General features: G+C 43.4%; 1 protein-coding gene across 1 annotated transcript; it reads left to right on the top strand.

Annotated features, from left to right (window-relative positions):
- The first annotated feature begins 17,179 nt into the window (after positions 1-17,179).
- On the top strand, positions 17,180-41,802 carry UFM1 (ubiquitin fold modifier 1). Its single transcript, XM_066582554.1, has 6 exons — positions 17,180-17,264; positions 21,004-21,060; positions 25,447-25,504; positions 36,055-36,094; positions 37,323-37,355; positions 41,040-41,802. Coding segments are annotated over exons 1-6 (258 nt in total). The 5' UTR covers positions 17,180-17,262; the 3' UTR covers positions 41,108-41,802.
- The last annotated feature ends 30,287 nt before the right edge of the window (positions 41,803-72,089 follow it).

Here is a 72,089-nt window from a genome sequence, read left to right as displayed (position 1 = left end):
CAGACTGCCTACCCGGGGGATGGCTTCCAGTGTTCACCTGGTGAACTGTCAACTGGGCCACCCCTGGTTTCCTAGTGAAAGCAGACATGAAGGGGAGTAGGCCTTCCTGCAGCTGGGACCGCTGGCCCCCAGAATGCTGCAGGCTGTGATCTGTGTCCCTGATGGATCCGTCCACCAGCGGGGTGGCTAGCAGATCCACATGGATATTACCTTCATCGGGCACAGAGAGAGGTTCCCTCGTGAGGTCCCTCAACACCCCCAAGCTGGCATCAGAATGCCCAGCGGCCTGGAACTCCTGGCTGGGAGCAGCCAGGGTCGATGTCAAGTACAGGACCCCACTGGGGTCAGACAGTATGTCAGCTGGATTCTGGGGGAATGCCACCTCTTTCAATCCAACTGGGCATACTTCTGGGTCAGCGTTGTTTACTGGTCGGCTTTCACCTGCCGCATCACACCATGCGATGGTACGTGCAGGCTCTGACCGAGCACAATTCACATTGCTGTTATTTCTTGGACTACCGTCCGTACTTATTACCGGAGATATGGGGAAATCCTCTGTGACATCACACACAGGTGTGACATCACTGAGTTCCACCGTGTCACAGGACACCTCAACATTATTAGGCTGCGTCAGTTCAGTGAGCTCAAGAGTGGTGCACATCGCGTCATCGCTGCCACTGCTACACCATTCAAGAGCATCACCAACCTCCGCAGGAACACACATGACATCAACATTTTTATTCATAGCAACAATGACTTCATACTTGTGCATTTCATCAGAGCTTAGCAAAACATTGGCAGGCAGGTCATCAGATACCTCCACCTCCCGCAAATCCCTCCCTGCACCCATATCGGGATCCACCCGGATCATCGGCAGGGTAGGGTGGGTGTCCCCAATTTCCATCACAGTCACAGTCCTTTCAGGAATCATGTCCGTGGGGGACACCAGTTCAGTGAGCATGATGGTCCTCTCTGCATCAGTATCATGCAGCTCCATAGTCACAGTCTTTCCTACAGCGATGGTTTGCCAGTTGCCGGTGTCCTTTCTACTACCCCCACCTGCCCGGATAATACCTGCGGCAGGCTCAGGAGGCTTGGAGACGGGGCCTGTCTTCACGTCAGGGCAAGTGGCGCTGACGGGGCCCACTTTATTGCAGGAAAAACATTGGCATGTCTCCCTATGAGACTTGGAGGGTGGAGAGGGAGCAGACCCCCCTGACGATCTAGGCAAAAGGGGTAAGGGTTGGTCAGAGTCACTGTTCTGCTTACCCTCTCTCCAGCTGGTTTCAGATACCTGCAGATCCGGTCTCTGGTCAGCGACGTAGCTATCCGCAGCTTTGGGGTCACAGTCCAGAACACACTGGCGGATGTCCTCCGTACCAGTCTCCAGGAACTGCTCCTTCAGCATCATATCTCCCAGGTCCGCAGACTGGGTGATGGGTTGTTCTTTGATCCACTGTCGGACCAGGGCTGCTTTGATGGCCTCGTAGTCACCATCCTGTTCTTGGGGCACTTCCGTAAGCACCTCCAGGGCCTTGCCCATAAGCCCTGGGGTCAAATACCTTGCCCATTGCTCGGTGGGCAGCTGGTACTGGTGGCAGACCCATTCAAAGTCCCTCAGGAAAATGTCCAGGTCTCCGTCTTCCTCTAGAACAGGGAAGAAATCTCGTTGGGGTTGCACGTTCCTCGTGCCGTTGGACCCACGTGTCCGTGCTCTTAAAATCTGCGCATCGAGTTCTGCCATTCGCAGCCGATGCTTACGCTCAGCTTGGCGTTCTGCGGCTTCTCGCTGTGCCTGGCGTTCTGCGGCTTCTCGCTCTGCCTGGCGTTCTCGCTTGGCGTTTTCTTGCAGCTGGAAAACATATTGCAGGTAACGCTCAGGGTCTCTTGCACTCAGCTGTTGTAGAGCCTCTTGGGTAGGCAAATCAAAGTCCTGCTGAGAGCTGCTATTGCTGGGGTCTCCTCGATTCCGACCCATAGCCTCTTCTCCGATGGGGTCACCCATCTCTGTATCAGGGTTTGCTGTGGCTTGGTGCGAGACATCGTCTTCTCCCAGCACCTCGGTCACCGGCCCCTTTAGCTTAGCGGCCTGGCTTCTAGTTGCCATTTCCGCAGTTGCTTTGCCAAATAAAAGATAGAATAGAAAACAAGAAGAAAGGGAAGGGGACTGTCTGGGGATATCGTAAGTCTCTTACACAAAAAGCACTGAGTGAAACCTCGTAAGAAGGGCACCAATCTTCGCAAAGACTGGGTGCTTCTTTTCGTACAAGGACTAACTGCTTAATCCTGGCACGAACGTGTTAACGTTATCCCACCGCTGCCACCAATTTGTCACGTACGCCGGGCGAGGGCGAGGAAGGAAAGGCTCTTAGGTTGTGGAGTGACTGGTACCCAACTTTCCAGACTCCTGAAAAGCGACCATGAGCCACAGCCACAACTCTACAGCAACCCACCTGGCCCTGCACTTATTAACAATTTGTCCCTCACTGGACAAGAGGAGAGAGGGGAAGGGACGATACCTATCGATCCCACCTCTGGTCCTCAAACACTCTGCAGTATTGCAAGCTGGCAGTCGTTAGAATACAGGCTGGTTTGTATCTAGCGTCCCCACACTTCGGCACGCATGCGAAGCGGAAGCTCAAATCACCCACCTGATCCGTTCTAACGCACTCCAGAGCTCTACAATATGCATACAAAACGCTGCCACCACCAATTTGGTTACGGTAAATTGGAACCCGATTTATGACTACAATCTTCGGAGAATATGGTTTCGTGTTAACACAGACGAGGCTCACTAATTAATTTAACGTTTAATTCTCAAAGACTAGAGCAGTGCTTATTTACAGAAAAAATACGAAAATGATGTTACAAGATAAATGGCAAGAGACTTACATATGATATCACAAACAGTAAAATAACAGGGATTAAAAGAAGAGAGTTACCATTCTGTGGCGTGGAGTCGCGCCAGAACTGCGGACCAGACCTCACGTATAGTGACCTCCAAGGGGCTGACCCTGAGCACACATTTGTGTGCGATTTTTAAACTCTCACTGGGGTAACTCCCACATAGTTCCTTCCAGCCCCCATGGGGGTTGGCTCATCTTGGAACACTAATTCCCTGAAATACATATTTCCTTCATAACTCCGTGTGGGTGTGACCCACCATGAAAATATGTCAACGATGTTTCCTGTTGTGATTTTACGTGTGTTTTGAGCCCACGCATGATTAGTTTTGGACGCATCTGATCCGAGATATGCAATCCTCGGTTTCTGAGTGTCGTGCAAATGCGGGAATCCCTGCATCTTATTGGCGGAGATGCAACGTTCCACAAAATATCCTCGTCCACGGGCTGCGACGTACAGATCTTTCATAACTCCTAAATTACATTTTCCTTTGTCTTACGGGCACGTTCTTTTGTTAACTTTGCCTCCAAAAGTTATCAGGTCAGTTACGACCATTTGGACCAGTAAGGGAGGGAAAGAGCTACTAAGGTGTGAAGCCTATTTCCTCTCCTTATTTCCTAACAAACATTTGCTGGCTCTGGCTCCAGAGGGGCTGTAGGACATCAAAGACCCCCTGAGGGAGATGTGTCAGGCTCTTTGAAGCCTGCTGCTCACAGCTTCCTACAGCACTCCGCTTTCCTATATGCGGAAAGGCATCTAAACCTTCTTTCTACAAACTGTACAAAATGACTGACAGACTACAAGCTCCACATAACAATGCATATCTATTAATCACATATCTTTATCTGTCACTCTGGTATCTATCTACCCTTCTAATCTCTATCTAGTAAGGGGGAAGGATGTCAGCTCAGCTTTTCTAGTGTCCTGAACGTCAGCTGATTGATACTGGACAGCTGGGGGGACACTTTATTCATCTCTTTTTACTACAATGTCATTGACAAAGAGAGAAAGAATCCAAGTTGGAACTGTACTAGAAGTACTACCATCACTGGACTTGGACCGGATCAGGGACGTTTTTCTCTCCGCGGTCTTAGACAAGTTTTCATGAATGAAAATGATCCCCTATACACAGGATAGAGGATAACTTTGTGATTGGTGGAGGTATGACTGCTGGGACCTCAACCTATTCCAAGAACAGGCCTACTGAAGGACCCTACATAAATGGAGCGACAGTCGCGTGTGCGTGCTATCACTATATAAGCAGGTCAGGGCTCCCTATTCTTCACATATATATTAGTCTATCAGACATTTATAGTAATAAACGCCAAATACGCTTTTAACACTGTTTAGACACCATAAAGGTGCATGTATTCAAATACATATGCACATCTATGCAAATGTATCTGAATCAATGAATCTATCCATTTAGTTGTGTCCGACTCTCGGTGACTTTATGGGCAAACATTCTCCATGCTTCCGTGTCACGCACGGCTTCTTTTAACTGCTTGATGCACATATTGGTATCCACTTTGATGGTGTTGAGTCAACATGTTCTTTTCCGGCCCTTTCTTCTGGTTCCACTGGTCATTCCCAACATTATTGACTTCCCTAGTGAGTTTGCACTCATGACATGTCCAAAGTAATTCATTCACAGTCTAGTGACTTTAGCTTCTAGGGATGTCCCTGGTTTTATATGATCCAACACTTTTTTTTGTTACCCTGACTGTCCATGGTATTCTTAATACTTTTAACCAGCACTAAATTTCGAATGCATCGATCTTCTGTTGTCTTCCTTAGTGTCCAACTCTCAGACCCATACATCATAACAGGAAATGCTTCAAACTAGTCTGCTTTTGGTAGTTAGAGTGATATATTTGCGCTTCCAGATCTTATTCATGCCAACCATTGCAGAGCAGCCCAATGCGATCCTACTTTTGAATTCTGGGGTGGATTCGCCATCATGGTCGATTTTTGATCCAATGAATTCCTGAACTGATTCAATTTCTTTGTTGATAAATTTAACCTTCAATTTTCCATTAGCTGCTGTTGTCATGATGTATGATCTTTGTTTTCTTGATGCTAAGTTGCAGACCCATTTTTTCACTTTCTTCCTTAAGTTTTAAAATAATCTTTATTAGGCCCTCCTCTATTTCTGCCAGTAGAGTCATATCTCAAATTGTTGATCGTCCTCCCCCTGATCTTCACTCCAATGTTGGACGAGTCCAGGTCTAATTTCCTCATGATCACCGAAGCATAAAGGTTAAAGAGAAATGGGGGCAATATGCTGCCTGCCAAACACCCATGCCAACCCTGAACCAGTCTGTATCACCATAGAGTGTTTGCACCATTGCTTCCATATTGATATATAGTGATCTGATAAGCTTGACAAAGTGAACCAGAGCTTATCATATTCAATGCAGTCGAAAGCCTTGCTGTAGGCAATGAAACATGTCTAGATTGTTCTGATATTCTATGCAAATGTATCTGAATATATGCACCTTTATGACCCTTTTACACACAATGAGAACTTCACGATTCTTGTTTGCCTGAGCAAATGAGCTGGTGACATCATCACTAACTCGTTTGCACAGCCTCTTTAAACAGGCAGATTCATCGTTGAGAATCATGAACTTATTGTTTATCATTTTCATTCCTATGTAAAACGCTGAACGATCAGTGTTTAAGTGCAACGAGAAGTGAAGGAGCCAACAATAATTTGTAATCCGGCTGAAACTGAATGAAGAACGAGAAGCGAACGATTCTGGTTTGTCGTTGACTGGCATTTAACCGGAACAATTGGCGTTCACTTCTTTTCGTTAGAAGGATGTTTGGAACGAGATCATTCCATATAAACGCACCTGTAGCCTGCAATGCAAAGCATTTTACGTTTCACGCTTGACTTATCCGTAATGCAATAATCTTCATATGGAATATCACGGTGCAAGTGACATCCACTATCTGACACTTCTCAGAATTTACTCAGCCCATCCAGAGCAATATCTCTTCCTCGTGTTTACTCTATCACCTCAGTAGCTTCTTAAGTATAATTTATATGCCACCAGAACCATCTTAAAATAAAACATTGGTTTTAATTAATCCTGTACAGCATGTTTGCTTTTCATGAAATATGGAGACATATGGTATATTAATTCTCTTATCAGCAGTAGCGGATGTTTGCAGCTCCAGGTTTTGCATATTTAATTTCTGCTATGAACCCAAGCTGGAAACAATTTCTAAACTTCTTCAATTTCAAAGGTAAAATGGCAGCGGTAATCACACCCGAATGATTTCAATTTTCTAAGCTACGCTCCATAATGCATTATTGACACTTTATCATGAATGATTCCGTGTATTTTATTGGGGAAATCCAGACTGAACTCAATAGTTTACAGTAATCTATTTAATAGAATTTATATTGGCATGTAACGCTCAGTCGGAATGTGCTGTAGATATTACCATACCTCCTGTTGCTTCTGTGTCAGTTTTAATGTGATGTAAGTAGATGGTGTCTTAAAGGAGTTATGGCAAGATTACAACCCCTGTTCCCTATTAGGGAATATACACTGCCTTACCAAAAAAATTAAGATACATCATAAAGATTTTGTCAAAGCATTACGCCATTTTCAACGTATGTTCAAACAAGTTGTGCAAATTGTTGCAGTTTCGGGGGAATCACAGGATCTGGGAAAGAGAAAAAACAGTTTATGAAGCTAACTTTGGTGAAGTTGTCATGCCCACTGAAACTACTTCGTGTCTGGAAAAGGATAAAGCGATGAAGATGCCTCTAAAACGCCATCGGGAGCCATTTAATCAAACAGAATGTATACTAAAGGTTTCGTCATAGCGCTATGTATAGCCAGTTAGTCTTTGCATCATAGCGTGGCACAAACTCAACAGGACGCTACAACCGTGGGTCGAATGTAGAGACCATGGTCAGCAGAATGAAATGTACATTGTCGTAGTGAGACTGGAGCACTGACATGACTGTAACAATGCACAGATCAATGCATCGAGCGCCATTCAGTAAAGTCTACATAGTTCACAACTGATACACGTTCTGGAGATTTGGATGCCGCAATCTCGACAATGATGATTGGTTGCTTGCAGTCAAGCCGTACACTGCGAAGACTGCCCCTCACACCGCACCATTCTCATGGAATGCTTGCAGTGATGTCTCTCCAGAACTGCCAGTGAAATGAAAAATGGCACTGTATGGTGTCCAGCAATAAATCGAGATTCTGTCTCAGCAATGATGATTGCCAGATGATGGTCTGGAGGCGATGTAGGAATCAGACTCATCCTTTTGCCATTTTAGAGTTCCACACAGCTAGTCAACGTAGAGTCGTGGTTTGGGGTACCATGAGCATTAACAGTCGATCACCTCTAGCACACATCAGGGACACATTGACGTTATGACATTATGTTGATGAGGTGCTACAGCCCATCGTGCTACCATATCTCAAGGGTGTACTCAACTCCATTTTCCAGCAGAAAAATGTGTAGCCCTACACAGCCAACATGACTTTGTAAGGTGTCCAAGAGATTCCTGGCCAGCACGATCCTCAGATCTCTTTCTAATCAAGAATCTGTGGGACATTACAGGACGTTGAGTGAATGCTCTCCCACAGCCTTGTAATGAAGATGAACTGTGGACTATGGTCAATACCTCATGGTCAACACTACCCCAGGACAGTATTCGGCCATTCAAGGAATCAATGCCTTGACACATTAATGTCTGTATCGCCCAACATGTTGGCCCAACTACTTACTGATCATCTTGTTTATTGGGCCATAGGAGACGTGTTGTCGTTTGAAAGCAAAAATCAATTATTCGGAACTTAATTATCTACCTGTGTGTTTGTCTTATTTTGAGCATATCTGTGTGGCATTTTCTCTGTGAAGCAATGTATAACAAATTGCTACTTTATTAGAGATATCTGCTCTTTCACGATTATCCCCGTGACACCGGAGTGCAGCATAAAATCAAATGAGGAAGTTCCCTGTGGATCAGTTTCACATTATATGGGAAAATCCTGTGATCTAAGTGACTTCCAATGAGGCCGGATCATCGGTGCTAGACTAGCCGGGGCCAGTGTTGTAAAAATTGCCAACCTTGTGGGGTTTTCTCAAACAACGGTGTTAAGAGTATACAAAGAATGGTGTGACAGAGAAAAAATATCCTGCAAAAGGAGATCTTAAATAGTCAACGACATTCTCTTTAAGAATTGTTCTGATGAACAGGCAGTGCACAGTCAAGCACATTGAAGCCAAATACAACTCTGGTGCCCCAACTATCATGCCTGAACAGATAACTCATTCCTTAGCACAAATGGGTTATAACAGCAGGAAACAAGTTCAAGTGTCATTGCTGTCTAAGAGAAACAGGCAAGACTCCAGTGAGCAAAGGAGCACAAAGATTGGATCATTGAGTAGTGGAAAGACATAACCTGGTCAGATGAATCCACATTTCTGTATCAGATGGGAGGGTACAATTTCGCCACAAACAACATGAAGGCTGCTGGATGTGGAATAATGGGGTGGGGAATATTTTCTTGACACACTTTGGGTCCTCTGTGCTTGGACACCACGACAAATTGCTGCGGTTCTTAAGGCCAAAGGAGGTCCAATGTGGTACTCTATGGGTGTCTCTAATAAAATGGTCTTGCAGTGTGAATGTCAAAGAGCAGGTTCCTCACTCGGGACCTTCCTATATGCGCCTAGACAGAAAGCTGCTTTAAAAGGATTGTCCAGCTGTAAACTACCGATGGTCTATCCTTAGGATCGGTCATCAATAATAGATAGGCAGAGATCCCACAGCGGCCCCCAGTATAATAGTGACATTCCACAGCGGCCCCTAGTGTAACAGTGACACCCCACAGCGGCCCCAGTGTAATATTTACACCCCACAGCAGACCCCAGTATAATAGTGACACTCTGCAGCGGCCTCCAGTATAATAGTAACATCCCACAGCGGTCCCCAGTATAATAGTGACACCCCACAGCGGCCCCTAGTGTAACAGTGACACCCCACAGCGGCCCCAGTGTAATATTGACACCCCACAGCAGACCCCAGCATAATAGTGACACCCCACAGCAGCCCCCAGTGTAATAGTGACACCCCACAGCGGCCCCCAGTGTAATAGTGACATCCCACAGCGGCCCCCAGTGTAATATTGACATCTCACAGCAGCCCCAGTATAATAGTGACATCCCACAGCGACCCCTCTGAGTATAATAGTGACATTCCACAGGGGCCCCCAGTGTAATAGTGACGCCCCACAGCGTACCCCAAGTGTAATAGTGACACCCTACAGCAGCCCCAGTGTAATAGTGACACCTCACAGCGGTCCGCAACCGCTCCTCCTCTGCTCGGCGATGATCCCGGTGCACATTGTGATGTCAGCATGCTACCAGACGCCTTCTCCCCTGCTCTCGCGGAAGAAAGTAGGAGACGTCAGGGGAGGCGGATTTCGGTTGCACACTGATGTCACAGGGCGGCCGGGATTAGCATGGCTAGCAATGCTGCTGCCCCTGCCGGTATTCACTAATGTGAGCGGCCGATGCCGGCGTGAGCCAGCAGGGAGGGCTCTGCGTGCCGCCTTTGGCTCGCGTGCCATAGGTTCACCACCACTGGCCTAGACCATCACCAATCTACTATTGATAACCTAACCTAAGAATAGGCCATCAATAATTTACAACCGGACAACTGCTTTAACCCCTTAATGACATGGCCTATTTTGGCGTTGAGGACCAAGCGACTTTTGGTATTTTTCCATCTCCATTTTTCAAAAGCCATAACTTTTTTATTTTTCCGTCGACGCGGCCGTATAAGGGCTTGCTTTTTGCGTGGCGAGCTGTAGTTTTTATCGGTGCCACTTTTGGGTACATAGACTATATTGTAAAACTTTTATTATTTTTTTAAGATAACAGGGAGAGAAAACGCATCAATTCTGACATAGATTTTTTTTTACAGCGTTAATCATGCAGCATACACGACACACTAAATTTTTTCTGCGGGTCGGTACGGTTACAACAATACCAAAATTGTTATATTTTTTTTTAGGTTTTTACACTTTTTTGCAATAAAAAGCCTTTTTTTTTTTTTAATCTTTTTTTTTCTCTATAGCTGCATTCAAAGACCTGTAACTTTTTTTTTTTCTATGTACGGAGCTCTATAAGGGCTTATTTTTTGCGATATGAGCTGTAGTTTGTATTGGTACCATTTTGGGGAATGTACGGCTTTTTTGATCACTTTTATTGCATTTTTTGTGAGGCAAAATGCTAAAAATTAGCATTTTGCCTGTTTTTTAGCCTTTTTTTTACGCTTTTTGTTGTACAAAATAAAAAACGTGTTCAACTTTTTGTACACGTCGTTACGGACGCGTCAATACCAAATATGTGGGGTTTTAATTTTTTTTTAACTTTTTTATGCTAATATTAGAAAAAGCATAAAAAGGGGTTTTTTACATTTTTCTTTTTTTTACACTTTTCTTTTCTTTTTCTTACACTATTTGAGTCCCTCTGAGGGACTTGCAGCACTATGCCTATGATCGCTGTCATAAGGCATCGCAGAGCTACTGCTCTGCCATGCCTTATCGCTTATACAGCGAGCATAGGCATAGGCAATACAGGACGCCAGTGTCTGGCGTCCTGTTGCCATGGTGACAGGCCGGGCTCTCGCGATGACATCGCTAGACCCGGCCGGAGACACAGAGGGAGCGCGATCCCTCTGTGAACTCTTTCCCTGCCGCGATCTACTTAGATCGCAGCGGGGAAAGGGTTAACAGCGGGACGCCGGCTGTGACTGACAGCCGGCTCCCGCTGCGGCATAGCGCGAGGTCAGTCATGATCTCGCGCTATCCCGATGACGTACCGGTACGTCATTTTGCGCGAAGTACCAGGCTCCCATGACGTACCGGTACGTCATGGAGCGGGAAGGGGTTAAAAGAGCGGCTCCTGTTCCAGCAGCCCTGTATTACAGAATGACCATCCTGTATCACTACATTTTTCCTGCAGTAAAATGCCTGGCTGAATTTCCAGGCAGAATCAGCTATTTTCCATGGGTACCGAAAGTGGGACCCGGGGGGGATCAGCTGTTCACTCCAGGCATCACGTTGTGGATGGGTTGTATCTGATGGCACAAGTCCTTGAGGGTATGTTCACTTTGCAGAATCGGCAGCGGAAAATCCACACTATTTTACAGTACAAAAAATGTAGTTGGGATTTCAAGAAATCTCATCACCACGCTGTGGAAAAAATCTTAAGTGTAAATTGATCCGCATTACAAATGTAACATCTGCAACATGACAATTTATGCTGCGGATAAATGTACGATTTCTAGGGATCTGAATGCTGGGACCCCCAGTGATCATGAAAACTAAGAACCGTGAGTCCCCCCTAGTGAATGAAGAGGTGGTGCACAGCCCTGACCACAGCTTCATTCACCTTTACGGTAGTAAGGCCGCATCCACACGGGCGATTTTGTTGCAATGCGACAGTTCTACAAATCACATGTATATGAAGCCCATGCTTTCCTATGGCGTCTTCCACATGAGCGATGTTTTGTAGCCTGTAACATTGCGAGACTACAATATCGCGACATGCTCTATACCGCCGCAATTTGCAGTTTTTTTCTAGCCCATGTTTCCCTATGGAGCCTTCCTTTCTGTTACATCACATCGCACAAAAACGCAGGTTTTTGTGCGGTGTGATGCAACTTTTACAGTAGGAAATCCTAGCTGCAGTAAAAAAAACAAAAAACATAACCTTAAGGCCTCATGTCCATGGGCAAAAGAAGAATTAAAATCCGCAGCGGATTTTAACTCTTCTCCTGCCCGCGGATCCGCACCCCATAGGGATGCATTGACCACCCGCGGGTAGATAAATACCCGCGGATGGTCAATAAAAGTGATTTTAAAAAAAATGGAGCATGAAAAAATCTGGACCATGCTCCATTTTCGTGCAGGTCTCCGTGGGGACGGCTCCCGCAGGCTTCTATTGAAGCCTATGGAAGCCGTCCGGATCCGCGGGAGACCTAAAATAGGAATTTAAAAGAATTTACCCATCCGGAGCGGACCGGGAAGGTCTTCTCTTCCTCACGGCCGGATCTTTCTTGCTTCGGCTCGGCGGATGTGCCCAGCGCATGCGCGCGGCCCGTCGGCGACATGCCGCCGGCGTGACGAGTTCATCCGCCAGCCGAAAAAGAACATCCGGCCGTGAGGAAGAGAAGACCTTCCCCGCCTGCTACGGATGGGTAAATTCTTTTAAATTCCTATTTTCAGCGCTCATGTCCGCGGGGCAGGAGGGACCCGCTGCAGATTCTCCATGTCGAATCCGTAGCGGGCCTGATTTTCCCCGTGGACATGAGGCCTAAAAGAGCTGTCAGCTCCGGCACGGGTCTCTTCTTCACGTTTGGGACTCGTCTTCAGTAGGGCTGGGACATCAAAAACTGCTATATCAAAATATCGATATATCGCTAATGCTTTGGCGATACTTTTCATCGATATTGTTATGTCCGATATATCGGTAACATCGATAGTTTAAGGCGATGTAATATCGATATTTGTAAAGAAGTAACGTGTCTTGTGGTCCGGTGACCAGATTTCCTTTCTTTACATTCCGCCCTTTCCTTTGTGTTGTACAGGATGTAGTTTTGCTCTAATGAACTTACAAACAAGTTCTAGAAACTTCTGGAAAGTGTGAGGTGACTCTTTGTCACCAATAAGGTTTGCTCCAAGCAAAACGACTCTCAGAATAAGTGGGGTCTTCGGGCCCTCCTCCACATGCGTTCAACGCTTGCGTCTAACGCGATGGCTGTGGGCAATGCTTTCTAAATGCATTTCCACATGCAGATGGAGGGCTGCGCTGAACGCATGGAGGTCGCGTCCAGAAAAGGAGACGCAACATGTCGTGCGTTCAGCGTCTAACGCGAATGCAGTGCCCATAGAAAAGATAGGAGACCCATATAACACAATTACAATTGCGGTCCGGTCACTGAGTTCGTGTTACCAGGCCCTGCATTGTTTACAAGTTGCCATGGAGACGGTTGGTCCCTCAGCAGCAACTTGAAAAAATGCAGGCACGCAGCCCCCCCCCCCCCCCCCACACACACACACACAGAGATCACGCTCACATCCCATCAGGTCCAGCATCCATCTTCTGGCTTCCTTGTAGCTGGCAGGACCTTGTTTCAGTGTGTTTCTTGGCTCATTAGATAACGATTATTAGGGCCAATGATAAAAAAAAACTTCTTTCCCATATACCTAATGTTAATTCTATGTTTCATCTGTTATTTTTTATTTTCATTCGTAACTTTAATATATTTTCATGTTATTAATAGTTAGACGTTAATAATAAATTCAACAGTTTAAAGTTTTAAAAGAAAACTATAATTTTTTTTGCTGATTGTTGCTTTATTAACCCCAGACCTGCTTTATTTTTATACAGCATTAAAAAAAGTCGATATATCGAAATATCAATAGTTTTCCACCGATATTTTACAATAATCCAGTTTGTTCAGCGATAGTCGATACTATCGACTATCGATATTTTTGTGTCGATGTCCCAACCCTAGTCTTCAGTCTTCTGCCAGCCCATCCTGGATTGGAGGACCAAAATCTCCGCCTCCAGGAAGCGGCGGCAGTGATTGGCTGAGCCACCGGGCTCGTGAACCAATCAGAGCCAGTGCTCGATGAATCAAGCACAACAATCCCTTCCTGGAGGCGGGGATTTTGATCCTCCAATCCAGGATGGGCTGGCAGAAGACTGCAGACAAGTACTGGACGTGAAGAAGAGATCGGAGTTGACAATGCTACTTAGGTGATGTTTTGGTTTTTTACCTCAGCTAGGGCTTATTTTTGGAATAGGGCTTATACTTCAAGTTTCTCCCCCCGAAAGTCCTCGCAGGTGGTGCTATAAAGTTATACGACTTGTAATCGCATTATCACTGGAAGAAAGCGCAGCAATATCACACGGTCCACCGATACAATATCGCTGCAATGTTCTCGTGTTGCTTTCATGTCGCCCCTGTGGATGTGGTCTAACTTAGATTGCCCAGAGCAGAGGACAAGTAATAATTACCCACAAAGGCTTAAGTTTTAATATACTTCGTGATTCAATTCTTCACAGTTTTTAACCTTTCTTGCAGTCATTGACTGGTGAACATATTATAATGTATCAGTGAAGGTAAGAGCCATCAGCCTGGAGTCCAGGTCAGGAGAACGATTGTGATGTGTTTATTTCTAAAAGCATTTCCCAGACGGATACATTATACGCTTCATGAGACAAGGGCACGCTAGATACCAACATCTATAAGATGCCTAGGGGGAATTAGAGCATGCAGTAGGTGGGTACTGAAGACCATTGAAGTGAATGTGCTGGGGGGGCGCTTATGGAAGACGAGCTGTCAGCTACTATTGTGTTTCCCCGATAATAAGCCCTAGCTACATTACATGTAAAAAAAACAACAAAAAAAAAACAATACTCACCTAGCAGCCGGCGTTCGGGTCCCTCGCACTGGTCTCCGTCGCTGCCGCAGGCTTCCGTGTCTCCAGCACACCAACAGAACAAATCTTCCTGGTGGCAGGGCTTGAATCTCCCACCTCCAACAAGCTAATGCTTCGACTGGATAATCGAGTGCTGCGTCAGCCAATGAAAGACGGCACTCAATTAACCAATCAGAAAACTAGCTTGCTGGAGGCAGGGTATTAAAGCGCCGCTACCAGGAAGAATTGCTCTGTCGGCGTGCTGGAGGACACGGAAACCTGGCAGAGACGAGCGCGAGGGGCGTGAACGACGGATGCTAGATGAGTATTATAAGACACCCCTAAAATAAGAAAAATTAATATAAGACAGTGTTTTATTTTTGGGGAAATACAGTACATATAGTGCTAAGGGCAAAATCACTGACAGGTCACAGCTCTGGGACAGCATTAATATGATCACCTGGTCCACATTGGCACGGTCATGTATGTTTTATGGATGCAAAAAGCGTAAATGAAAAAATGTGTGAAAAAGCACGGATTTTAAGGATACGTTTAAGTTTTTAAATTGCATGCATGATACACATTTTAATATGCTGCGATTTATTTTTGACAGTTGAAAAATGTATGTTTTTGCTTTTAATGTATGCAAGGAGGGCCCGATGCCTCCGACTCGACAGCTCAGTTCTGAGTTAGACTTCTATGTATGTTTTTTTTTTAACGCAGCAGTGTGTGAGTATAAAAGATACACAGACTGAACAGGTATATCTTATCCAGGGTTCACTTTGCCTATCGTCTGCGCAGCATGAACCTGGTGACAGGTTTCCTTTAAGGGGTTCTCCGGGACTTTTACTATTGATGATCTATCCGCAGGTCATCGATAGTTGATCGGCAGAGTTACACTGTTTTGGAATCCCGCCAATCAGCTGATTTCTGGACCAGTGTGGATGGCACTGGAAGCAGATAGCACTGTCCATATTGCTGTGGCTCATGTTGGTACTACGTGCACAACTTGCATCAAGTTCCATGAAAGCTGTGCCTACAATACCATCCCGAGCCGTGGCAATGTTGCCAGTGATATTTGCTTGCAGTGTTGTCTGCAGTGATGAAGGTCCAGCGAGCAGTTGAGTGGCAGGAACCTCCAGCAGCGGAAGTTCGGTGATCAACTATGGATGACCTGAGGATAGATCATCAATAGAAAAAGTCCCAGACAATCCCTTTAAAGGAGGCATGAGGGGACCCCACTCAATATCAGTCAAGTGTCCTAAATCTAATGTCTGCTACTGGTTATATAGCTGTATTTGTCATTATCTCTAGCCATTAACAGATAGTATGTGTCCAAATTGAAATCCAGATATAAGCACTAGCAGTTAACCCCTTAATGTTCCATGACATACAGTTACGTCATGGGGACTTACATGGAAAGTGATCAGGGGTCGATCTCGCTCCTTACACATGCAGGCGCCGACTGTTTCTTACAGCTGACACCTACTTGCAACAGCTGCAATCAGCGCTGCTGCTGATCGTGGCTGTTAACCTTTTAAATGTCGCAGTTAAATGCCCCGACCAGGGTTTAGGGGTCCCAAATAGCCTCCCGCTATGAGATTGCAAGGTGCTATTTTGTTGCCATGACAGCCGGTGGTTTTCTGATGCATTACAACATACTGCAGGTGAGATGACACCAACGCAAGTTCATGTCTCCTAAGGAAAAAAAAATGTAAATCAGTTAAAAAAATATTTTATTAGTTATTTAAAAAAATTAAAATGTAATAAAATTAAAAAAGAACAAAAAAAAAACGTTTCCAATATTTATAATAAAAAAAAAATCCCCAAACATATTTGATATTGCTGCATCCATAAAAGTCCAAGCTATCAAAGTAACACATTATTTACCCCGAACGATGAATGTCATCAGGAAAAAATAATAACACCGTTAGAATAGCGATTTTTATTTTTTTGGTCAGCCCATCTCCAAGAAAAAAATTTTCATAAAAAAGCAATCAAAAAGCAATAGAAACTACAGTATGCCCTGCAAAACATGAGCCCTCGCACAACTATGTGGACAGAAAAATAAAAAAAGTTACGGCTGCCAGAAGATAGCGGCAGAAAAATATTTTTGGAAGTTGTACAGCAGCAAAAAAAACTATATAAATTTGGTATTGTAGTAATCGTACCGACCCATAAAATAATGTTATTATGTCAATTTTAATGCAGTGTGTACACAGTAAAAACAAGATCCGTCCAAAGATGGACGCATTTCATTTTCTATCCACTACACTAAGAATTTTTAAAGCTTTTCAGTACATTAAATAGTATCAGTGAAAAAAAAATACAACTTGTCCCACAAAAAACAAGCCCTCCGACATCTACATCAATGGATAAACAAAAAGTTATGATTTTTCAAAAGTGGAGGGGAAAAACCAAACATGAAAAAAACAGTTTGTGCCCTAAGACCTTTCCTTCCACCTTCTTCCATCAGTTGTCATTCTGCTGCATAACTTCACTGTAGTGGCTCTGCCCTTACTTAACATGGCTGCCGGCTGACTCATACCCAGAGACGTCACCGCACGGCCTGACTCAGAATCCAATGAACACGTACTAACAACCTCAGGACCCTGAGAGGGAGCGTCCGTGGGTGCCTGTGCAAGTCAAATATCAAACAGACGCTTTTTTATATTTAATATCAGATGGCTGTTGTCAGAGAAGCGCCTATACGCAACAAAGAACATATATATTGTGATAGTTTATCTTTATGGGTGTAGACGTGCAGCACGTCCATACAGGCACCATATCGGACAGCCCTGCATGTAGGTGACGTAGCCCCGGTGTGTCTGCTGTGCTGGTCTCAGTGAGTGGAGCGGCTCCCGGTCATTACGTCATGTGAGTAGTGTGGGGGGGCTTCAGCTTGTAGTGTGACGTATGCAGAGCGGTGGTCCTATATGTATATATGTCCTATAATGGGGTGCAGACATGGCTGGATCTGGGGACACTGCTGGGGGTTGGGGCAAGTTTACAACTTGTGTCCAGGACTAAGTATCCATCAGTGGGCTCTGGGGGTCCCTGGATGAATGGGGTGGTCACACATGTGCTGCGCTAACACTTGGCTTTCTCAGGTCCATAGACATTTATGGTGGATGTGCGCCCGTGGCCCGCTTCATTCATCCGGGTGCTCGTCACTGTCTGGATTGGGGTCGGTGGGGGTCCCAGCAGTCGGACCCCGCTGATCCTCCATCCCAGCTTGTAGTGGCGGAGGGGTCCGGCTCCTTCATATGTCACTGCCATCTCCGGTGTCACACGGGTGTATTCGTGCGCGCCATATGTACAGCATGAAGCCGACTGATGTCAGTGGCGCACGCACATTTTTTTGCGCAAATAAAAAAAAAAAAGGACTTGCTGTATTTTTGTGCACATTTGCGCAGCAGCGGTCGGTCTAGAAGTCTATGGGGTGTGCGCAATGTGTAGTAGGCTGCGCAATTCTGTGAGATAAAGGATGCACCTGGAACTCAGTAAGGTAAACAGCCACTTACAGTGGGGAGTGTTCGCCTGCCGCAGGCAAATGACCGTGTCCTGCAAAAAGTGCAGTAAAATATGCCGATACGTCCGGGAAAAAAAGACCTCATGCATTGTGCAAAGACACTGCGCTGAGGCGTGCGCAAAAAGAGGAGTAGGCCTGGGGCTGTTGTCACACGGGCGAGCAAAAGTTTACCGCGTGAAAATCACAGAAAAATTGCATCTTTGTTCCTGCGATTTTTGAGAAGCCAGCGATGCTTTTTCTTTAAAAAAAAATCTGGCATCGCGGCTGCACGATTTTGTTTTTCTATCACATAAGTCATTGTTAAAGAAAACTTTGCACAAAAATCACAAGTTTGTGTGATGCGATAAAAAGGAGCGTGCCGCCATCTATTTCTCGTGCGTCTCGATACGCTGTTTCTGTATATGGAACAATGAGAGACCATAGACTGTCATTGACTCCATTCACCACGTATCACGTGGCTGCGCAAGGCGTGCGTAACACATGGTGAACACACATGAGCGCTTATTCTCAGGACCCGCGGGGGTCCCAGCGATCAGACACTGATGCTGCGGAGAGAGGTTAACCCTTCCCAATCCACTGTCTGACCTCTAAAGACATTATGATTTAAGGCTGTACAGCTCCGATGTTGGAAGACGTCCGTCGGGGTTCTCTTACTGTATATTTCCAGCCTCTCTGCTGTCACCTCATGCAGTACTGGCTTTAGCCAGCAGATAGCGCCGTTGTATAACAGCAGAAAAAGAGTAAGCCCCCTAGGAAAACCAGAATACAAATTGGATTGGAAAGGGTTAATGTCTTTTCATTGAACATCCTGTTGAAAGCCACCCTCTGACCCTGGACCAACAAGGATGGCTGCCACTGCCTGATGCACACTGTGCACTACCGTTCATCATTAGTCTAAGACCTCACACCCGCGCTGCCCACCTAAGCAGTGTCTGAGGGCGGCTCAACACGGGCGTGTTTGTGCAATCAATACGCAGACAATAGAACCCTATGGATTTGTATGCATTTCCTTCTTTTGCGCACACACTTCATGCGCGTGAAAAAAAGCAGCATGCTCTACTTGTGTTCCCCATAGAAGTCTATGAGGGGTGCGCAAATGTGCACGTACAGTACATAAGAGATGCGTAATATGCTGGGCAATTCAGTGAGAAAAAAACCATACATCTGGAACGTAGGTTAGATGGCGATTTACATGGGGGTGCGGTTGTGTCCCGCACGGGGGAGCAGTGCTGTGAAATATAGCAATACGTAAAAACAAGACTTGTTCACAGTGTAAATACGCTGCGCTGAGTTGCCTGCAAAAGTGCGTACGCCCCTGTGAAGCTGTCCTAAGGGCGCCTTCACCCTGGCAAGAATATTGCACGTTTTTTGAGCGACGCAAGAATGAGTGAAAACGCAGAATTATAAAAGCAATGATTTTTCAATGATTTCCTTCACATTTCTGATGTTTTCACTCATGCAATGTGGAGGGGGGGAAAAATCGCGGCATGTCCTATCTGTCTGCGGTTTGCTTTTTTTTTATCCCCCTCGGAGCCTCCTTTTTATCGCATCCCAAAGCACAAACTTGCATTTTTCATGCAATGCATTTTAGACTTTAGAAAGTCCTATTGATTCTGCGCTATAAAAAATTGCGCAGAAGAAAATCATAAGTGGCGGAGATGTTTTTCCAAGAAAAAGCAGCGCTGAGGCTAAAAATTTGTGGGAGAACAGACGCAATTTTGCTGCTATTTTCTCGCGGCAATATCTGGATTGCCAGTGTGAAGGAGCCCTGAGACTACTGATATGTACTATACACAGCGTGCTTCGGGTAGTCCGTGAATCAGTTCGTCCCTCTTCGATTCTCCCGACCCGGAAGGTCACTTTAACTCCTTTCTCTCTTAAGGCTCATTTACACGCAAAGATTATCGCTCAAAATGTGTTCAAATGACCAAATTTGAGCAATAATCGTTACATGTAAACGCGGGCATCGGGTACTTTTCATTTAAATGATGATTTTAAGGTAAACTTAAAATCCATCGTTCAGCTACTGGTGATAAAGTGAACACCTTTATCTGTCAGTAGACCCCAGGCTGCGGGGATCCAGCAATTAACATTGTATTTCACCAGCAATCGGGACTAGAACGATGCAGCTGTACACACAGCTTGGCATGTGACTTTTCACATGCTTGGCTCTTCAAACAGCTCATGGAGGCCCTTTTACATGAAGATGATTGGGTTACCCTTTCCAATCCAATTTTGGATTCAGGGTTTCCTAAAAGGTTTTCTCTTTTTGCTGTTATACAATGGTGCCATCTGCTGGCTAAAGCCAGTGTGTGCGTCAGAGAGGCTCCGACAGCGGAGTGGCTGGCAATAGACGGTAAGAATACCCTGTCGGACATCTTCTGACACCGGAGCTGTACAAGCCTCAATCGGAATGTAGGAAGACGTCAGACAGTGGATTGGAAAGGGTTAATGGCCATCAGCGGCCATTAGCACTTTATGCAAACAGATCTCTAAAACTTTCAGTTGTTTTGAAAGATTATCTTTGCATATAAATGAGCCTTTAAACATTAGAGGTGGTGCCCAGTTCTTCTTACTGCAAAAGCCACACCTCCTACCACGCCCATCCTGAAAACAGCTGGAAGGTCATGTGACCCCAACGCATCCATTCGTAATCTCGCTCTACCTCCCTGTAAAACATCCTAGTGCAGTACCTTCCCATGAAGTTAATGTGAGATCACGGATGGAGGTGTCAGGTCACATGACCCTCCTCCGGCTGTTTTCTGACATCCCGTCAGGCAGAAGGTGTGGCCTAAGGAGGGGTGTGACTTGTTATAGTGCAAAGGAGTGACACAACGTCTAGTCCTGACCCATGTAAGTGATTGCAATCTGTGTACAGCGCAGCGGAATATGTAGGTGCTGTATAAATGAAGGGAGATCTATTTAGTAGTGTCAGTACTAGACGGGTTTTAGTTCCCTCTGAGCAGGTAGCGTCTCACTTCTTCTGACAGGTAAATGTCAGCCGCTTCCAGTGGAAGGATTTGAACCTGTCGATGGAAATGAAATGTCAATTCCGTAATTACAGTAATACTCTTCTTGTTTTAGGTCAAAGGTAACGTTTAAGATTACGCTAACAGCGGACCCCCGGCTGCCTTACAAAGTGTAAGTATGAATCAGGTTGCTTAGAACTTAACCCCTTCCTGCTTGCACCACATGACATCCTCCATGTTATCAGCCCGTTATTTTACATTCTCAGTATGCTGGACTGACGCATTTCTGAGGATGTGCCATCAACGCCTGTTGGGAGAAGCCCTCTCATGCACATACAGGAAAAATCAGAGCGGCCACAAGATCTGCTGCTTGATGTTGGCTGAGATTTAAAAGGATTCCAGTGTCTGTAGTGGGTTGTACCACAATTACAAGTCATCCCCTTTCCACAGGATATATTGCTGATCCATGGGGGTCCCACTGCTGAGACCTCTACTAATCGCGACAGCAGGACCTCCGTGTCTCACTCTACCTGTCACCGTGGGGTTGCCTCACCCACCCACAGTGACATTTGTGGATGGAGCGCTGGCCAAGTATGCGCAGTCGGTGCTTCATTCATTTCAATAGGGCTGTCGGAAATCTCCACAGTCCCGCTGAAAGTGGGTGGAGGTTAGCGCACTGACCCGACCGGCGCTGCATTGACGTTCTCGAGAGCGCCGGCGGTCTCCGCACTGATATGGATACCTAAACGTTAAACATACATCCGAATTATGCAGCTTCAAGCAGGTCTGTAAGTTTTTAAAATATGTTAACCCCTTAAGGACACGGCCTATTTTGGCCACGAGGGCTTGTTTTTTTGTGATGAGCTGTACTTTTTATTGTTACTATTTTTAGATCAATTTTCTTGCGTTTTTCGGGGGGCGAGATGAACAAAATAAGCATCAGTTGCTTCAGTTTTGTGGGTTTTTTGCCATGCAGGATGCGTAGTGTGTCCAATGTATTGTACAGGTTATTACTTGTATGATGATACCAAATATTTGGGTTTAAAAAAAAATTCTCTTTATACTAACTGGAAAGTGATTTTTTTTTTTTTAATGACCAGAAGCATTAAAGCTGTGATCATTATGATAATGAATTGCAGTACTGCTCACAATAGTGTTTGCAGACCCGGACACCAGTGTCTGCTGTCCTGTTCCCATGGCAACCCCTTCAGCCCTCTGCAATTACATAGCTGAGTGTCGATGACCTCCCTCCCTCTGTGAACCCTTTACATGCCACAGTGTACAGGTAAGTGATTAAGAGCGAGGATCGATGTTCTCTGTGCAGCGGGAGGCTGGCTATTCGGCTCCCGCTGTGGGATGGCTCGGGCTGACTCCTTAGCTAATGCCATCCACAGAACAGAAGTTTGTCCTGTTGCGTTAAGGGGTTAAACAGCTATATGTTTTTATACATTTGTGTCTGTTTTAATATTGATAGATTGATTATCCATTCAGTCGCATCCGACCTTCGGTCACCATGGATCAAGGTCCTCCACACATTCCTGTCTTTCACGGCTTCTTTCAGTTCGGCGATTGACATGTTGGTGGTGGCCTTGATTGTATCTAGCCATCTTATTTTTTGCCATCTTGCTCTCCTCTTCCCACTGACCTTGCCAAGCATCAGTCCTGTTTCCAGTGAGTTTGTGCGCATCACATGGGCAAAAAAAGAGAGCGGCTGTTTGATGATTATGCCCACTAGTGGTATTTTTGGTTTGACGCGATCTAACACTACCTTGTTCAATGTCATGGCTGTCCAAGGTATCCGCAGCATTCTCCTCCAGCACCAGAGTTCAAATGCATCAATTTTTGTTCTGTCTGTTTTCTTGTGCGTCCAACTTTCTTTAATATTTATGGCATTGAAACAATGGGCAGCTTTGGCGACTGCCTTGTTTGCGATGAATGCCACTCCATTGTGTCTGATGATGTCATTGCCTGAGTAGAAAACGGTATAATCTTCGCTATTGAAAAACCATTGCCTGTCCAGTGAAGCTCGCTGATACCCAGCAGGACAATTTTGAGCCGTCTCATTTCACTTTTTAGGATTTCCAATTTGGCCGTGTTCTTGCCGCGGAAGTTCCACGTGCCGATGTTGTGAATCTTTGAGAAACACAAACAAAACCTTTTGCTTGGAGCTGCATCAGCAGACCGGCGTCCAAATGGCTTTGCCTGCCCACGTCATTAATGCCCAAGTTGCTTGAGTTTCGTCCTCGTTCTTCCCTGGTGACTTGATCGGTGCCTTCCAGCTCGGTGGCCCGCCTTCCAGCACCATATTTGGGCACATTTGGTTTTGATCCATAAGATATTTTGGCAGTGGTAGTGGAGTAGTTTGCCATTGCTTTCCCCACCCCTCCCCATTTATCCGGGCTTGGGACCGGCGTGCCACTGTTGCCAACAACACGGCTGGGTTTTAACATTAAAAACACTGTATCTTTTTGACTGTAAACACATTTTCTTAAAGTGAAGCTGCCACGGACTCGTGCTGTCCAGATCCCGGCAGCATGGCTCCGGGACAGGTATGCCCATTCAGCACAATTATGTTTTATTCTGAAGTGAGCTGGAACAGAGCTCCGAGTCAGAGATGGGTCATGCCAGTCTCTCCCTGCCACATCAAGAAGACTGACGGCCCTCTCTCTGTATGTAAGCAGGAGACGGAGGTGTCTGTCTTGATGACTGCAGCGCCTGTCTTGTTACTCGAGAGCTGCAATCAAAGTCAAAATTCTAAGGGACTTTCCTCATAAGCGAAATTCCGGTTAATCCCACACCAAAATCTGCACAGATCCATGCGGTTTTTGATGCGGAATAAAAATGGCCTAAATCTGCTTGAAATTTTGCATCAAAATCTGCAGTTAACCCTGCGGGTCTTGGTGTGGAATTCTGCTGCATCCCAGTCAGTGGGGGTCTTAGCGCCCGGATCCCCAGCCACGAAAACTTTTTAACTTCTTCACTGAATAAATTGATAACTGGTATTACCTTTCCCCTTGTTAGTATAATATGTCCCTATACACTTTGTACTGATCAGACAGCATCAGAGTGTGGAGGGACAACGGGCCTTTTGGGCAAAGGAAATGGTAGCAACTAGTTTTCAAATAATGCAATTATTTCTAGGAGGAATAACAGAGGAACAGCACAATGTAGAATTGTAATAGTAGATGCTCCAGAATAATTTTATGGGAAATATCAGTATTTACTAAAACAGAAATGTCTGGAGTGCTCATGGGCCCTCTTTAAAGGGGTTGTAGCAAAATCTAAAGCTATCTTCTATCTACAACATGAGGGTTAGACCTTTATGATTGGTGTGGGTCCTGATGGTTCTCACATGTGTTTGCATGCCTCTGCTCCACTCATTTCAACGGCAGCAAGAGAAAGAGTGCTTGGCAATCCTTGGCACTGTAATTGAAATAAATGGAGCAGCAGCACGTATGCACGCCCTCCTCTCCATTCACGTGGTCACCGTTGGGCCATTCTCAGGATGGGTGAGGGACCCAAGAGTCGAACCCCTACCAATCACACCAGCAATACTTAGAATAGAAGCAGGGGAGCTCTGCTGGCGCACATCCAGGGACCCAGATAAGGGGACTATAAATGTATTTATTTTAAACCAGATGATAGGCAGGCTAGCAATGCGTTTCACTATTGGTCAATTGGCTTCTGCAGAGTAAAGTGTTAGAAACCCTGATGATGCTAGAATTTATACTCCCCTTATCTGGGTCCCTGGATGTGCGCCAACAGAGCTCCACTGCTTCCTTTCTGAGATGACATGCCAGTGCTACCTGACCGGAGCTGGCAGCCACCAGATTCACCTCTTTGCTTGGTCAAGCTGTGTGATTCACAGCTTGCAAAGGTTAGCCGTACAACTTTGGGCACTTTATAATTGTTTCACTACAGCTATAGGTCGGGAGGGATATATTCTCTCCTTAATGAGGAAAGCACCTAGAAAAAGTGTGAGGAGACTTATAAGGCCATGCAATCTCCTCTGGGAAATATGCAAATAAGGAAGATGGAACAATACCTCTGCAGCGCCACCTATTGGGTGGCAGCATTCTTGCAAATCAATGTCAGACCCTTTTAAACAAGTCTTTACAACAATGATGGGGAATTGACCAAAAGCCCGAAAACCCTACATGGATAGCTGTTTCGGGGCTTTTGCCCCTCATCAGTCTGCAGTATGTTTCTGGCTTGGCTAGTGAGAGGCCTCCTGGATGTCTCCTCACACACCTTAAATGGAATTTTCCTTAAGGAGAGGTGATACCCTTCCCAAACCACGTCACTGGCCTCTCGCTAGCCAAGCCAGAATCCTACTGTACACTGATGAGGGGCAAAGACTACAGATAAACACATGAGGCGCTTTCCTTGTGCTTTTATATAGCATCAGTACTCTCCATGGGGGAGACGTATGAAGACCGGTATTTTGTACACTAGTCCTAATGTGCAGTCCACCATCAGGAGCGAGATGCACTCATTCATGTACTGTATGTCCATGGTGTGTTGGAGCTTCAAAATTGACTTGAATTCCTATTTGCAGGCTGTGCGTTCCGGAGAGTACACCTTTTACGGCGGTGCTGAAATTCGCAGCTGAGGAGGTAAGTACAGTGCTAATGACTTATAACTATGCTGGGTCTTGGGGACTATACGATAACCAAGTCCACCAAAACCAGTGTGCTTGTCTAGCTGCTGTTTTGGTACCCTTCGCATGCTGTTCTAGAATGATGAAGTCATTGTTCCATTGCATTTCCGACTTCTTTCCAATTCGGGGATTATTTCCAGTTGCATTTACGAATCCTCCATAATGCGGTTATATGAGATAGGCTAAGTAAACGAGGGAAGTCGTCTGGAAAAGATTGTTTCCTGCTCCTTTTTGCCGGCTGATTAAAATGTCAGAGCAGGAGCAGGTTTCCATAGAAACTTCATTGTGATGATGACGGGAAGATTCTGGCACGCTTCTCCCCCTACCGATCCCTCACAATAGCTAGATGGTAGAATCACACCTGTAGCCAATCTATAGCCAAAGAAATAGGAGTAGTGGGAGAATCTAAAGTATTAAACTGCCATAATAGATTTAGTTTCTGAAGACAAGTGTTTGTTAAAATGTGTACAATGCTGAATGGCCAGTTTATTAGAGACACCCATCTAGTAGTAAATTGGATCAGCATTGGCCTTACGAATCATGGCATCCAACCATATGTATCCCAGGGTGTGCCAAGAAAGTATTCCGCATACCATCACTCCACCAGCCTGATGGGAATGGTTCATCGATTCATGCTGCTTGCGCCAGATTCTAACCTCCCATCAACATGAAGCAATAGAAATCTGGATTCATCTGACCAGGCGATGTTTTTCCATCGTTCAGTGAGCCAGTTTTTGCTCTTTTGCCCACTGTCACTTAGACAGTAATGGTGCTGGAAGTGGTCGTCTGCTGTTATAGCCATGTGTGCTAAGGAACGAACGACGAGTTGTGCGTTCGGACATGTTAGTCGGTGTACTCGTGTTGTATTTTGCTGCAGTTTGCTTGACTGCACCGCCTGCGTGTCAGAATGATCCTTGACATCCTCCTCTGACCCTGTTGTTGACTTATCTTTTTGCATAAAGTGTTAATGGCTATTAATGGTCATTAACACTTTATGATCTTCATTTGCATGTAAAAGGGTCTCCAGGAGCTGTTTGCACAGCCCAGCTTGTGATTAATCACATGCCAAGCTGTGCACACAAGTGCATTGTTCTGCTCACTGCTCCTGGCAGAATACAATGTAATTTGCCGCCTCCCGTGGAAATAACAGCCTGTGGTCTAGTGAGAGATACTTTATCTCTAGTAGCTGAACAATGGATTTGAAGTTCACCTTAAAATCATTGCTCAAACAAAAAGTGCACAATGGCAGCGTTTACATGTAAGGATTATTGTAGGATTATAGTCAGGTGTATGATTAACCAATTATACCAAACAGGTGATAATGTCCAGGATTTTCATATGCATTCGAAATAGTCTTAAATTAACAACTAAGGGCAAGCACCCACTGGCGTTTGCGTTTTCCGCGGGGAAAAAACGCAGCGTTTTCCGCGATTTTTCCGCGCGTTTTTCGCTGCGTTTTCGCGGCTTTTCCATTAATTTCCATTGACTTTCATGGGTGCATTAGGAGAAAAATAAGGACACATATGCAACTGACAGTTCCTATGTTAAAAACGCAAACGCAACGCAAAAAAAACGCCAGTGGACAGGAACACATGTTATCTCTATGCCTGTGCAGGAAAAACGCAAAACGCAGGTAAAAAAACGCCAGTGGGTGCTCGCCCTTAAACAGAAACAGCCGTTTAGGAGGCTTAAAACTGGGTGATGAACAACTAAACTCTGCTACAAAGGTGAGATTGTGGAAGACAGTTCAAGCTCTTTTGAAGAAGCACAAAGAAATGGGCAACGTTGAGGACTGTAGATGCAGCGGTCAGCCAAGGAAACAATAAAGCAGATAAAAAACGCATCATGCTTACTGCTCTTCAAAATTGTAACGTGTCCAGCAATGTCATCAGCTCGGAACTGCCAGAGTCTAGATTGACAGAGGGGTCACACCCCTGTAGCTGATTGGCTGCACCGCTTCTTTGTCACAAGGTCCTGGAAAGGCACTAAAGCAAGCTAGAAAAGGCATGGAGCGGCCGCCGGGGGTGCAGTCACAGCTGCAGGATCCCCTGCGGCGCCCCATAATGTGGAACCCCTCTCACTGCACAAGCTTTGCGGCACCTGATCAGCACGGAGGCAAAACGGAACTCACAGTGTTAGGCCAGTGAAACAGCTGTCAGCGGGGTACGTGGAGTCGGGCGGCACGGAGCTCACAGCCGCCGTGCGCAAAGTAGCTCAGTGCCTTTGGGCTGGCACACACCTCACAGCCGGGTGCTGCTCCGCGTCGCTCTGCCATCAGTGCTGTGCGGCTGCAGTGCTCGTGCGGCCGTCTGTGAGAGTTGGACCCCCGGCACGCTGTGCTCCCAGCTGTGGCAGACTTCTTAACATGACAGCAGCCCAGGAGCGCTTCTGCACTGCAGGAGAAGGTGCTTCAGCGCTGTTTCTCCACATTGTATTCTCTGCTCCGGGGGCAACGGTGCTACTCTCTCCTTCCAGGAACTACAGCCTTGCCACATTAACAGCCAATCAGGGACAAGGGGGTGTCACCCCCTGTAAATCTTGGCTCCACCAGGACTTCCTGGTGGCATCAAGATACACTAATACCCAGGGAGGCATCTGATTGGCTCCAAATTTATTCTGCAGCAGGATAACAAACCCAAACCTACAACCAATGTCATTTACCCGTTAAAGACTGCAATCCACCTTTTTACTGACATCCGTAATGGGCTGTAATCCTACATATACATCTTTTTAAGGCGATGGCTTTGCTAACTACTGACAGCCAGACACCTCTAAAAGCCAGGAGCGGAGAAACTTTAGATGCTGACAGTTTAACCCCTTACATGCCACAACCCTAAATCGTGTAAGTAGGGGAGGGGGGAAACCACTTTGTGATTGTAAAGTACCAATGGGTTCTTGTGGCAGCCTGAAGCCTGACACAAAAAATCAGTAAAGCTTAAAGGGGTTGTCCCGCGCCGAAACGGTTTTTTTTTTTTTTTCAACACCCCCCCCCCCCCGATCGGCGCGAGACAACCCCGATGCAGGGGTTAAAAAAGATCACCGGAGAGCGCTTACCTGAATCCCCGCGCTCCGGTGACTTCTTACTTACCCGGTGAAGATGGCCGCCGGCATCTTCTCCCTCTGTGGACCGCAGGGCTTCTGTGCGGTCCATTGCCGATTCCAGCCTCCTGATTGGCTGGAATCGGCACGTGACGGGGCGGAGCTACACGGAGCCCCATTGAGAAGATAAGAAGACCCGGACTGCGCAAGCGCGTCTAATTTGGCCATTAGACGGCGAAAATTAGACGGCAACCATGGAGACGAGGACGCCAGCAACGGAGCAGGTAAGTGAAAAACTTTTTATAATTTCTGTATGGCTCATAATTAATGCACAATGTACATTACAAAGTGCATTAATATGGCCATACAAAAGTGTATAGACTCACTTGCTGCCGCGGGACAACCCCTTTAATTTAAAGGGAAAAAAATCCAGTTAAAAAAATGTATGGATTTCTTCCTACAGAAAAAAAAAGTTTTAAATTAAATATACCCCCCAAATTTTAAAAAGCAACACATAAAGGGTATAACCACGTTCATAACAATCTAGACAATGAAAATATTTTGTTATTTATCAACATTGTAAAAATAGTTTTAATCCTTTAAGGACCAAACACGGTAAATGTATAGTAGTTGGTCCTGGGCTTTAATCCTGGTCGATAGCAGAAGTATAGCGTAGAATTAAAGCTTCTGCTCCTGAAATCGAGCAGAAGCAGGTCAGGTCCTCGGCTGTCAGACACTGCCAAAGACTCGAAGGAGAAGCTATTTTTAATGGCTTCTAGTTTCTCCTTTCTAGGCTACATAGCTCTCAATGAGGGCTATGTACTAAAGAGAGAAAGCAAAAGTGTTTCTTCCACTATGTGAACCGGCGATCACGTGACCGTGGAGTCCCCCTGTTACAGCAGAGCTGCAGAGTGATGGCAGACCCAGCTTAGCTCTGTTAGTGACATAGTGGGGTGTTTTTCTCGGTAAATGGGGTTCCTGTTCAATATATTTATCAACGACCTGATAGAGGGGCTGCACAGTAAAATATCAATATTTGCAGATGATACAAAATTATACAATATAATTAATGCAATGGAGGACAATGTGAGGCTACAAACGGACCTAGATAAGACGGGGGCTTGGGCAGAAAAATGGCAAATGAAGTTCAATGTTGATAAATGTAAGGTTATGCACATGGGCAGGAGAAACGGATGTCACCAATATTCACTTAATGGGGTACTGCTAGAGAAAAGTGAGAGGAAATAAGACCTTGGGGTACTTGTTGTCTGTAGACTTAAGGCTGCCTGTCCACGGGCGTTGCGATGTCCACGGGCCTGGGAGCTGGAGCCAGCTGACGGATCTCCATGGTGAGCCTTTCTGACAGGCTCACCGCGAAGAATCGCGACAATTCGCAGCATGCTGTGATTTGCCGGCCGCGAGCGGAGAGTCGCTATGATTCTCCGCTCGTGGACAAGGGGGCTGCGTTTTTCATAGCAATGCTATGGAAAGCATGCACTGCGTTCCCCACGGCCAGATTATCGCCGCGGGGAACACCATGCAAAAATGCCTGTGGACAGGAGCCCTCACTGGAGCAATCAATGCCAGTCAGCTGCTCCTAAAGTAACTACGGTCCTGGGGTGCATTAAAAAGGTATAGGGGCGAGGGGTGAAGGACGAGAACATTATCCTCCCACTATATGAGACACTTGTCAGGCAACATATGAAATACTCTATATACAGTTCTGGACACCGGTGCTCAGGAAAGATGTTACAGTGCTGGAGGGGGTTCAAAGAACGGCAACTAAATTAATAAACAGAATGGGAGGACTGGAATACCCAGAGAGGCTATCAAAATTGGGATTATGCCCCCTGGAAAAAAGACGGCTAAGGGGTGAACAAATAACTGTATAAATACATGAGGGGACAATACAAGGATCTCTCCCATGATCTGTTTGCACCCAGGACTGCGACGGTAACAAGAGGGCATCTGCTATGTTTAGAAGAAAGCAGGTTTCCTCACCAACAAAGAAGGGGGTTCTTTACTGTAAGAACAGTTAGCCTGTGGAACTCTCTACCGGAGGAAGTGGTGATGGGAAAATCCATAAAGGAATTTAAGAGGGGACTAGACGTCTTTCTAGAGCAGAAGGATATTACAGCATATAGACATTAGGTGATCAGTGGGGTTGTTGATCTTGAATTTTGATCCAGGGATTACTCTGGACCAAAAGGGAGGTTGAAACAGGCTGAACTAGATAGACATTGTCTTCATTCAGCCTAACATACTATGTATGGATGCTGCTCGTATGGATGCCCACAGCTACAGTTAAAAAGTGTGAAATAAAAAAAAAAAAAAGTCAATGTGAATGATCCCCAGAGGTCTTATATGATGTCATGTGGTACATAGATGTTAAAAAAAAAAAATAATAATTATAAAAATAAGTAAAAAAAAAATTTCCAAATAAAATATACAGAAAAAAAAAAGAAAATGACCCAACGCCACCCAAGATGTCGGCCTATGCGCTCTGTAATCTTCTAAAACTATACAAATGAGCACTGTCTAGTAGAAAGTGAAAGTACAGTGTAACTTCCACTACGGGAGTCGGGGGGTCACGTGACCGCCGGGGTTCCCTGCTACAGCAGAGCTGGAGGGTCATACTAGACCCTGGCCAGCTCTGCCAGTGACTAATGTCACTACAGGGGCTGCTTTTCCCTGTAACTGGGGCTCCTATGGAAGTCCCAGCTACAGTGGAAAAGTGTCAAATGAAAAAAAAACGTGAATGTTCCCGAGAGGTCTTACATGATGTCATGGGGGACATAGATAGTAAAAAACATGATTACATACACAAGTAAAACAAAATTACAGAATAAAACAACAATATATACATAAGAAAGAAAATAACCCAAAACTGTCGCCGTATGCGCCCTGTAAACCAAAACCATACATATTATATATCAAAACGTCCGAAACAAATAGAGGAACCCCTTCCCGTACTTTATTTTTAGTGTTTTTGTTTTGTTCATTCACCCTGCATTTTAATTGACAAAAATAAACTTTTAAGGCCTCATGTCCACGGGCAAAATATGATTTTAAATCCGCAGCGGATCACCCGCATGCGGATCCGCATCCCATAGGTATGCATTGACCACCTGCGGGTAGATAAATACCCGCGGATGGTCAATAAAAGTGAATTTAAAAAAAAAGGGAGCATGAAAAAAACGTGACATGCTCCATTTTCGTGCGGGTCTCCCGCGGGGACGGCTCCCGCGGGCTTCTATTGAAGCCTATGGAAGCCGTCCGGATCCGCGGGATACCTAAAATAAGAATTACCTTACCCGCAAGCGGACTGGGCAGGTCTTCTTCACGGCCGGATCTTCCTTCTTCGGCCCAGCGGATGTGCCCGGTGCATGCGCGCGGCACGCTGCCGGCGTGCTGAGTACATCCGCCGTCCGAAGAAAGAAAATCCGTCCGTGAAGAAGAGAAGACCTGCCCGGTCCGCTGCGTGTAAGTTTATTCTTATTTTCAGCGCTCATGTCCGCGGGGCAGGAGGGACCCACTACCGACTCTCCATGGAGAATCCGTAGCGGGCCTGATTTTGCCCGTGGACATGAGGCCTAAGACTTCTACATTTTTGAAAGCATGGTTACATAGCAGTATTTTTCCCACACCCCAAAACTTTTGCACAGGATTCAATGTTCTCATTTGTTAGACGAAGATAACTGTAAGCAAGTAATTTTGTGGGAAATTCTCTTAAATGTATTCTGGTTTCTGCAAATACTTGTACAGTGAAAAGTCATGCAGTTTTCTAACATACATGTGTTGCCATTCCTCATGGGTTACAAGGTCTTTGCTTGCAGTCATGAATGGAATCTTCATGGTTTGCGTTTGGTAGATAACAATCTGTCCTAAGCATATTACATATACCTTTTGTTTCAGATTAGACGATGCCCCCTAGGGTTTAGACCGCAGAAAACAGAAAAAAATATTTCATAGTCCTTTTAAATGTCTCTAACAATGTGGAGGGGCTACCGTCATTACCCTTGGAGCTCTAGTATGCAAAAAGGGGTTAACAGTGAACAGTCAGTTCCTACTAAACCTAGTGGGTCTATTCAAATAATGGCACAAGCACGTACTGTATATACTCGAGTATAAGCCTAGTTTTTCAGCACATTTTTTAGTGCTGAAAAAGCCCCCCCCCCCCCCCCCCCTCGGCTTATACTCGAGTCAGGGAAGGCTTAAAAAACAAAACATCCATACTTGTCTCCCAGCCGGTGTCTGTGTCTCCGTCTCCGGCGGCGGTGTGGCAGGCTGCTTGAATTCTCTCAGCTGTCATTCCCCGCTGTCAGCGCTGTGTAAGAAAGAGCTGTGATTGGATCGAGCGTCAGCCAGTCACAGTCAGTGCTCGATCATTCACAGCCAATCAAGCTGCTTTAGAATTCTCCCCGCTGTCATCTCCCTGCTCTGCTTTCAAATCCTCTGGAGTCAGTGCTGTGTAAGTAAGCTCTGTGATTGGATCAAGCACCAGCTGTGATTGGCTGGCGCTCAATCCAATCACAGCGCTTAGTTACACAGCACTGACAGAGCCAAACAGAGAGGACGGCGGGGGATGACAGTGAGGAGAATTCAAGCAGCTTGTTGCACAGACACAGACGCCGGCTGGGAGGTGAGTATGGAGGTTTTTTTTTTACCTAGTATATACTCGAGTATAGCTCGGCTTATACTCGAGTCAATAAGTTTTACCAGGTTTTTTTGTGGTGAAACTTATTATCTCGGCTAATACTCGAGTATATATGGTAAGTTTATATTCTACACATACACAGCACTGCTGCATGCATGTTATACATACGCACCACACACAACTCTGAAGCATACACACATACAGCTACATGCATGCACACTTTAAGCTCTGCCACATATACACACACATCTACAGCTGGCATGTTCAACACTGATTTTATTAACACACAATCCACACATACAAGTGTAGTAATATATGATCCCCTCTAGCTTCCCCCTGATCACATGGTTATGAGATCATGTATAGTCCTGCTGCTACTGCAAGACCCTTGATCTTTTGCTATTGTCTGTCCATGTTTGTACAGAGGAGGACCTGCACCCCGGGGGAGATATGTGAGTAATCTCCAGTGTTATCAGAACAGGGACAGGGAAGAATGTGCAGCCACAGTATGTATGGCTGCAGAGTTCTCCCAATAACCAGTATCATGCAGACAGTGGTCAGGGGTCTCTGGATCTAGCAGACCCCCCTGCCTTTGGATGATGAGGAACAGATCCTTTTCAGCAAGATGTTATTTTGCTGAAAATTGCATCATCTAGTCAGAAAAATACCAGTAGGCAGCAAATTGCTGTTAGCTAAGTTATCAGAGCTCGATCCTGAAACAAGATGTGTACCTGAGTTCATCACACAGCTAGGACAGATTTGTGCGCCGTGACGGCTGCAGGAGATTTTTTCCCTTCGCTCTCACCCTCCCCTTTCAATTTACTTAACACAGCAGCTGTTCAATACTGAACGGCTGCTATGTACACTGAACCATCATCGTCCATCGTTTAAGCTGCATCAATCCTGATCGCTCAGTGTAAACAGCAGCTGATCAGTACTGAACGGCCGCTATGTTAAGTGAATGCAGAGGGGCAGGAGAGCGCGAGGAGTGAAATTCCTTGCAGCCGCCCTGCCCCCCTGCTGGCTGCTCCATCAGAGAGCCAGCAATACTTGCTCCTGTAGGTTTTTTTTTTTTTTTACCATTTTTCCATGCACATGTATTTCAGTTCATCATAAATATTTCTGGGATGCCTTGCATGCACAGTCCTCTTCAGGTCATACCCAGCATCTCAATAGAGTTAAAGGGGCTGTCCAAATTCTAGATAATTTGCTGCAGCAGGCAGACGGCTCCATATGTTGCATAGTGGCATGTGTTGGTACTGCAGGCTCATTCACTGCAGTAGAACTCGACCTGCTGTACTAACCCAGGCCACTGTTAACATATAGAGCTGTCTGCTTATTGCAGCAAAATGGCTAGAAGTGGGACAACCTCTTTAAGGTCATTCCAAAACACAAATCACCTTTTTGAATCCATTTTTAGTTGAATTACTTGTGTGCTTTGAGTCATTGTCTTGCTGCATCACTTTGATCTATCTTTGAATTCAATATGCCCTCAATGAGCAATGGGGCATCGATGTCCTGAGGCAACAGAGCAACCCGAAACCCACCACCAGGCTTCACAGTTGGGTTGAGGTTTTAGTCTTGGTGTGCAGTTCCACATTTATCTCATCTGTCCATAGAATATTGGCATATTTTCTCAAAAGCATTGCCCTCAGATGAGCCGCAAAGTTTTATTTTGGGCAGCTAGGGCTTCCATCATAGCGCCCTTCCATAAGCACCATACCTGTTCAATATTCCTCTACCAGTGGGCAAATGAAAAGCGCACCATGGCTTCTTCAATCAGCAGAGATCCTAAGCGGCAGACCCTTGCCAATCAACCCTGTCATGACCTATACTGAGGTTAGGTGAACTATAGTTTGTCCTGGAAAAACCCTTTAACCCCTTCCCGATCCAGGGTGTAAGTTTACGTCTTGGCAGCAGGGTACTTCCCACAGCAGGGTGTACACTTACGTCCGGGGGATAGCGCGAGATCAGAAGAGATCCCGCGCTATCCGGTAGCGGGAGCCGTCTGTCACTGATAACCAGCCTCCCACTGCAACAGCGGGGGTGCATCAGAGCAACCACCCCCACTGTTAACCATTTTACTGCCGCGATTTATGTAGATCACGGCATGGGAAGGGTTTACAGAGGGAGCACGCTCCCTCTGTAACATCATCGGACTCTCGCGATATAATCGTGGAGAGCCTGACTGGTTGCCATGGCAAAAGGGCACCACATACTGGCGTCCTGCATTGGCAGTGCCTATGGTCGCTGTAACAAGTGATAAGGCATTGCAGGACAGAAGTCCTGCAATGCCTAATAAGAAAGTTTTAGGACTTTGAATGCAGCGATTTAGGAAAAAAAAATCTATGGCAGAATTGATGCGTTTTCTCTCCGTTACCGTAAAAAAAATAATAAAAGTTTTCCGATATAGTTTATGTACCCAAAAATGGCAAGAAAAAAATCTACAGTTCGCCACGCAAAAAACAAGCTCTTATACGGCCATGTCGACAGAAAAATAAAAAAGTTATGGGTTTTTAAAAATCGTTGCGTCCTTAAGCCCAAAATAGGCCATTTCATTAAGGGGTTAAGTAATAAGTAAGTTGTATTTGCTGAAAGTGGAATACTTCTAATAGCAACAAGCAATGAACATTTATTTTTTTTTCTTTGCTCTGTTTGCTGAACTTTAATGAAGTAAATAAAAATTCTTACATGTATCTAATGTTATGAAATCCCATTGGCAGTGAAAAACCAAAATGAAGAGTACGAGCTTGTTCTGGTCATAAACTGGTATTGGGTGATAAAGTGCTCTGTTATTTCTTTTCCTTTAGTTTAAGGTCCCTGCAGAAACAAGTGCTATTATAACAAATGGTAAGTGGATTTCTGTTCTTCACTTATTGCACTGAAAATAAACATAAGAAAACATCAGGTATCGGCCCTTGGCTGCTTGCAGGCAGTTTTCCACATTGCTCAGTCAGACGCTAAGAAAAAAATATCGGCACGGATATAAAAATCTATAAATTCTTCAACATTCATTATAAAATAGATTCTCAATGGTTTGGTACTGTGTTAGCCAGTAGAGTACAATCTGATTGTCCTCAGTAAGAGAAACCAAGTAATCTTGTAGATATGATACCTTTTAATGGCTAACAAAAATGCATGATGTTATAGCGAGCTTTCCAACCTCTCGAGTCTCTTCTTCAGGCAAAAATGAAAAAGATCTGAAGAGGCATGAATATTTATACACCCTTATGACACACATACTTATGACAAGGCACAGACATGGACGTGATTGGTTTGCATTTAAAGGAATACTGCAATAGAAACATAAGCATTTTTAACTAGGCACTGATAAGGGAGTGAAAGTTTTATGGTCCTTGAATTACTGTTGTGGGGTCACCAGGCCAGGAGTACTGAAACAGAAATGTAAACATTTTTAACTAGACCCTGATGAGGGAGTGAAAGTTTTATAGTCTCTGAATTGGTGCAGATCATCAAAATCCGCATAATTGGTACAGATTTTGATATGGAACTGCAGCAAACATCACCCCTTCAAATGAAAGGCTGAAAGCCACTGCGGATCTGTGTCAAAATCCACAGAACAGTGTGGATTTTGATACTGATTTTGGTGTGACATATCCTCGGAATGGCTTTTTCAATCCCAGAAAATGATGACCTATCGCTAGGATCTGCCATCACTTTCTGATTTGTGGAAGTCAGAGTGCAAAGACCCCCCCCCCCCCCACCTATCTGGAGAATCGAGGTGCCATAGTGGTGGTTTAGTACTTAGACCCTTTCAAAGTCCTTTTCTGCACATTTGGGAGCTGAGAAAAACTGTTAAACACGCTGTGGGTCCTTTGTTCCCAGGATCAGTTGGGTCTTGGCAGTCCCTCCAATCAGAAAGTGATAACATATCCTACTGATAAGTTATGTTCTTTAACGGAAAACTCCTTTAATGTGATTAGAGCACAGTGATGTCATGCGTGTGCTGGATGGATGCCAGATAGGTAAAAATGTTCGCTAAACTCATTACCACCAGTTACACTACAGTAAATTATTCTTATTCACTCCTTTATTTTTATTTTTTTCTGTCCTGCAGATGGCGTAGGATTAAATCCAGCACAGACTGCGGGTAAGTGTGATTGGATAAGTTGCTTTGTCCTAACAGGAAGACTGTCCTTGATATCCATAGCAACCAATCAGAGCTCAGCTTTCAGTCCTCAAACTGGTCTGGAAAAATGAAAACTGAGTTCTGATTGGTTGCTATGGGCAACAAGGATAGTTTTCTGATTAGACAACTTTAGATAAAGGAGCCCCAGTTATTCCTTTTACTTAAAGGAGCTGACCTGGTTTAGAAAACTCGGTTTGGAAAGCAGATTCAAAGAGGGTCTCGGTTATCAAAATTATCTGAAAGAAGAACTTATAAGAAAAAAGTGGCTTAGAAGCTCTGCAAGGAGGATCATAAATGACTTAAAGTAAAAACAAACGCCAAAGGCATAAACTCCTATACTAGGTTCCCTAAAATATAACTTTTATTAGATATACATTTAAATTCACTTGCTAAAAATCCAGATCACAGACTGCCTGAGACAAATAAGTACTCATTAGATTAATCACCTGTATGAGAGTACAGATTCGCCCAATTTCCCACAGACATGAGTGGAAGACTCAAACTCCCTTCCTGGTATAGGAAACTGCCTGAAGTATATGATCACAATTAGGGGCGAAGGATCAAACAAAAAAGAAAAAAGATCAACAGGCAATGCACACAAATGCAGGTGCAAAACTGCCCTAAGTTCCCTATGAACCGAGTGGAAGACTCCAACTCCCTCCTCAGTATTTAGGAGAATCATTAACCCCTTCCCGCTCCAGGGCGTAAGTTTACGTCCTGGAAGCGGGGTACTTCCCGCAACAGGGCGTAAACTTACGTCCTGGGGATAGCGCGAGATCAAATATGATTCCGCGCTATCCCGCAGCGGGAGCCAGCTGTCAGTCACAGCCGGCGTCCCGCTGCAACAGCGGGGGGGCATCGGAGATGCGCCCCCCCGCTGTTAACCCCTTCCCTGCCGCGATCTAAGTAGATCGCGGCAGGGAAAGAGTTCACAGAGGGAGCACGCTCCTTCTGTGTCTTCGGCCGACTCTCGCGATGTTATTGCCAATGCCTATTATCGCTGTATAAGCGATAAGACATGGCAGGGCAGTAGCCCTGCCATGCCTTATCACAGCGATCAGCAGTACTGTGGTCAAAGTCCCCCAGAGGGACACAAACGTTGTGTAAAAAAAAAAAAAAAAAGATTAAAAAAAGTAAAAGAAAATTTGAAAACCCCTTTTTTTTTATGCTTTTTCTCAGATTAGCGTAAAAATAAATTAAAACCCTACATATTTGGTATTGCCGCGTCCGAACGACGCGTACAATAAGCTGCACAAGCTTTTGACTGTGCACAGAAAAAAACGTAAAAAAACGCTAAAAAACTAAGGCAAAATGCTGATTTTTAGCATTTTGCCTCACTAAAAACGCAATAAAAGTGATCAAAAAAGCCGTATGTACCACGAAATGGTACCAGTAAAAACTACAGCTCGTCTTGCAAAAAATAAGCCCCCATAGAGCTCCGTACATCAAAAAATAAAAAAGTTACAGGACTTTGAATGCAGCGAAAAAAGATTTCCAAAAAAGGGTTTTTATTTCAGAAAAGTGGAAAAACCTAAAAAAATGTAAATTTTGGTTTCGTTGTAACCGTACCGACCCGCAGAAAAAATGGATTATCTTATTTATGCTGCATGATTAACGCTGTAAAAAAAAAAATCTGTCCAAAGGCAAAAAAGTTGTCAGCAGCACAATATGAGTACCATATGGTTTGAACAGGTATCCTGCACGCCCACTGGGTTTGGGATCCAAGCCAAGCCGCTCTTTAGTACAAATGTTGATGAAGTAGTGGAAACAGCAGATCAAGGTGCAAAGCAATGCAGTTTCTTTATTTCTTTCCTCCCAGACAGAAAAAAAAAATCTATGGCAGAATTGATGCGTTTTCTCTCCCTGCTATCATGAAAAAATAATAAAAGTCTTACAATATAGTCTATGTACCCAAAAGTGGAACCGATTAAAAACTACAGCTCGCCACACAAAAAACAAGCCCTTATTTGGCCGTGTCGACGGAAAAATAAAAAAATTATGACTTTTGATAAATGGAGAAAAAAATCCGCCAAAAATCGTTGCGTCCTTAAGCCCAAAATTGGCCATGTCATTAAGGGGTTAAACAAGCACTCATGGCAGAGGGCAAACCGCAGCCAAACAAACTGTGCTAAAAACACTGCTGAAAGGCTCCTGGCGTCCTCAGTGGGATATCAAGGTTAAAACCTCAAAATGAGATGAGCATCCATGTTCATCACATCATCAGAACAGATTTTTATCCCCTGTAAATAAACAGTGAAGTTATCAAATAACAGCAAGCAGAGTTCCTGAAAAACACAAGGAATGAATACAAAAAGTTTGAGGGAAAACTTTTTCAATGGATTGGCCCATGAAATTAACTTGTCACCAGTCCACAAAATAGGTGATAAATATCTGATTGGTGGTGATCCTGTCGCTGGGATCCCCAACGAGAACGGGGGTACCAAAGGTCTTGAAATGCGCGTGCATGACTACCGCTCCATTCATTCAAGAATACTTGGGACCTCCTTTCTCAGGATCGCTAGTGGTCAGACCCCTGCCATCAAATACTTGTCTACAGTGTGGATAGGTTATACCTCAGGTTAATTTTGTGCAGCAACTCCTCTCTGCAGGAACCAGAACACCCCTCAGAGTCTTATCGGCTGTTACAAAAATATGACTTTAAATCTATAGAAGATGCATGAACTTATTCTAGTACTTTACTGAACAAAAAGAAACCCTGCACTCCATTCCAGATCCTCTAATGCTGGAGAGCTTCATTAATCCAGCAAATGACAGGTATATTAATTACACAGTAAGAAACCTCAATTAATTGGTTCATGCGTGTTGAAATTACATCTTCATTTTAATATGATCCGTGAAGCTCTTTGCCCACTGCTGCTAAGTTGCACCCTGTTGCTGCTGGGACTAAATTTTTAATGGCAATGTGGAAAAACCATCAGGATGAATTTTAAATTACCCAAGATCAAAAGGTCTTACATTAATTTCAAAACTTGCATGAACACAGAGATAATGTCGCTTGAAGTCAATTACTGTATCTTCCGACAAGCAAACAAAAGTATATAACACTGCAGACAGTAAATGACTACAGGGACATGTTTATTTCACAGAAATAGTAAAATATCTAAATCCCTAGCATGAAATTGCGGGGAATCTAAAACACAAAAAAACTTGTAATTCATGAAGGATGAATATTTTATACCTTTTCATGAGGAAATTAGAATAAGACAAAAGAAACTAAGCACCTCCAATATCAGCCGTTTAACCCTTTACAGGCCGCAATCAATATGATCATGGCATATAATACTCTGACAGAGGGACTTGATCTGTCACTCATCGGATCCCCGTAATAGGATGGGTTGCTATGGCATCTGGAGGCATAAAGATGGCCTACAGGTCTTCCATTTACGGTGAAGTATTGCAGTGTATTATAGAAGCAAATCAATGCTAATGGAATTCAAGTCATTACATTCCCTTCCTAGTATTTTCATTTTCAGTGCTTGTATTGTTGCTTACAGGAAAATTGATCTTGAAAGAAACCCTAAAATACTGTTTTGTCATTTGGAAATTATTCAGCCCTTCTTAAAGGGCTAGATTATATGTTCCCCATTCATTTTATCCACATTTCTGTATTTTCTTTCATTTTAGGAAACGTATTCCTTAAGCATGGATCTGAACTTAGACTCATTCCCAGAGACCGAGTGGGCAGCTCTTAACACCCGGACCTCTTGCTTTTTGAATTTCTATTTGGAAACATATAAAAAAAACTAATTTATTCTGGGCTTTAAAAAAAAAAAAGTTGGATTTATTTCAGTTGGGTCCATTTCCCTTTAAAATCAAAGTGATTCTGAAGATTAAAGATTTGTAGGGTCTAATTATTTCTCATGTCTGTAAAACCCTATTGCTTTTTACAACTCTATCAATATAATCTGTCATCTTGGTAGAGCTGATCTCCCCCTGTATGTGTGTGCTTGACATTTTATTATACATATCACTATAGAAAAGAAATGCTATTTTTTGTAATATCTCATGATCAAACTCCATGTGTTATACGGAGATATTTGTAAAGCAAATATATATATGCTAATATCTCACTATCCTAATAATTGGACTCATTCACAATAACTTGGCACCACTTCATTTTCTTGCTCCCCTTTAAATTGTTACATAGTTTGTATGTGCCTATAGCATCCAACAAAAAACTCCGTATGCCTCTATAGACTAAATAACTACATAAACCGAGGTTGGACAATCCCATAATGCAGCCATGTCAATGAACCCCCGAAGAAAAGGCGAAGATTTGACGAGACCATAACTTCCGTCAAGAACAAGTTATTGCTTATTTTTGCTAAGAAATAAAGTATTGGACCATTTTTATGTTGCAGATTAAAAACATTTTGCCTACTTCTAAGTGGAACATTTTCTTAACGTTCTCTTGATGCTCCTTTATGTTTTTAGATTTTTTTTTTTATTAGTAGCAGTACTGTACAAAGGGATTTGCCCATAAAAATACACTTTTCTCCTATACTTAGGGGGCATCTTTAACCCTTTGCAATCCAATTTTGGATTCGGGGTTTCCTAGGGGGTTTTCTCTTTCTGCCATTATACAATGCGCCATCTGCTGGCTAGAGACAGGACTGCAGTATGTGACATGCTGGAGAGGCCCCCGACAACAGCGCGGCCAGTAATCTACAGTAAGAATACCCTGCCAGACGTCTTCCGACATCGGAGCTGTGCAGCCTTCAATCAGAATGTCTTTAGACGTCAGACAGTGGATTGGAAAGGGTTAAGGGGGCTCTCTTCCGAAACCAATACCACATTTGTACACAGGCTCGGTGGGGTATTGCAACTTAGCCCTATTCACTTCAGTAGACCTCAGCTACAACACGTGGACAGGAGGGGCAGTACTTTTCTAATCTTGTACAACTTCTTTTGCCATCCCTTTCATGTCATTATAGGTTCAAATATCCGGTACACATATATATTCTGACAAACATTTCAGCTCCCTGGATGCACACTGTACTTGCTAAATTGAGTCACGGTAAATTTACGGTACAATTACTTTGAAAACCTGTTTCATAAGGCCTAATTTAATATGCAATGGAGGAAGCAGGATGTCTACGGAGGACACAAAACTTTCTCGTTGAACATTTATGCCCCCAAGACTCCAAATTCTGGTTGGCAAGTGAGATGGCTTGTCATGGCTCTCCCATTCCCACAGGAATACTGTGTGAACCCTGCCTGCTTCCCAATATGACAGCAATGACCTTCAAGTCTCCACAAATCTTCCACTTTTGCTCAGAGTATGTAATTGAGTGAAGCATCTGCTGCAGCATTTCATAGGACAGCTTTGCAAGACTGGCAAAACCAACTGGGACAGTCATCAGACATCAAACCTCTTATGTCATTATTAAAAGTTAGGGTCCCATCATAAGTGAAGAAATACTGCCACCCTTGGCCCGAAAGCCAATAACCATCCCTTTTTGCAACTCCTCTAAATTGCCCCTTTCACCCCTGGCAACAAAGCGTTAGATGTAGAGATGAGCGAGTATACTCGCTAAGGCACTTTACTCGAGCGAGTAGTGCCTTAGCTGAGTATCTCCCCGCTCGTCTCTAAAGATTCGGGGATGGGGGAGGAACGGACGGGAGATCTCTCTCTCCCTCTCTACCCCCCCGCAACTCACCTGTCACCCGCGCCAGCCCCCGAATCTTTAAAGATGAGCCGGGAGATACTCGGCTAAGGCACTACTCGCTCGAGTAAAGTGCCTTAGCGAGTATACTCGCTCATCTCTAGTTATATGTGAACAGACAGCCTTCTATACCCACCAAGCCATGACACATCACTTTCTTCATGGGCTACTTATAGGCAAGTGTACACATAATTCTATGTATATGCACAAGTCTGACTACAAAAATGGAACTTTATTACTTTGTGTGGAAGCAGCCTTACTACTCTTAATATAGTAGAGCTGTGATGTCCCTCTCTTGGTATGACATTTTATTTATGTTCGGAATTTATTCCTGTTGGCTGAAGGACATACATTTCTGATTTACTTTATCGGATTCATTTTGTATTTCTGCCAAGGGAAGTTAATTTATTACAGGATCAATCATAGATCCTGGCAGGCATCTTAGCGGAAATAGATTGCTTCACCACTGATAGGACCCCTGGCTCTGCTCTATAAAGGTCTTCTCTTACCACATTAAAGCTATCCAGGGACATTAGATAAAGAGCCCTCGAGCATCGGCTCAGAAGCAAAGATAGAACAATTTAATATCTACTCTCCCTCGCTGCCTCCATAAACATTAATATGCACTTTTGCCTGACCAAATATGATTGTTAAAGGGCTTTTCCTATTTGAGACATTTAATTTGCCATATATCTTTGCTTGATGGGAGAATGACAGTTGTAACTTCTAGAGTTTATGTAAGCAGGGTTATTCTATCGGTTCTGTAGATTGGCAGTGGCCCAGACACTGGGGTGCTCAGATCTTCCATCCAAATTGGAGAAGTGGCCACACATATACTGCATAAGTTCATGTGTCTTGTAGAAAAAAAATCACCTTAAAGAGGTTTTTCACCGCTCAGTATTCAAGCCGATCATCTGAACCTTCGGCCCACTATCCAGGACAGGGTAATAGAAGGCATCGCACCCATTCAGTGGCTGAAAAACTTTATATTATACTTCTGGCTCCAACCCCAATGCCAACATCTGGCTCAGCTGCACGGACAGCAGGCCCAAGGATCCTCAGATCGACAGGGATCCTGACCAGTGGGGAATTGATTTGTCATCAATAGTAAGTGCCTGGAGAACCCCTATAAATAAAAGATCGGTGTTATTTGTTGACCAAAATATGTTTTACGAAGAAACTTTTCCTATCCCAATACCTAAATGATGCCATGAAATTTTGGCTTCATCAGTAGTCTGACAAGATTTGCATTTTGATTTGCTTCAAAAATACTTTAGTAACATCAATAATTAATATATGGATCTTTTTGTTACTTTCTCAATTGCTTTATTTAGAAGTTTAAATGAGTTATCCCAAGTTGACAACTCCTATTAGGGTATATTGATATAATGGGTGGGCTACAAAGAGTACAGTAACTCCAAATACTATTATTCTTTTGCAGCGGACACTGCTGCAAAAATATGTGGCTTCTTAAAACTTTTATTGATGACGGTTTGAGTAGTCAGACCCTTTAAAAGGATTCCTTTTCCTACTAGGATTTGTCCATATTGGTCAAGTAAGGGCCCTGTCAGATGGCCGTATTTTCAGGCTGTGTGTTCTTTGTGTTCCATGGACAGCACACACACCCATAATAGCCAATGAGTTTTTTTCAAGGAAATTTTTTTCTAGTTTTTTTTGCATGGCTTGATAACTTGTGTGAGAAAAATCACCAAATGTACTATTCTGGTCTGTATTGATGGAAACACGTGCTATATGTGAGGTCCATTGATTTCCTTGTAAACAACACAGACTTTGTGTGAATGTGGCCTAAGACTATTCTCCGAGCCTCCCCAATCCACCCTTACCTACAAGGTTGCCTTTATCACCATTTTGCTGACTTGCAATGATTGTCTGAACCCACAAATAAAGAGATGTTAGAATTAACCTGTCTAGTAGTCCGGAGTGGTTTCAACAGCTCAGCTCATCTACTGGGAAGGTAGTTATGATATCACCTGGTACTACTCTTCTTTAGTCAGACCTCATCTGGAATACTGTGTCTAGTTCTGGGCACCCCACTTTAAAAAAAGACATAGACAAATTGGAGCAAGTTCAGAGAAGAGTTACCAAGATGGTGAGCGGTCTGCAAATCATGTCCTATGAGGAACGGTTAAAGGATCTGGGAGTGTTTAGCTTGCAAAAGAGAAAACTGAGAGGAGACTTAATAGCTATCTACAAATATCTGAAGGGTTGTCCCAGTGCAGAGGGATCAGCCCTATTCTCATTTGTACAAGGAAAGACTAGAAGCAATGGGATGCAACTGAAAGGGGGGAGACACAGATTAGATATTAGAAAAAACTTTCTGACATTTGAGGGTGATCAATGAGTGGAACAGGTTACCACAGGAGGTGGTGAGTTCTCCTTTAATAGAAGTGTTCAAACAGAGGCTGGGCAGACATCTGTCTGGGATGATTTAGCGACCCTGGAGGTCCCTTCCAACTCTACCATTCTATGATTCTATGACGGTTGTATTTTTCTTGTTATGATGGGCACATACTGAATAAACAGAAGAAAGCTTTTATCTCTATGCATCCAAGCTCCTATCATTTAAATGCACATGTGTCAAGAAACCGCCTAGGATCGAGCGGTATGGATGAGAGACTGCTTTCTTCATGCTGAAAAGAGGACACAGCAAGAAATATAAGACGGGAGCTGACATAACCTGCTACATAGGTGAGATCATTACCTTTACTTGAATATTTATGATTCTATGAAATGTGCCCTAGGATATAGGCACTTTTTTCGCTAAGATTGTATGGTAAAATGATCCTTCACAGTTATGTTCTCCATTGTGTCTTTCACTATTGTTCTGACTTCTCAAATCTATGACTATCATCATGACTTGGATCTTATCGTATGACCATTACAGAGATGTCAGCCTGGGAGAGTCCTTCATAGGATCATATTAGAACAGCAGCTTGCAGCAAAATGGCAGTGGCCTTTCGAAGGGGTGTGGTGTATATGAAAGGGCAAAATTAAATAAATTCAGAATTTTTGTATTAATTTCAAGCCCCAGATCAGACCCCTAAATTAATTTCAGACTCCCTAAATATATTCAGATTAAATACTAGTAGAAAGCCCGTCCCAGGAGGCGACTGCAATCTTATATAATCTGGAGGCTCAGGAACGTTATTCAGTGGAATTAGGAATAATTCTTATAATACAAATGTGTCAGCTGTTTTGAATACACAAAATATCCATGGCAAACCAACGTGGAGGTCCTTTTGCATGTTGCCCCACTGGTTTACTTTTCTACATACTGGTGAAACTTTTTAAAGGCTTTTGTAGGCTTTTCTTTTTTTTATTCATGCATCTAATTAAAATGTATCCTGGCAAACAACATTCCAGTGAAGTTTGTTGTACAGTAAAGAAAGTCAATACAAGCAGCATTCACTTAAGGCCCACTTACATGGAGCGATGATCATTCAAAAATCGCAAAAAAAGCGATCATTTGAGTGAGAATTGTTACGTCTAAACGCACAGCCATCGTGCAATGCTAGCTGATCATTAAATTCAGGCCAACCTAAAAATCGTCCTTCAGCCTTATCAGCAGTTCTCCGGTAGTGCTGATAGCATTGTTGCCGGATGGAGAACAAAAGAACTGAAAGCAGATAAGAGCTCTCGGGCTATTAACTGCTTTCAGCTAAGGCTTCATTTGCACACCAAATAGCTATTAAGTAGCTGAGTAGCTACTTAAAAGTTTATGCAAAATGATCGCTCAAAGCTGTCACTCAAACTGACGTTTGAGCAATCATCGCTCCGTGTAAATGGGTCTTTATTCACAGTAGGGCTGGATCTGTTAGTGCAAAGCCAACGGTGAATGGAACCCAGACCTCAGTTCCATAGGATACACACGGAAGAATGAAAAGTCTGCAGCAGCACAGTGATGCAAAAAAGTATAAAAAATTTTATTCCTCCATCAAAGTTATGGCAGCAACATTTCGACCTATGCTGTTACCCGGTGGAGCACAGAAAATTATCCTGACACTGCACTCTTATGAAAGCTGTCTAAAAGAAAATCTCTGTTTTCCATAGCAACCAATCACAGCACAGCTTTCATTTTACATCAGCAATATAAGAAATGAAAGCTGTGCTGTGATTGGTTGCTATGCGCAACAAAGACAGATTTTCTTTTAGACAGCTTTCATAAATGCGTGGCACCGGAAACCTTTTCCGTGGCCCACAGTCCCTGTAGATGCTGTGGTGATGATGAGTGAGTGTGAGGCATAGTGTGCAGTTACATAATGCAGCCACAAGAGGACAGATAACAAATCCCACCACATCAGGCTGAGATGTACATATATCAGGTCAGACCCCCCCCCATATGACCTCCTAACTTACTTCAGACCCCAGATCAGACAAAAAATAATATTCAGTCCCCTGTCCAGACAATATACATATCCTGCTTGCTCCCAGCTCTTTTTCACTTCTGGGTACCGCTGCACTGGGTCCTGACACTGTCCAGCATCAGGGTGATGTGTGCACCTCCGCATCCAGCCTGATACCGGATGGCATAAGGACTCCGTGCCAGAGCTGAGCAAGAGCCGGGAGTGAGGAGGAGAAGTATACAGGTTGCTAGTTAATGGATACATACAATCAATAATGGCTAATAATCATTTCTTCATGTTTTGCTGCACTTGCACCCAATGCTTCGGCTGCCTTTTTGGCAGCAAGGTGAAAACTATACATCACACTGGGTGAGGGACACTGAAAATAGGGTGACCCCCTGTAAAGCTGGGTGAGTTGACCTGTCTACCATTACTTGCTGTATGTTGTTTGACAAACAAATCATGCAATTTTGGGAGCTGCAAGTCTATGAGATGTGAACCAAATCGGAGCAGAACTTTTGTGGTTAAATTCAAGTCAATTTCATACGTTGATCCACTACAGTTTAACTTATTACACAGCGAAATAATCCCATTTTATTGAATGAGATATCTGTGCATTGCTTCTAGGTATTGGAAGGTGCCTTTGTAATGAATTGGGGCTCTGCAAATCAAATGTTCCTTAAAGGGGTGGTCTCGCGAAATCAAGTGGGGTTATACACTTCTGTATAGCCATATTAATGCACTTTGTAATATACATCGTGCATTAAATATGAGCCATACAGAAGTTATTCACTTACCTGCTCCGTTGCTAGCGTCCCCGTCGCCATGGTTCCGTCTAATTTCGGTGTCTTCTTGCCTTTTTAGACGCGCTTGCGCAGATCCGTCTTCTCCCTTCGGCTCCGCTCGGCAGCATCGGCATTTTGGCTCCGCCCCCTTGTACGCATCATCGCGTAGCTCCGCCCCCGTCACGTGCCGATTCCAGCCAATCAGGAGGCTGGAACCGGCACACATCATGGGGCGGAGCTACGCGATGATGCGTACAAGGGGGCGGAGCCAAAATGCCGATGCTGCCGAGCGGAGCCGAAGGGAGAAGACGGATCTGCGCAAGCGCGTCTAAAAAGGCAAGAAGACACCGAAATTAGACGGAACCATGGCGACGGGGACGCTAGCAACGGAGCAGGTAAGTGAATAACTTCTGTATGGCTCATATTTAATGCACAATGTACATTACAAAGTGCATTAATATGGCCATACAGAAGTGTATAACCCCACTTGCTGCCGCGAGACAACCCCTTTAATACACAGGCTTATGAATTCCCAATGCACAATGTGCCCTTCATAAATATATATATATTATGTCAGTCGCATTACAGCTATTTGTAAAACTATTCGAAGTCAGAAACCACACTAATAGATTTGTATCGTAACATAATTGCAATATATTACAGAAGCTATAACTGGGGATCTAAGGGACTGGGAAGACCGTGTACAGAATATCTAATAGAACTGTATATAATGAACTACAGGGCACATTGGACTACAATACATACAATAATTATGGATGGTAAAAGCAATTAAAGATCATCATGGTAGTGATAGCTACTGTATCTTCCCTCACATTACAGTCATGTGCACATTCTCTATGGCTGAATATGTGTTACTTCAATTGTGTCATGGAACCGCTCATCTCCCAAGAGACAATAGTTGGGTCATTCAACTCTTGTCTCTCCCAAATGGAGACTCCAAGGAGCAGAAGGAATGCCACCATATACACTGAATGACCACTTTGTTAGGCCTCGCTCACACGAGCACTGTGGGCGCGGAGTATAGCCGCGTGCAAACATCACGTGAACGGTTTCATTCCAGCTACTTGAAGTAGGCTGTTTACCCGATCCAAGGTGCGTGCTTTTAGCTCCCATAGGAGTCTATGGAAAACGGGCACCAAAGATAGGTCAGGTCCTATATTTGCGTGCGAATTTAGCGCACCTAACAATCGTTCATGTGAATGCTTCTATAGGGAACCCATTGGTTCCTATAGAAGCATGTCCTGCGCACGCCTCCAATGCGCATGGACAGCACTTATTTGAACGAGGCCTTAGAGACATTTGTCCTTTCAGGACTGGAGCTTCCCTGTATAGAAATTAGACCTGTGACAAGCAAGCAAGTTTTCTGTGGATCAGTTTCAGTGTGAATCCACATAAGAATGGAAAGATCCACTGATTTAAGCAACTTCCAATGAGTCCAGATCATTGGTACTAGACTAGCCGGGGCCAGGATATCATACACCGCCAACTTTGTGGGGTTCTCTCATGCAGTGGTGCGAGAGTATGTCAAAAGTGGTGAGATTGAGGAAAAACATGCAGTGAAAGGGAATCCTGTAAATGACTTGTGTACAAAAGGGGTCAAAGGAGGATGTCAATAAATGTGTTAATGAACAGGTACTGCACAGTCAAGCAAATTGCTGCTGAATGCAATGCAGCATGAATCAACAAACTCTTCCTGTAAAATGTCAACAGATGAGGCTGGTAGAGGAGGAATAATGGAGTGGGAAGTGTTTTCTTAGCACAACTTGGGTCCTTTGATACCTCTGGATGGAAACCACAATGAATTGCTTAGGATCTGAAGGCCAAAGGAAGTTCAACAACTATTAGATAGGTGTTTTTAATAAAGTGGCCATTTAGTGTACATAAGATAATTGACATCTCCCATCAGTGGGATCCATTAACAAATATTGACTGTGTCCATCCCCACAGCAACCACTTGTGTTGAATTCTGACGTTCCTCCTGGGCATTCTCCCTCTGATTTCCTCTGATGGTCCTGAACTAGATTATTTACCCTTGCCAAACTCTGTAGGGGGAATAAGATAATCCTCTTTAAGATCCTGCGACAGGAACTGGATATTCGTTTTAGCAAATACTTTAAATATATGCTGATTCACCAATTCATATCTTTTTGAGGACAATTAAAAATAACTACCTTACCCAACTCGTCTAGGAGCCAACTAGAGGGAAGGCCACTCTGGACTTATTATTAACAAACAAACCAGACAGAATCACGGGTGTGAAGGTAAAAGGACACTTGAGAAATAGTGACTACCATATAATTAATTTCTAGTTGTCATTCAATAAGAAGTCTTATCAGGGAACGACAAAAAAACTAAACTTTAGTAAAGCAAAATTTGATCAGCTCAGAACTATTATCGGCAACATTAATTGGGACAACGTCCTCAAAAATAACAGTACAGACAACAAATGGGAGAAGTTTAAAAACATCCTAATGACCTCATGTGAGCAGTTCATACCCTTTAAAAATAAAAGAACTGCAAGTAGAAGGAAACTAATGCGGCTCGATAAGACTGTAAGGGGGGCAATAAACAAAAAAAGAAAGCGTCTAAACTACTAAAACAAGAAGACAGTGAAGAAGCGCTAAAATCATGTAAAGAAAAAAACAAATCATGTAAAGAAAAGATCAAAATTGCTAAGGAGGAGGCAGAGAGACTAATCGCTAAAGTGAGCAAAAATAACACTAAACTATTCTTCAATTATATAAACAGTAAAAGGATTTGCACTGAAAGCACTGGTCCTCTAACAAATAATGCAGGAGAAACAATAGAAGACAAGGGGGGGGGGGAGGCAAATCTATTAAATAGTTTTTTATCAAACGTATTCAGGAATGAAAAAGAAATGTCTCACGAGATGCAAGGGAATAAAATGAACCCCCTGCTAAATATTGCATGCCTAATGCAGGAAGATGTGCAGAGCCAGTTAGAGGATTAAAATCGATAAACCGCCGGGCCCAGATGGAATACACCCAAGGGTTTCTTAGGGAACTAAGTGATGTGATAGCTAGACCGCTATTTCTTAAATTTATGGACACTATTGGGACCGGGATTGCACCACTGGATTGGCACATTGCCAATGTGGTTCCAATATACAGAAAGGGATCTAAAATAGAGCCTGGTAACTACAGGCCAGTAAGTCTCACTTCAATAATTGGAAAAATATTCGAGTGGGTTATTGAGAGATGCCATCCTAGAATACCTCAAAGAAAACAACGCATAACTCCGCATCAGGATGGGTTCATGAGGGATCCATCATGTCAGACCAATTTGATCAACTTCTACAATGAAGTAAGTTCTAGGCTGGACCTGGGAAAGTCTATTGATCTTTTATATCTGGATTTCTCTAAGGCATTTGACACCGTGCTGCATAATGGGTTGATATATTAAACGAGACCGCTTGGTCTCGGCGAAAAAGTGTGTTTCTGGGTAAAGAACTGGCTCAGAGATAGAAAGCAGAGGATGGTTCGTACACTGATTGGGCCACTATTGCTAGTGGGGTGCCACAGGTTTCAGTATTAGGCCCCATTCTATTCAGTTTACTTATCAATGACCTGATAGAGGGGCTGCACAGTAAAATATCAATATTTACAGATGATACATAATTATACAAGATAATTAATACATCAGAGGACAATGTGCGGCTACAAAAGGACCTAAATAAACTTCCACTATATAAGGAACTTGTCATGCGTCACATGGAATACTGTGTACAGTTCTGGTCACTGGTGCTCAGGAAAGATGTTGCAGTGGTGAAGGGGGTTCAAACGGAATAGGAGGACTGGAATACGCAGAGAAGCTATCAAAATTGGGATTATTTACCTTGGAAAAAGGATGGCTAAGAGGCGATCAAAAAACTATGTATAAATACATTAGGGGACAATACAAGGATCTCTTTGATGATCTTTATATACCCAGTACTGCGATAGTAACAAGGGGACATCCTCTATGTCTAGAAGAAAGCAGGTTTCATCACCAACACAGAAGGGGGTTCTTTACTGTAAGAGCAGTGAGACTGTGTAACTCTCTGCCTGAGGACGTGGTGATGGCAAAATCAATAGCAGAGTTTAAGAGGGGACTAGATGTCTTTCTAGAGCGCTACGATATTACAGGATATAGACATTAGGTGACCAGCGGGTTGTTGATGTCAAATGTTGATCCAGGGACTACTCTGGCTATCATTATGGAGTCAGGAAGGTAAGTTTTTCTCCAAATGAGCTAAATCGGCTCATGGGATTTTTCTTGCCTTCCTCTGGACCAACAAGGGGGCGGGAGGGGTTGAAACAGGCTGAACTAGTTGGAGATTGTCTTCATTCAACCTAACATACAATGCGACCACCAGATTTATACTTAAAGACCTGCAAGAAGCAGGATATGAGATTCTTTGTTGAAACTTCCCTAGGGGAAAGGCTGTGCTGTCTGACATATATAGCCAGTTCATATCCTTTCTTTTTACAGATCCTACTCCTTACATGTGAGCATGGGAAATCAAATGAGGTCCTATTCCAAGAGAAGAGACCTGGCAGTTGATATTTGATAATACTAGCTCTTTCTCTCAGTCCAATAATATCAAAGACCCCTCCTTTAAAGTGTTCACTCATTGGTATCTTACACCTGAACAGCTCTCTAAAATGTCTCCTTCCCATTTAAGCTTTTCATCCTCACAAACAACTATTTCTCCTTTGGCAAAGAGATATACCTGCAACTCACCGGAACCACCATGGGCAATAAAGTGGTCCTGCAATATGCCAACATTTTCATGGCAAAACTGGAGAGTGACTTCCTGGCCTCCTGCTCCATCACACCATTGGCCTACATCCGCTACACTGATGACATCATAATCATCTAGACCAACTCTGAACATGAACTAATGAAATTCCTTGAGAGATTCAATGCATTCCACCCCACCATAAACCTGACATTAAGCTATTTATATACAGAAAACAACTTTTTAGACACCACCATAACAATTTTAAACAACTCAATACAGGCATTCCTGTACCAAACATCTATTGATCAGCCCATATACTTCAGATACGACAGTTTCCACCCCAAACATCAAAAAGTCCATCATCCACAGCCAGGCCATCAGATACAAATGGATTTGCTCCAACTCAACAGAGATAAACATCTATACCATCTTAAAAAGACATTTTTAAATCAGGGCTGCCATCACCCCTCAATTGAGGACCAAATCACCAGAGTCACCAGGATACCCAGGAATCAACTACCCCGATACACAGAGAAGGAAAGAATCAACTCCACCATACCCTACACAAGGATGAGCATCTGAAAATCCTATTCCCAAACCCTCCCCTTCTGTGTTACAGAAGTTGCTTTATAGTCAGGAGTGCATTGCCCTCTGACACAAAAAAAGAAGCTTATCCCTGTAATGTAAGGAGATGTAAGACCTGCTCACATGTACGGACGGCAGACAGGATACAAATCCCCAACACACAGCAGGCATATAAGATCCCTGGGACATTCACATGTTCCACGTCCAATGTTGTGTACCTGATCCTGTGTAGTAAATGTCCTGTTGTGGGCCTTTATGTTGGGCAAACAGGACAAAAACTGAAAGTGAGAATAAGGTCTCATCGCCACACAATTAAAGGAAAAAAAAGACAGAATTATCTGCGGCCAAGCACTTTTCTCGTTATGAACACAACATAGAACATATGAAAGTCACTATATTAAAAGGCAACTTCCAATCTCTTAAGGCCCATTTACACGGAGCGGTGATGGCTCAAAAATGGCTCAAACGACAGTTTGAGTGGCAGCTTTGAGCGATCATTTTGCATAAACTATTAAGTAGCTACTCAGCTACTTAATAGTTTATTAGCGTGCAAATGAAGCCCTTATCTGAATGCAGTTATTAGCCCGAGGGCTCTTATCTGCATTCAGCTCCTTTGTTCTCCGTCGGAAAACAATGCTGATAAGACTGCACGACAATTTTTAGACTGGCTTGAATTTAACGATCAACTGAAAAGTACACAATAGCCGCTCATTTAGACGCAACGATTATCGCTCAAACGATCGCTTTTGAGCAATTTTTGAGCGATCATCGCTCCATGTAAATGGGCCTTTAGAGGAATTTGGTAATACAAGTTCATAACCATCTTTGACACTCTCAAGAGAGACATCAACATCTCAAGAGACTTCATGCATCATTGGAGAATATGAGAAATCTATAGCAGAGATAACACGCTGGCCTGGTGACCCCCAGGTGACTCCAATTTAGAGACCATAAAACTTTCACATCCCTTATCAGTGGACTAACTATTTGTTTCTCTACTCATCCTGTTCTGGTATTGTTTTAAGTGCAAATTAATCACATAATGTCTGTGCATTTTCATATGTATGTGTATAAATATATACCTCTTCAGATCTATTCCATTAAGCTTGAGAAAGAATCCGAAGTAGGTTCAAAAGCTTGCTGTCTTTTTGTTGGCCATTAAAAGGTATCATATCTACAAGATTACTTGGTTTCTCTTACTGAGAACAATCACATTTCGCTTTCTTTTAAGTTACTATCAAACATAACCTTTGTTTCATGTTTGATGGTTGTCATCCCCGTCCTACCAGAGACTTTACAGTGTACTGCCGTTTTCTTACCTATGTAACAACCCTGTGTAATCACTTGTTCCCGAGATGTGAGATTTCCTTTATTTTATTTACCTTTTAAAAACTTAATAAAGAGTTTTGAAAAAACAAAGAAAAACAAATATCCAGCGTGTTTGCAATAGATCCTACTGATGGGAGCTGTCAATTATCTTGTGTATCTAGGACACAAAGGAGCAGGACAGATACAGATGACTTCTCTCTTTTTCTTTTTAACCACATAAAGGGAATCTATAGCAAACAATACCTTGCAGCAAGGCTTGTGCATTGCTTTTGTTTATTTTATTGGGGTTTCCATGTACAATGACTTCCATACACTATAGTACAAAGGGGCAAATGACACTGAACTCAGTAGTGTGCCACCTGAGTTCATACAGCATCTTGGCCATGTTCATGACATACACGGCTTTCAGGACATTGCTGAGATCAGTGGGAGTCTAACCTCACAGACCCCTATCAATTCTGTCTCCCTGATATTTCTCAATGACATGTCAGAATTTGGCTAAAAGTAGGTATATACGGTTGGGATTGAGTCATTTCATTTCTATAATGCTAGGGATAAGATTACAAGTTTTTCAATATTGGTACACCATACAAGCATTGTGCCAGTAACTTTTTCCCACACAGTATGTCAATAAAATGCCCAATATGCTGATGAGTCGGGTGTAGACTAAACACAATGACAGGTTGAATCTAGTATTGTTTTCGGACGCTATTCTATTGATATAAGTAGAGGAAATCCTATATTAATAATTCTTGCATAATGTGACTCTGATGCTCTAGTGGGTCTTAAAAAGTGGCACAGGGACTTCCAGAATACGGTGTTCAGCCAAAATGCCATATAATTTAAGGTGTATGAATAACGTATAGCAGATTTACATAAGTAAATCCCAGTGTTTCTCTCTCTTTAAAGCTTTTAAATCAAGGGACACATGGCAACTTAAAGTTGGATGAGACCTCACCAAAAAAAAATACATTGATTTATCACAACAAATGCAAAGACATGGTACAAAAATGGTGAAAGGTGTCTAGAATAAAACTCATCAGGAAAGATGTGAAGAACTTAATTAGTATAGGCTGGAGGAAAGAAGGGGGGTGCATGATGGAAACCTTTATATATGTTATGGTAGGACAGGAGGGACATGATGGAAACCTTTATATATGTTACAGAAGGAAAGAAAGGAGAGGGGAACATAATGGAAACCTTTATATATGTTACAGGAGGAGAGAAGGGAGAGGAGGACATGATGGAAACCTTTATATATGTTACAGGAGGAGAGAAGGGAGAGGGGGACATGATGGAAACCTTTATATATGTTACAGGAGGAAAGAAGGGAGAGGGGAACATGATGGAAACCTTTATATATGTTACAGGAGGAAAGAAGGGAGAGGGGAACATGATGGAGCCTTTATATATGTTACAGAAAGAAAGAAAGGAGAGGGGAACATGATGGAAACCTTTATATATGTTACAGGAGGAGAGAAGGGAGAGGTGGACATGATGGAAACCTTTATATATGTTACAGGAGGAGAGAAGGGAGAGGGGGGACATGATGGAAACCTTTATATATGTTACAGGAGGAAAGAAGGGAGAGGGGAACATGATGGAAACCTTTATATATGTTACAGGAGGAAAGAAGGGAGAGGGGAACATGATGGAGCCTTTATATATGTTACAGAAAGAAAGAAAGGAGAGGGGAACATGATGGAAACCTTTATATATGTTACAGGAGGAGAGAAGGGAGAGGTGGACATGATGGAAACCTTTATATATGTTACAGAAGGAAAGAAGGATAGGAGGACATGATGGAAACCATTTCATATGTTACAGAAGGAGAGAAGGGAGAGGGGGACATGATGGAAACCTTAATATATGTCTCAGGAGGAAGAAGGGATAGGAGGACATGATGGAAACCTTTATATATGTTACAGGAGGAGAGCATGGAGAGGGGGACATGATGAAAACCTTTATATATGTTACAGGAGGAAAGAAAGGAGAGGGGAACATGATGGAAACCTTTATATATGTTACAGGAGGAGAGAAGGAAGAGGAGGACATGATGGAAACCTTTATGTCTGTTACAGGAGGAGAGAAGGGAGAGGGGAACATGATGAAAACCTTTATATATGTTACAGGAGGAAAGAAAGGAGAGGGGAACATGATGGAAACCTGTATACATGTTACAGGAGGAAAAAAGGAAGAGGAGGACATGATGGAAACCTTTATATATGTTACAAGAGGAAAGAAGGACATTATGGAAACCTTTATATATGTCACAGGAGAAAGAAGGGAGAGGGGGACATGATGAAAACCTTTATATATGTTACAGGAGGAGAGAAGGGAGAGGGGGACATGATGAAAACCTTTATATATGTTACAGGAGGAAAGAAGGAAGAGGAGGACATGATGGAAACCTTTATATATGTTACAGGAGGAGAGAAGGGGACATGATGGAAACCTTTATATATGTTACAGGAGGAAAGAAGGAAGAGGAGGGACATGATGGAAACCTTTATATATGTTACAGGAGGAAAGAAGGAAGAGGAGGACATGATGGAAACCTTTATATATGTTACAGGAGGAAAGAAGGAAGAGGAGGACATGATGGAAACCTTTATATATGTTACAGGAGGAAAGAAGGGATAAGGGGGACATGATGGAAGCCTTTATATATGTTACAGGAGGAGAGAAAAGAGAGGAGGGACATGATGGAAACCTTTATGTATGTTCCAGGAGGGAAGAAGGCTTATCTGGGGGTAAATATGCAGCATATCTATCCTAGGAGAAAAAGGCAATAATAGAAGGACAGACTACATGGTCCATGTGGTCTTCTTCTGCCAATAATAAAATATATTTCTGTTTCTAGCTTTTTGTTATTCTGTATGTAGCAGAAATAGCAATATAACTGAAAATTTTGCTGTAGTCACATGAGTGCATGTTACTTTTTTCCACATAGGAGTAATAGAATACAACTTTTATACATTGCACAAACATCTTTAGCAACTTTATCCAGGTTTAGAAAAAAAAATATCAGCTTTTTTTAAACAAACAGCGCCATTCTTATCCATAGATTGTGTCTGGTATTGCAGCTCAGAACAGTTCACTTGAATAGATATTAACATAAAGCCCAAGGTCAAGGGTAATGTTTAATGATGCATTATAATATCTCTAAATCATTTGAGTCATGGCCTCATGCACAGTTATTGCTTCTTCTTTCAATGATGTATCTATATATTTTTTCTCCAAGTCAAATTGCATAGTTTGCTTAATAATGAAAACTTTGTCACAGTGTAATTGCATGTCCTGTTGTGACATTGCCATCGGAATGACGTCCATTCTATCTAGTCTATTGTTAGAGGAGACATCAGCTGTTCCATTGTCTGCATTTATACTTGTGTACACACTTCTTCCTTTGTTATATTCAAGTTCCATAATGACATTTTCGGAGATTTACCAAGTAAATGAGGAAAGTCAGCTGCGAAGCTTCCTGGTTCTTTCCTTACCGTTGATTAATATGTCAGTGAAGAAATAGGTTCCCTTAGCAACTACCATTGTGAAGATGACATGGAAGAAGATCCTCGACGAACATCTTTGTTTTCATTCTACCCGGGTTACAATTGATTACAACTAGTTTGCATACAGTCATTCTTTATGATACTGATATGACTTGACTACATGCAATAATTATATGATTTACAAAAAAGCAGGTGCTGTAAGCCAAGCTGACATAACTTCTAAGCAATTGCATCGTATTCCATCACCTGAGATATCTAGATTCTCATTGATGTGCCTCCAGAAGAGTTTCCATATCCACATATTTTATCACTCCAGTTTAGCATCAAATCTCCAATAGTCCACTGAAATAACATGTAATGACAACATAGAAGGGACAGAACTGCAAATTACATTATGAGGTTGGAATACCACTTTTACAGGCAAGTATGAACTTTTGTAAAAACCTATTATTCCCTCAATGTATGAATTTCTCAAGAACAAGTAACATTTTGGTAATAAAACAGCCATTTTCCCCTTAGTACTGAAGCCTGTTTGTATCTTAAAGGGGTTGTACCAAAAAAAAAAAAAAAAAACATGGTATTTGTATAGCGCCAACTTATTCCGTAGCGCTTTCAGGTAATCATTACTTATTACCCCCCACCAAGCTGAGTTCTCATTTTACCAACCTCGGAAGGATGGAAGACTGAGTCAACCTTGAGCCGGCTACCTGATTCATGCGGGGATCGAACTTGCAACCTTCAGGTCGTAGGCGAGAGCTTACACTCTGCACCACACGTACCAAGATTGGATAGGGGATACCTTGCTGATTGGTGGGGGTCTTGCTGTTGAGACCTCTGCTGATTTGGGGATTGGGGGTTACCTGTCCCTAGTCCTCCTAACTGTGGAGTTACTGCAACCCCAGCAGTGTGAAGGAGACTGAATGGTGCGCTGGTCGCACAGGTACACTAGCACTCTACTCACTCACAATGGGGCTGCGGAGATACTCATGAGGAAGGGGGGGGGGGACTGCTCGGGTATTTTCATCAGCCCCAGTGAAATGAATGGAGTGCTGACTGCAAATTCTTGGCCAACACTCCTTTCATGCTGATGTCACTGTGGGGAGGAAAGTGACCTCCGCAGTGACAGGCAGAAAAGGATACGGGAGTCCCATTCTAGAGATCAGCGGGGGTCTCAGTAGACCACCATCCAACAGCAAGTTTTCAGCTTTCCTATGGATATGGAATAACTGGCACTCTTGGTGCACCCCTTTAATGACCAGCTAATTTTTGAGGTTTTTATCATCTCATTCCTAAACCATAACTTTTTAATTTTTACGTCAACATACAGGGGCTTGTTCCGTGTAGGACAAGTTAAATTTTTAATGGCATTATTTTGGGGTACATATGATGGGTGGTATAACTTCTATTAGTGTTTTTAGGAGGATTAGGTAAGAAAAGGAAATTCTGCCATCTGTTTTTTGGATTTCATTTTTACAGCATTCGGCATGCAGAATAAATAATATGCTAACATTATTCTCTGGGTCAACACGATTCCGGTGATATCACATTTATAGAGTTTTTTTTATGTTTTGCTATTACTGTACACTAAAACTTGAAAAAAAAATAAAAAGATTTGCTTTTGCTTTGCCACATTCCAAGAGACATAACACTTTTATTTCTCCATCAAGGGAACTCTATGAGGACTTGTCTTTGTGGCATGAACTGAAGTCTTCATTTATCCCATTTTTGGGTACACATAACATTTTGATCATCTTTTACTCTATTTTTTAAGAGACAAGTTTAACACAATCTGCAATTCTAGTATGTTTTTTATACATTTTAAATGATATTAACAGTGCAGTATAAATAATATGTAAAATTTATTCTGCGGGCCGATATGATTACATTGATACAAAATTTACATAGTTTTTTTTTCCAACTTTTCTACACTTTTACAGCATTCATAGACATTTTTTTCTTTCATAGTTCCTTTGTGAGGGTTTTTTTGCAAGAAGAATTGTACTTTCTAATGATATCATTTGGTGATCCATATGTCTTTTTGATCGCTTTCTATTCAATTTTTTGCGAGGCAAGAGATATAAAATTCGCAGTTTTCACTACTTTTTCTAGATTTTTTTTTTAACAGTTTGCATTGTGCGGATTAAATAATGTACTAACTTTTAATGTGAATCATTATGAGTATGGCAATACCAAACTGGTGATTTTTGTGTATTTTTTTACATGCTAAGGGCTCATTCAGACGAGTACTTTTTTGTGGACACCTATGCCCCGTGCCCATTGAAAGCACTGGGATGCAGGCAACCCCCACAGTGATTTTCGGGGAAGAGCTTGAAATATAAGCCCTTCCCTAAAAATCATTTCTAGGTGGTGTAAAAAAAAATATACATCACCCTCCGCCACTGTCAGGGCTCCAGCGCGTGTTCTCTCTTTCATGCCGGCACTGTTTTGAAGCACTTTCTGATGGCCAGGGATTAAAAAATCCCTGCCTCCAGAAAGTGCTGGTCTGATTGCCTGAGCGCTCAGCCAATCACAGGCAGCACTCAGCCATTCATTGAATGACAGCTGAGCACTGCCTGTGATTGTTCACAGCACTCAGCCAATCAGAGGCAGCACTCAGCCATTCATTGAATTCATCAGAAAGTACTTTAGAGTAGTGCCGACATGAAAGAGAGAACGTGCGCCGGAGGCCCGACAGCGGCGGAAGGTGATTTAGAATTTTTTTTATTTTTTACACCAGCTAGGGATGATTTATAGGGAAGGGATTATATTTCAAGCCCTTCTCTGAAAATCACTGTGGGGGTTGCCTGCATCCTATTGAAAACAATGGAAGAAGATTTGGATTCTCTGCCACAGCTGTGACAGGGGATTCCTTCATCAACGCGGGGAGTCCCCTTGTCACTGAACATTGTGACAGTGCTATCACAGTAGTCAGTAATGAGGGGACTCCCCGCAGGGATATTTTACGCGCAGCACGGACCTTGCTGCTGCACAGATGTCCTATCTTTTGCAGGTGCAAGTATTTTGTGCCTGTAAAAGACGAACATGTGAACACTACATAAGGAACCAATGGTTCTATCAGACGTGCTTTTTTATGCGCTCATGGGTGAGCGCAAAAATACGCTTGTCTGACTTCGCCCTAAAAGTGATCTCACACATTGTAGAAACACTGTGGAAAAACCACATTGGAAACATTTACTTTTAAAATGAATGGGATAAGAGTAGAGATGAGCGAACGTACTCGGTAAGGGCGATTTCGCAATCGAGCACTGCGATTTTCGAGTACTTCACTACTCGGGTGAAAAGTACTCGGGTGCGCTGTGGGGCGGGGGGTTGCAGAGGGGAGTGGGGGGTAGCAGCGGGGAACAGGGAGGAGCCCTCTCTCTCTCCCCCCACTCCCTGCTGCAACCCCCCGCTTACCCACAGCGCACCCGAGTACTTTTCACCCGAGTAGTGAAGTACTCGAAAATCGCGGTGCTCGATTGCAAAATCGCCCTTACCGAGTACGTTCGCTCATCTCTAGATAAGAGCAAATCCTGCTCACATGTAAAGATGAGGTTTTGACTTTTTAATTTTTTTGTATTTCTTACTACTTTTTACATGTACTTTAACTTTTCACTTTTGTCCCTCTAGGCGACCTGAAATTCACAACTTTTGATCATTTGCACAATATACTACAATACTTCCATATTGCAGTGTATTATATTGCCTATGAAGCTCATAGATCACCATAGGTGGCAGAATTATATGCTATTTTCAAACCTTCAGGTGCCATAGCAACCCATTGGAACCTCGCAATTACAAGAGACCCATGCCAGGATCCTGATACAGCACCATAAAAATGCATATGTATTACCATAAAGTGCCACAAAGGAGCACTTCAGACACAAACTGCAAACTAACAGTTTAAAATCCAATGTACACCATCACAATAAGTCATTTTATTATAGGTTTACTGTACCCGATCAATGTACTTTTTTTCATTTTCTATGTCACATGACGCTTCCATGAAGAATATCTCCACTTCCTCTGACATCTTATCTGCATTTGCTACTTCCTCCCCTGTCTATAACCTGCTAGTTTGAAACGCATAGGCAGAATTGGCCGGGGATCAGTCTATATGTCTATGAACTAAAATATAGTTCAATAAAAGTTGCGCGACTTTGTAGCACAATGTGCGATTTTGTAGTGGCACAAAGTCGCAATATCGCAGATAATGCAGCGATGATGCGATGCAGGTTCAGGATGGCGCAACAGCCGACAGATGGAAACGGAGACCAGATTTTTCATTTTTATAAAAAGTATAGCTTAACCAGAAGCAATAGTTAACTGCTTGTGCTCCATTGGAGGGCTCTTTGTACTTCAACATTACTTAAAGGGGTTGTCCCGCGGCAGCAAGTGGGTCTATACACTTCTGTATGGCCATAATAATGCACTTTGTAATGTACATTGTGCATTAATTATGAGCCATACAGAAGTTATAAAAAGTTTTATACTTACCTGCTCCGTTGCTAGCGTCCTCGTTCCCATGGAGCCGACTAATTTTCGCCCTCCGATGGCCAAATTAGCCGCGCTTGCTCAGTCCGGGTCTTCTGCAGTCTTCTATGGGGCCGCTCGTGTAGAATGCCGGCTCCGTGTAGCTCCGCCCCGTCACGTGCCGATTCCAGCCAATCAGGAGGCTGGAATCGGCAATGGACCGCACAGAAGCCCTGCGGTCCACGGAGACAGAGGATCCCGGCGGCCATCTTCAGCAGGTAAGTATGAAGACGCCGGACCGCCGGGATTCAGGTAAGCGCTGTGCGGGTTGTTTTTTTAACCCCTGCATCGGGGTTGTCTCGCGCCGAACGGGGGGGGGGGGGTTAAAAAAAAAAAAAAACGTTTCGGCGCGGGACAACCCCTTTAACTCATACTGGGTTATCACATAATCTGCCTCATCTCGGATCGGCAAGGCACTTCAATCCTTCTTATGACTATCCGTCTCCACCCGTAGTACAGTGGACTTTATTTCCAGAGGTCTGCAGCACATATTATCTTTACGGCCTCAATGCACCATAGGTGCTCACGTACATCAAATAACGAAAAGCTACACAGCATGCGGTACATATCATTTTCATCTTCATCATTGTACAGGGCGTGTAGCGCCTACGTCAAGTGCCCTGCTGTTCTGGTACATTTTACATGGCACATCATTACTCTTTTAGATAATTAACCCCTGCCTAACCAGTATACTGTAATAATATAGTTAACCCTCCTCTGAGGAAATAAGCTGGGGAAAGCCTGGGGTGCATACCACAGGTCACGTTGTCAATGCAATCAGCCTGGACCCGGACTCTCGAAACTCAAGATAGCATTTATTTTCTTCACTTTATAGTACAGCAATACAGACATCATTGATTATATGAAATAATTGTTTTAACTTTACGGAAGAACAGTTGTAACTGCCAATGGGAGTTCTGCTCCCTGCAGCCTTACCACATAAACTAAATAGGTCCAGATATTAGTTCCTTAACTCAGAATTTTTTTTCCCAGTGAGTACCTCCCACCGGTTTGGGCGTCTGAAAGAGCGAGAGACTGCGTAATTCCTTCGCCTTTTAACATACATCCGCTAGAGCTGGTCATTAATTAATTAGCTGGTTAGCTTAAGGCCCAATTAGATGGGATAGATGTCGGGCAAACGATGCCCAACACTCGTCCCCGCATATACTAGCTCTGGTGCTGTTGCATGGGAGCCAGTACTGAACGGATGCTATTTACACTGAGCGATCAGCGATGAGCTCAACACTCATCGTTTATGCTGCATAAATGATGAGCTGAACGATGAGCTTCAAAGAATGGCAGGAGTTTGGGAGAAATATACCTCCCATCTACTACAACTCCTGTCATCATGTCACATCCCCCATTACCAGTGTATATATCAACACAAAGCAACTAGTCATGTATATCCATCATAGTCCACCAAGTCCGTAAAGTCTGTCAAGTGTGCGCACACTTATTCATCAGAGGCCGGCCTCACATGTCTGGCAGCTGTTGACGTTCCAGGTTTGGATGCAGGGTACTGTCCTCTTCCGAGACCGAGTCCCATGTAGGACGGGAGTCTACCTCTCCTTCCACGGGGTCTGTGTTTTGTCACTCCATCACTTCTGCACTTCATACCGCTCTCGGTCTTTTCAAAAGCCTCCTGCTGCTATAAGCCCCACATTGGCCACCGTCATATTCTTGGCACCCTTCTCCAGCCCCTCACACACTCTGGATACTGCTGCCTCTACTCTGCTGCTGCCACACTGCTCAGTGGCGCAGCTGTGATTGCTTTATATAGTCCTCTTGCAGGCCTGCTAGTAAACTTGCAGGACTTGGGGCCCAGGTGGCAGGCTCAACCTTGAATTATCTCCTATGGAAGGGTTGACCTGCTAGTGAACAGCAGGACCTGTGGGCTGATGGGGACGGAACCCCTCTCTTCCCTTAGTGCTACATGAGGTTTCAATCTCATGGTGCCTTGCACCCTTCACAGGTCCCAGCTCTCCTCGTTTTCTTCCCATCCGTAGCTAAGGCCAACAGAGGGAACTGCAATACATTGCCGGCATGTGCTGCAACACTGGCACCCTGGGTCTCTCTCTCCTGCTTCCCCTCCTGGCCTGGCACTGTACTGGAGGAGGAGGGACTTACTGCATGTCTGTTAGCCACAGATTCTGAATGACTGAGCCACTTACAACATAAGGGAGGGTGTGGGGCACCCCCTTACAAGTATGCAGAGTGCATGGAGCCTGTGCTTCTTCACTCTGAGTTCCTATGGTCCCATATTATGAGTCCAAAGGCCGAGCAAACTTAATAGCAATGCTTCTAGAGCAGAATACTTCAGTAATATGGCATGCAATTGAATATGCCACATATTAAATAAAAAGCAACATAGAACTTTCGTATGGACCCATAAAAGAACATGGATAGTACAAGCAAATCATAACAAGATGCCGCATTTTATACCGTGCCATTATATAGCATTTAAAGTGGCTCCACCTCATCAGAGGTTTATAAATTGTGATATTTTTGGGAAATTTTCCACCCATATCATGAATTGAAAATATGAAATCAATGAAACCCAACAACAGACAGCATACTGTAGAAGAGGGGCCAGCAATAGTGTTGAGTGTACCAAAACAGTAGAACCCTGTTTTGGCTCAAAGTTTCCTAAAAGTTTGGTTCGGCACAAACCCAAACCAAGCTTTCTGCAAAAATGTGACAAATTGGACAAACCAAACTTTTCAAAAGTTCGCTCATCATCACTAGTCAGCAAGCTCTGCAGGAATATACTGTCCGCTGTATCCCTGCTTTTATCCTAAAAATCAGTCATGTAATAAACGTTCTGGGGCCATTAAAATGGCAATATGATACACCTTCTCTTCTTTCAGGTGTTTAGTTCAAAGTCAGGGTGCGGGCAGACGAGCGCATAAACGGCGCGTTTTTGCGACCAAACATATATACGTGACCATCTGAGGCAATGGTTTCGAATGTATTCATTCACATGGGCGATTTTACGGCGCGTAAAAACGGCAATTCGAAAAAAAACGGAACATATGCGACCGAAATACGCGCCAACGCATATTCGATCGCCGAAAAGACCGTTTGCAAAGTAGGAACAAACGAAAATACGCTTTCTAGCTCTGGTCGTGATCGGTGAAAAACAATCGCTCGGGCGATTATACGTTGCGCTCGTGCGAACGTAAATGCGCCTACGCTCGTCTGCCCGCACCCCCAAGAAGTTTAAAAAGTCACAGCACACACTCTAAGGAAGCCCACGGGCCTAATCAGACAAATTGATATTTCACATTACAAGGAAAAGCTATCTAGTGGCTACAGCCGCATTGTTTAGCAGTCACAGAGAAAAGTATTGATTCTCTCTTATCTGATTGCATTCCTCTCTGGAGGATGGCATGGAAAAGAGCAATCATTCAGACAATGCAGGCATCTTGCATCAGGGACTGATTATCACAGAGCAGATTATTGACCGTTTCAGAAAGCATATCATAATTTGTAAACTGTACTGTGTCTATACAGTAGGATGGAGACAGTTAAGTAATTAATTGCCTCCTCTTTCTGCTGACTACAGTTGTCCTCTCTACATGAGCTCGCGGATGAAAAATCGCATCATGCTCCATTTTCCTGCAGTTCCCACATGGACAGCTTCCATTGAAGTCAATGGAAGCCGTGTGACCCGCAGCATGTCCGCAATTGATATTGTGGATGAGCCGTGGATTCCGCGGGAAGAGAAGGAGTTTAAGAAAAAATCTGTACCGTGCATGTCTGATGACGGGCCGTTCAAACCATCCGCTGTACAGAGAAGCCGAAAGAAGACAGGTCCGCACGGATGCCGGTGAAGAAGACAACAGCAACGCGGGGTCACATATAAGAAGGCATAGACGTGGTGTGATTAATTTGCACTTAAAAACAATACCAGAACAGAATGAGTAGAGGAGTCAATAGTTAGTCCACTGATAAGGGATGTGAAAGAGTTATGGTCCCTAAATTAGTGTTAGGGGGTCAACTAGAGAAACCAAGTAATCTTGTAGATATGATAACTTTTAATGTCTAACAAAAAACATGATGTTATAGCGAGCTTTCGAATTACTAAGGGTTCTTCCTCAGGCTTAAATGACCCCTCTAACACCAATTTGGGGACTTTAAAACGTTCACATCCCTTATTAGTGAAATAAGTATTAACTCCTCTATTGTTTTTAAGTGCAAATTAATCACACTATGTCTGTGCCTTGCCTTTGGATCTATTCCATTTAAGCATGGGGAAGAACCGTGTGTAGGGTCGAAAGCTCGCTATAACATCATGTATTTTTATTAGCTATTAAAAGGTATCATATCTACAAGATTACTTGGTTTCTCTTGCTGAGAACAATCACATCTCTAATTTATCTAATCCCCCTCCCACATTGCATCACATGACCACTGCCAAGTTATATTTTAAAAATCCCTACAAATGTAATGATTGAATTTGAAATGTATTTTAAGTAACTGTAAATAATTCCAGTGATGTACAGTGCGAATTCATTCCCTAAGCAGTGCAGCCTCTTCTATCTATCCAACTGCTAGGGTATACCGATTGGCCTCAAGCTACAAACCGCTTTTCATATAATAGTCGTGCTCTTTTTATTTTTAAGACAATACAGCTATTACCACGGAATGTTTATGCATATCCGATCAAAGAGCTGTTGTCACTTGCAATGCTTTTTTTGATCCTTTATATTTGCACTGATATTCTATAAAGGGCAGTAATGAAAAAACATATCCCCAAGCTCACAATGCAAATTACAGCTTTTTTCTAAATGTTGGTATCAGGAAAAATGTAATATAAACACATATAAAAACTCGCCTGAGAGTACTGCAATGTACAGGGTGCAGGCTGAGTCTCCTTCTGAATATTAAAAAGATGGTTCCACAATAGCAACCTGAAAAACAGCTAGGCTTTAGGTTAACCCTTTCCAATCCACTGTCTGACATCTAAAGAAGTTATGATTTAAGGCTGTACAGCTCCAATGTTGAAAGACATCCGTTGGGGTTCTCTTACTGTATATTGCCAGCCTCTCTGCTGTCGGAGTCCATCCAACGTGTCACCTCATGCAGTACTGGCTTTAGCCAGCAGATAGCGCCGTTTTAAAACGGCAGAAAAAGAGTAAGCCCCCTAGGAAAACCAGGATACAAATTGGATTGGAAAGGGTTAAATTCACATCTGCACTAGGGATTTGTTTTTCTACACAACGGAACCAAACTGTGCCGAACGGACCCCATTGACTATAATGGAGTCCGTTTGGTTCCTGCACCTGTCCGGCATTTTTACCAAACAAAAAAGTCCTGCATGCACGACTTTTTCGTCCAGCATTTCATGCCAGATCAGTGTTAATCAATAAAATTCCATGCATTTCATACAGTGTTTCCATATTTTTGTCTCAGCAGTAATAGTGCCCCCAGTAGTAATAGCGCCTTAATATGTTGCGGATTTGGCCACATTTTTACTTGTGGAACGGCTATGGAATTCAACCCTAAGGGCGCCCACCCACTGGCGATTTTTTTCCCTGCGAAATTCGCAGCATTTTTTTCTCTGCAGGGGTCTATGGGACTTGTAATGTTAAAATTGCGATCGCCCAAAATCGCGATTTCGCGGTAAATTGCGATTTTGCGCGATCGCGATTTTAACATTACAAGTCCCATAGACCCCTGCAGAGAAAAAAATGCTGCGAATTTCGCAGGGAAAAAAAATCGCCAGTGGGTGGGCGCCCTTAAAGGGATGTGCCAAGATTGAAAGTTATCCGCTACACACAGAATATGGGCTAACTTTATTATCACGGCAGGTCTGACCACTGCAATCTCCACTAATACCAAGAATGGGGATCCCGAAGGTCCACACAGAAATGGCACAGCAGTCATATATGCACACTACCGTTTCATTCATTTCAATGGGAGCACCAGAGATCCCCAAGATGAAGCACTGCTATTTTTGCAAAGTCCTATTGAAATGAATGAAGCAGTAGTGCTCATGCCTGACTGCCTCTCCATTTCTGTGTAGGCTTTTGGGTTTCATGTGTAGTGGCCTGGAGTTAACAAGGCCCCTCCATAATGTATGAATGCATTTGTCTCATGCCTAGGTACTGTCAGTGTCTTTCATGTTGTATGAATATGATGCGTATTGCATAGCTGCAATGGGTTAACTATCTGGTATGTGAGATGTCTGGAAAATGTATCTGGTTGTTTGTCATGTGATTGTGCTTTATATATGTGATTGGAAGGTGTTTTGCAAGGAGTTCTGTTCTGGTATTTATCTAGTTCGAATTAAGTTCACAATGTTAATGCCCTCCCATGTGATCATGTGTTATAGTAAATACGTATTTAGATTTGTTCTATTATGCCTGAGGAAGAACCGTGAGTAGAATTGAAAGCTCGCTATAACATGGTGTATTTTTGTTAGCCATTAAAAGGTATCATATCTACAAGATGACTTGGTTTCTCTTACTGAGAACAATCACATTATGAGCACAATGAAACGTATATTTCAGATTTAGGGGTTATTATTTGAAATATAAAGTACTTTTATAATTCTCTAAAACATTGTAGCTTTTTATACTCCATTATGAAATCCACAGCATATTCTCCTTGAGGATAGCCCTAGTGTCATGAAGAATGCACCAGGGAAGTTGTTTGTTGTCTGGGCTCCATTAACTCATCTAGATATTTCCAGCTTCAGTGGTTTTAGCAATGTCATGTGAAGCGTTCTCTCTCTCTCTGTAGACTTTACAATAGACAAACAAGTAATGCAGGATATTTATGAGTCCTTTATTACAATGTGCTTCCGATTACTAATCACCAGTGATTTGCCCTTTATTAAAAATCGGACACTGAGCTGTCATTAGCAATTTAATAACAATACAGATTTTTTACTGCATTGACCGTTTCTTCGTTTAGTGTCATTTCAATACTAGAATGAGGAATATCTGTTTCTTTGTCTTCATTTCATGTATAAGATATTAACCCCCTTGAAATGGATGTCTAACCTGGAACACCTTTTTTTTTATTAAGTTAATTAGGTTGTTATATTTTTAATGACACTCATGTAATGTAACTGGAATTCTGATTATGTCCGTTTTACTAGAAAACAGTGATTATTATCTGATTTTAGCTGAGCTCATCGTGTACTCTGTATATTTCACTTCATATCCCAATGGTAGCACATCTAATGTACAGCATATTGAGAAGATGGCATAATTTGCCATATGGATAGTGTGAAAATAGGCGATTAGTCACTACTCAGGATCGCCATGTTCTCCACTCCAGATAGTTTATGTCACTCTCAGGAACACGCACTTGTACAGCCGGAATTTTTAAAGTCTGGCACCTGCCAGTTTTATTATTCTCAGTAACGGTTCATAGTTTTTCCCGCTGTACATTAACAAGTACACAAAATAAACCCTGACCGTATGGTCATTCGCTACACATCAACATTGGCCCTCTCTATTCGGCCTAATACCATAACTTACTACACATGATAATCACAGTCCATTTACCAACAGTCTTGTTCCAGTCCAGAAAGCTTCTCTCTCACATTGTGTGGCTTCACATCTGTCCTACCCAGAAGCCGCGAGCTGAATGCTGAGGGAATCACCTGCCTTTTAGGCCAGCTTCACACGGGTGTATTTACGTGCACAAAATCTGGTGAATAGAACCCATTGATTTCAATTGTTTCATTTGCATACACACATTTTGCATGCGCATTTCGGCTGCACAAAGAAAGATGGCACAAGTGCAACTGCGCTTACGCCTGTGGGAGGCCTTATCAAACTTTGTCAGGTGCGGCTTAGTTAACAACTCAAGACACCCTTTCTCTGCCAAAACATTGTTAGGCTGCATTCACACAGGGCGGATTTGCCGCGGTTCTGCCGCAGCAGATCCGCCCGCGGCAAAACCGCCCATGGCCGCTAATCTCGGGATTAGCCAGCCATGTGGACGAGGTTTCTCAGAAACCTCGTCCACACGGGATGGCTAATCCACAGCGGTAAATCCGGCTGCAGCCGCGGCAGCGGCTGCCGCAGCCGCGGTTTCCACAGATTGAGCATGTCTGTTTACTTTCGGTTTTTTGATTATTTATGTCACGGCCGCGCTCTCCTCTATGGGAGAGCCGGCCGCAATGGAAAAGCATGCGGCCGGGCCGCTTCAAAGCCACCGCGGCGGTTCTCCCGGCGGAAATCTCACGGTTTTTGCTTTGGCCAAATCGCGAGATTTCCGACGGGAATCCGCCCTGTGTGAACCCTGCCTTATAGAGACCACTAGAGGTGATATCTGGTACTGTTTTACTACACTAGTTATACAGGTCAGTGTTTTGTAAAGGAAACCTATCACATCTGAACAGCACCATAAACTAAAGGCCAATTTACACACATTGATTATCGCTCAAATTCATTAAAACGATGGCATATGAGCAATAATTGTTGCGTGTTGATGCTAACATCATAGGGTGAGCTTAAAATCCATCCTTTAGCCGGAGAGTAGATAAGACAGACCACACGCTGTATTCTTCATGGGAGCAGCTGATTACATTGTATTCAGCAGACAGCCTGATAACCCTTGTGAGAATAAAGTAGCTGATTGCAGAGCTCAGACCACTTGCTGAGCTCCTCAAGCAGCTCCTGGAGGCTCATTTGCATGCAAATAAAGCTGATAAAGTGCTAATGGGCATTAGTGCCCATTAGTACTTTATGCAGAATGATCGCTAAAGCCCCATTTACACTCGACGATTATCGCTCAAAATTCATTTAAACGATGGCTTTTGAGAAATAATCGTTGCATGTAAACACTTCCATCTTTCACTCTTTGGCTGAACAATGATTTTTAGGTGAGCATAAAATCCATTGTTCAGCTGGAGAGAGATAGCAGAGAGACCACATGCTGGGATTTGCAAACAACTGCTGGAGGCTCATTTACATGTAAATTAAACTGATAACATGCTAATGGAAATTAGTGCCTATTAGTACTTTATGCAAAATGATCGCTAGAAATGTCAATCTTTCAATCATTTGAAAGATTGTCTTTGCATGTAATTGATCCTTATGTTATGGTGCTGTTCAGGGAGGTGACAATGATTTTTTAAATTCATCCACTTCCTCTTTCCCTTGTGTCCACCAG

Source organism: Eleutherodactylus coqui, chromosome 1, assembly GCF_035609145.1.
Source record: "Eleutherodactylus coqui strain aEleCoq1 chromosome 1, aEleCoq1.hap1, whole genome shotgun sequence".
NCBI classification, from domain to species: Eukaryota; Metazoa; Chordata; class Amphibia; order Anura; family Eleutherodactylidae; genus Eleutherodactylus; species Eleutherodactylus coqui.
The sequence above is the reverse complement of the archived record's forward strand: the minus strand, read 5'-3'. Positions and strand labels throughout refer to the sequence as shown.

Coding starts and splice junctions, on each gene's coding strand:
- UFM1 (XM_066582554.1), top strand. Junction 25,505..36,054: donor TGAAATTCGCAGCTGAGGAG/GTAAGTACAGTG, acceptor CTTTTCCTTTAG/TTTAAGGTCCCTGCAGAAAC. Junction 37,356..41,039: donor AAATCCAGCACAGACTGCGG/GTAAGTGTGATT, acceptor CTTTCATTTTAG/GAAACGTATTCCTTAAGCAT.